The 63,915-nt window shown below is 40.2% G+C and overlaps 1 protein-coding gene across 1 annotated transcript; it reads right to left on the bottom strand.

The window, feature by feature from the left end:
• Positions 1-6,149: 6,149 nt before the first annotated feature.
• Positions 6,150-18,551, bottom strand: LOC118379794 (potassium voltage-gated channel subfamily A member 2-like). Its single transcript, XM_052482598.1, has 4 exons — positions 18,382-18,551; positions 7,523-7,766; positions 6,371-7,373; positions 6,150-6,214 (listed from the first exon to the last, which is right to left on the bottom strand). Exons 1-4 carry the CDS (start codon positions 18,549-18,551, stop codon positions 6,150-6,152), a joined length of 1,482 nt encoding a protein of 493 aa, XP_052338558.1.
• Positions 18,552-63,915: the final 45,364 nt, after the last annotated feature.

The raw sequence follows: 63,915 nt of genomic DNA, 5'->3' as shown, positions 1-63,915 counted from the left end.
TCATATTGTCCAGTATTACAGCGTTGTATCATATTGTCCAGTATTACAGTTTATATCATATTGTCCAGTATTACAGTTTATATCATATTGTCCAGTACTACAGTTTATATCATATTGCCCAGTACTACAGTTTATATCAGTTAAACAGACAAAATACACCAAGGACAAAACATTTAGTGTGGATACAAAACAACTTGACTTATAAATGAATCTCGGTTACAATCCAGCTGTGATTCTGTCTTGACCTTGAACCTCGGAAGTCAGCTGGGTAAGTAATCCTTCTCACCCCCCCCTTCCCCCTAAAAGATTTAGATCCAAGTGGCTGTTCCACTGGATGTGATAAGGTGTATGCACCAATTTGTAAGTCGCTCTGGATAAGAGCGTCTGCTAAATGACTTAAATGTAAATGAAAATGTAAATGCTTCACACAGCGTGATGACATCAGACATATGGATGCTAACCAAATGGCATCCCATTCCCTATATAGTGCACTACGGCGGCAGAGTAGCCTAGTGGTTAGAATGTGTGACTCGTAACCGCAAGGTTGGGAGTTCAAACCCCCGAGCTGACAAGGTACAAATCTGTCATTCTGCCCCTGAACAGGCAGTTAACCCACTGTTCCCAGGCCGTCATTGAAAATAATAATTTGTTCTTAACTGACTTGCCTGGTAAAATTAAAAAAATAAAAGCTCACCACTGGGTAAGCAGACACACTTCAGAGATCTTGATGCTTTTTGTCATTACCTTTGGGCATAGCAAATATGGCAGCTATCTCGCTTTCTTACCAAATAATAAATAATTGTTGCGATCACAGATTGTTTGATGATAAGTTAAACTTCATGGATGGTAAGAGTGCATAGCAACACTAAAATCAAACAGCTAATGTAGCTAATGTCACCAAACAAGCTTGTTGAATTCTTTGCCCTATTTGTTGAACTTAAACAAGTGCATTCAGTGATAAACTGTGCTGGTTAGAATGCTAATGTTGATGTCACATAGAGCTGATGGTGTTAGCAAGCAATTAGCCAATAGGCTTACAGTATACAGAGCTGAAGTAGTGTAGCGTTAGCATCTGACAAACTAATTGCTAGAGGTTAGCTGCATAAGAATAAAAACACAAGCCCAACACTAGTTGATAGCCCAACACTAGTTGATAGCCCAACAGTAGTTGATAGCCCAACAGTAGTTGATAGCCCAACAGTAGCTGATAGCCCAACAGTAGCTGATAGCCCAACACTAGTTGATAGCCCAACACTAGTTGATAGCCCAACAGTAGTTGATAGCCCAACAGTAGCTGATAGCCCAACACTAGTTGATAGCCCAACACTAGTTGATAGCCCAACAGTAGTTGATAGCCCAACAGTAGTTGATAGCCCAACAGTAGCTGATAGCCCAACAGTAGCTGATAGCCCAACACTAGTTGATAGCCCAACACTAGTTGATAGCCCAACAGTAGTTGATAGCCCAACAGTAGCTGATAGCCCAACACTAGTTGATAGCCCAACAGTAGCTGATAGCCCAACACTAGTTGATAGCCCAACAGTAGTTGATAGCCCAACAGTAGTTGATAGCCCAACACTAGTTGATAGCCCAACAGTAGCTGATAGCCCAACAGTAGCTGATAGCCCAACACTAGTTGATAGCCCAACAGTAGCTGATAGCCCAACACTAGTTGATAGCCCAACACTAGTTGATAGCCCAACAGTAGCTGATAGCCCAACAGTAGCTGATAGCCCAACACTAGTTGATAGCCCAACAGTAGCTGATAGCCCAACACTAGTTGATAGCCCAACACTAGTTGATAGCCCAACAGTAGCTGATAGCCCAACAGTAGCTGATAGCCCAACACTAGTTGATAGCCCAACAGTAGCTGATAGCCCAACACTAGTTGATAGCCCAACACTAGTTGATAGCCCAACAGTAGTTGATAGCCCAACACTAGTTGATAGCCCAACACTAGTTGATAGCCCAACAGTAGTTGATAGCCCAACACTAGTTGATAGCCCAACACTAGTTGATAGCCCAACAGTAGCTGATAGCCCAACACTAGTTGATAGCCCAACACTAGTTGATAGCCCAACAGTAGCTGATAGCCCAACACTAGTTGATAGCCCAACACTAGTTGATAGCCCAACAGTAGCTGATAGCCCAACACTAGTTGATAGCCCAACACTAGTTGATAGCCCAACAGTAGCTGATAGCCCAACACTAGTTGATAGCCCAACACTAGTTGATAGCCCAACAGTAGCTGATAGCCCAACACTAGTTGATAGCCCAACAGTAGCTGATAGCCCAACACTAGTTGATAGCCCAACACTAGTTGATAGCCCAACAGTAGCTGATAGCCCAACACTAGTTCATAGCCCAACAGTAGTTGATAGCCCAACAGTAGTTGATAGCCCAACAGTAGTTGATAGCCCAACACTAGTTCATAGCCCAACAGTAGTTGATAGCCCAACAGTAGTTGATAGCCCAACACTAGTTGATAGCCCAACAGTAGTTGATAGCCCAACACTAGTTGATAGCCCAACAGTAGTTGATAGCCCAACAGTAGTTGATAGCCCAACACTAGTTGATAGCCCAACAGTAGTTGATAGCCCAACAGTAGTTGATAGCCCAACAGTAGTTGATAGCCCAACAGTAGTTGATAGCCCAACACTAGTTGATAGCCCAACAGTAGTTGATAGCCCAACAGTAGTTGATAGCCCAACACTAGTTGATAGCCCAACAGTAGTTGATAGCCCAACAGTAGTTGATAGCCCAACAGTAGTTGATAGCCCAACACTAGTTGATAGCCCAACAGTAGTTGATAGCCCAACAGTAGTTGATAGCCCAACACTAGTTGATAGCCCAACAGTAGTTGATAGCCCAACAGTAGTTGATAGCCCAACAGTAGTTGATAGCCCAACAGTAGTTGATAGCCCAACAGTAGTTGATAGCCCAACAGTAGTTGATAGCCCAACAGTAGTTGATAGCCCAACAGTAGTTGATAGCCCAACACTAGTTGATAGCCCAACACTAGTTGATAGCCCAACAGTAGTTGATAGCCCAACAGTAGTTGATAGCCCAACAGTAGTTGATAGCCCAACACTAGTTGATAGCCCAACAGTAGTTGATAGCCCAACAGTAGTTGATAGCCCAACACTAGTTGATAGCCCAACAGTAGTTGATAGCCCAACACTAGTTCATAGCCCAACAGTAGTTGATAGCCCAACAGTAGTTGATAGCCCAACAGTAGTTGATAGCCCAACACTAGTTGATAGCCCAACACTAGTTGATAGCCCAACACTAGTTGATAGCCCAACACTAGTTGATAGCCCAACAGTAGTTGATAGCCCAACAGTAGTTGATAGCCCAACAGTAGTTGATAGCCCAACAGTAGTTGATAGCCCAACAGATAACAATTGACCAGCAAAGAAACCAACACATGTGTGCTGTTATATAATTTTCCAGTAGCCTATCAGGTATCAGTGTCTGTTTGCCTATCAGCAGTTTTTATTCCTCACCATAGACCAGAGTTGACAACAAAAAACACAAAGCAGAGATGATTGAGACACACCCTCTCTGGGGCAGCCATCACTATCACTGGGAAGTGGGGCAGCCATCACTATCATTAGGCAGTGGGGCAGCCAATACTATCACTGGGAAGTGGGACAGCCATCACTATCATTAGGCAGTGGGGCAGCCAATACTATCACTGGGAAGTGGGACAGCCATCACTATAATTAGGCCTTGGGGCAGCCATCACTATCACTGGGAAGTGGGACAGCCATCACTATCATTAGGCAGTGGGGCAGCCATCACTATCACCTGGTAGTGGGGCAGCTATCACCTTCACGTGGCAGTGGGGCAGCTATCACCTTCACCTGGCAGTGGGACAGATATCACTATCTCCTGGCAGTGGGACAGATGACTGGGCAGTGGGGCAGCTATCACTATCTCCTGGCAGTGGGACAGATATCACTACTGCTTGAATGTGGGACAGCTATCACTATCACTGGGAAATGGGACAGATATCACGAACACTTGGCAGTGGGGAAGATATAACCAGCACCTGGCAGTGTAGTAGTAGTAACCCCAGTAGTAGTAGTAACCCCAGTAGTAGTAGTAACCCCAGTAGTAGTAACCCCAGTTGTAGTAATCCCAGTACTAGTAACCCCAGTAGTAGTAATCCCAGTAGTAGTAACCCCAGTAGTAGTAGTAATCCCAGTAGTAGTAGTAACCCCAGTAGTAGTAACCCCAGTAGTAGTAACCCCAGTAGTAGTAACCCCAGTAGTAGTAACCCCAGTAGTAGTAATCCCAGTAGTAGTAGTAACCCCAGTAGTAGTAACCCCAGTAGTAGTAATCCCAGTAGTAGTAGTAATCCCAGTAGTAGTAGTAGTAACCCCAGTAGTAGTAACCCCAGTAGTAGTAACCCCAGTAGTAGTAATCCCAGTAGTAGTAGTAGTAACCCCAGTAGTAGTAATCCCAGTAGTAGTAACCCCAGTAGTAGTAACCCTAGTAGTAGTAATCCCAGTAGTAGTACTAACCCAGTATGAAATCCCTCTTACATTCTTTTGAGGTGAAATAACTTTCACATAGTTGAGGTGTAGCTGAGTTGCAGGAGTTTTAGGGGGTATGGGGTGGGAGAGAGTTTCAGGGGGTATGGGGTGGGAGAGAGTTTTAGGGGGTATGGGGTGGGAGAGAGGTTCAGGGGGTATGGGGTGGGAGAGAGTTTCAGGGGTATGGGGTGGGAGAGAGGTTCAGGGGGTATGGAATGGGAGAGAGTTTCAGGAGGTATGGGGTGGGAGAGAGTTTTAGGGGGTATGGGGTGGGAGAGAGTTTTAGGGGGTATGGAATGGGAGAGAGTTGCAGGGGGTATGGAATGGGAGAGAGTTTCAGGGGGTATGGGGTGGGAGAGAGTTTCAGGAGGTATGGGGTGGGAGAGAGTTTCAGGAGGTATGGGGTGGGAGAGAGTTTTAGGGGTATGGGGTGGGAGAGAGTTTTAGGGGGTATGGAATGGGAGAGAGTTGCAGGGGGTATGGGGTGGGAGAGAGTTTCAGGGGGTATGGGGTGGGAGAGAGGTTCAGGGGGTATGGAATGGGAGAGAGTTGTATGGGGTGGGAGAGAGTTTCAGGGGGTATGGGGTGGGAGAGAGGTTCAGGGGGTATGGGGTGGGAGAGAGGTTCAGGGGGTATGGGATGGGAGAGAGTTTCAGGGGGTATGGGGTGGGAGAGAGTTTCAGGGGGTATGGGGTGGGAGAGAGGTTTCAGGGGGTATGGGATGGGAGAGAGTTTCAGGGGGTATGGGGTGGGAGAGAGATTCAGGGGGTATGGGGTGGGAGAGAGGTTCAGGGGGTATGGGGTGGGAGAGAGTTTCAGGGGGTATGGGGTGGGAGAGAGATTCAGGGGGTATGGGGTGGGAGAGAGGTTCAGGGGGTATGGGATGGGAGAGAGTTTCAGGGGGTATGGGATGGGAGAGAGTTTCAGGGGGTATGGGGTGGGAGAGAGATTCAGGGGGTATGGGGTGGGAGAGAGGTTTAGGGGGTATGGGGTGGGAGAGGTGGGGTCAATAAGCTCCTATCGGCTGGCAGTTAGAGCTAAGTAATTAGAAAATGATGAGACGCTGATCTAAGGTCAGTTTTGCAGTATATCTCCTATTGGTTACGACTAGGACTTGTCAGGGAAAACTGATCCTAGATCTCTCCTGACGGGATTTTGGCAGTATGAGCAGAGTGGTCCCTCTATGCTGTCTGAGAGTTTTTAGGTGTAGTATCAGTCGGCAGTCCGCCTACTATTGGGCCACTGTAGGGAGCAGTGTGTATAGATGACTACTGAACAGTCAGTAACAGTCAGACCAGACTAATGCCATGCAGACACTGAACACAGGGAAGATTCACTTCTCAACAGAGGTGGATGGGTGAGGGGGGCTTGAGTTAGGAACTGGTCATTTTGGGGGGGGTAGGATAGGGGCTAAGGTCCACCTTGCAGGGCCTCTATCAGAGTTTCAGTGATCTAGTCTAGAGAGCTCCAGTAGGGGCTCCAAGCCTTTCACAACATCAGAGAGAGGAAGGGTCTTTACTCGGTCCTCCACCCTCCTCTACTATTTCCATCCAGTTCACTGTCAACCCCGACAGGCCAGGAAGTTGGTGTTACACCGTCTGAATCCAGCTATACGTCCGTTCTTATCTTGGTGATGTTGACATAGTTTGTGTTAGCCAAGGTGTTAGCATTACCTGGCGTGTTAGCATTAGCCAAGGTGTTAGCATTACCTGGCGTGTTAGCATTAGCCAAGGTGTTAGCATTACCTGGCGTGTTAGCATTAGCCAAGGTGTTAGCATTACCTGGGGTGTTAGCATTAGCCAAGGTGTTAGCATTAGCCAACAGGGTGCAGTTTCCTGTCTTGAGTCTCTCTGCTCTGAAGTCTTCTGTGCTGTGGTTCAGTGCAGCTTCCTGTATCTCCATGTAGTCTGACTTACTGAGGGTGGAACCACTCCCGCTGCGGCCGCTCTTCTTCAGGTCCTCGGCTGAGTCGGCCTTGGGCACACTGGGTGTGTTCAGGTACTGCGCCTGCTCCTCACCCTCAGTCTCCCGGTGGTAGAAGTAGTTGAAGTTGGACACGATGACAGGAACTGGTAACGCAATGGTCAGCACGCCGGCGATGGCGCAAAGCGATCCAACGATTTTCCCGCCGATGGTGGTGGGCACCATGTCGCCGTAGCCCACGGTGGTCATGGAAACCACGGCCCACCAGAAGGCTTCTGGAATGCTACTGAACTGGGAGTCGGCCTCGTCGGCCTCAGCGAAGTAAACAGCACTAGAGAAGAGGATGACTCCAATGAAGAGGAAGAAGATGAGAAGGCCAAGCTCCCGCATGCTGGCCTTCAGGGTCTGGCCCAGGATCTGGAGCCCCTTGGAGTGTCTGGACAGCTTGAAGATCCTGAACACCCTGACTAGACGGATGACCCTGAGGATGGCCAGGGACATGGCCTGCTGCCCAGCCTGCCCGTCCTCCGGTTTCTCTGCCAGCTCTGTGCCCAACGTGATGAAATATGGAATAATCGCCACAATATCGATGATATTCATAATGTTACCGAAGAACCCGGCTTTACTAGGACACGCGAAGAAGCGGACGAGGAACTCAAAGGAGAACCAGATGATGCAGAGCGTCTCCAGGATGAAGAAGGGATCAGTGAAGTAGGAAGAGGTGTAGGAAGAGGTGGAGTTGTTGAAGGGCTGGAACACATTGTTGCCATCGTCCTCTTCGTCGTTCCGGAACACGGGGAGTGTCTCCAGGCAGAAGGACACGATAGAGATCAGGATCACCATGACGCTGATGATGGCGATGATACGGGCCGCGCCGGAACTCTCAGGATACTCGAACAGCAGCCACACCTGTTCAAGGTCACACACACACACACGCACACACTTATCAAATTGACAGCAGATAGCAAACATTCGCTGAGACATTTGCTAGTAATATATTTATATTAAGTTTATATTAACTAGACAATGTGCCACCAATAAATAACAATTGAATGTACCTGTCTCTGAAACTCATTCTCCGGGAGAGAACGCTCTTCTTCCTTAATGAAGCCCTCGTCCTCCCTGAAGATCTCCATGGCCTCCTCTCCCAGCTCATAGAAGCGGATCTCCTCAGAGAAGATGTCTAGAGTGACATTAACCGGCCGACGCAGTCTCCCGCCTGACTGGTAGTAGTAGAGGATGGCGTCGAAACTGGGCCGGTTCCTGTCGAAGAAATACTCGTTCCTCAAAGGATCGAAGTACCTGGAGAGAGAGAGATTCGTTGTAAGTAGTAGATACAACCACAAATGCAGAACAATAACATATAATATTATAAAAACTAAAGTACCAATAAAGTATTGAAGTGCCTATCTCATCTCATTATCTTCTTGGGGTTAGTGTTAACAGGACAAAAAACAATAAAGTATTGAAGTCCCTATCTTATCTCATTCTCTTCTTGGGGTTAGTGTTAACAGGACAAAAAACAATAAAGTATTGAAGACCCTATCTCATCTCATTCTCTTCTTGGGGTTAGTGTTAACAGGACAAAAAACAATAAAGTATTGAAGTCCCTATCTTATCTCATTCTCTTCTTGGGGTTAGTGTTAACAGGACAAAAACAATAAAGTATTGAAGACCATATCTTATCTCATTCTCTTCTTGGGGTTAGTGTTAACAGGACAAAAACAATAAAGTATTGAAGTCCCTATCTTATCTCATTCTCTTCTTGGGGTTAGTGTTAACAGGACAAAAAACAATAAAGTATTGAAGACCATATCTTATCTCATTCTCTTCTTGGGGTTAGTGTTAACAGGACAAAAAACAATAAAGTATTGAAGTCCCTATCTTATCTCATTCTCTTCTTGGGGTTAGTGTTAACAGGACAAAAACAATAAAGTATTGAAGACCATATCTTATCTCATTCTCTTCTTGGGGTTAGTGTTAACAGGACAAAAAACAATAAAGTATTGAAGTCCCTATCTTATCTCATTCTCTTCTTGGGGTTAGTGTTAACAGGACAAAAACAATAAAGTATTGAAGTCCCTATCTTATCTCATTCTCTTCTTGGGGTTAGTGTTAACAGGACAAAAACAATAAAGTATTGAAGTCCCTATCTTATCTCATTCTCCTCTTGGGGTTAGTGTTAACAGGACAAAAACAATAAAGTATTGAAGACCCTATCTTATCTCATTCTCTTCTTGGGGTTAGTGTTAACAGGACAAAAAACAATAAAGTATTGAAGACCCTATCTCATCTCATTCTCTTCTTGGGGTTAGTGTTAACAGGACAAAAACAATAAAGTATTGAAGTGCCTATCTCATCTCATTATCTTCTTGGGGTTAGTGTTAACAGGACAAAAAACAATAAAGTATTGAAGTCCCTATCTTATCTCATTCTCTTCTTGGGGTTAGTGTTAACAGGACAAAAAACAATAAAGTATTGAAGTCCCTATCTTCTCTCATTCTCTTCTTGGGGTTAGTGTTAACAGGACAAAAAACAATAAAGTATTGAAGACCATATCTTATCTCATTCTCTTCTTGGGGTTAGTGTTAACAGGACAAAAAACAATAAAGTATTGAAGTCCCTTTCTTATCTCATTCTCTTCTTGGGGTTAGTGTTAACAGGACAAAAAACAATAAAGTATTGAAGACCATATCTTATCTCATTCTCTTCTTGGGGTTAGTGTTAACAGGACAAAAAACAATAAAGTATTGAAGTCCCTATTTTATCTCATTCTCTTCTTGGGGTTAGTGTTAACAGGACAAAAAACAATAAAGTATTGAAGTCCCTATCTTATCTCATTCTCTTCTTGGGGTTAGTGTTAACAGGACAAAAAACAATAAAGTATTGAAGTCCCTATTTTATCTCATTCTCCTCTTGGGGTTAGTGTTAACAGGACAAAAACAATAAAGTATTGAAGACCCTATCTTATCTCATTCTCTTCTTGGGGTTAGTGTTAACAGGACAAAAAACAATAAAGTATTGAAGTCCCTATCTTATCTCATTCTCCTCTTGGGGTTAGTGTTAACAGGACAAAAAACAATAAAGTATTAAAGACCCTATCTTATCTCATTCTCTTCTTGGGGTTAGTGTTAACAGGACAAAAAACAATAAAGTATTGAAGTCCCTATCTTATCTCATTCTCTTCTTGGGGTTAGTGTTAACAGGACAAAAAACAATAAAGTATTGAAGACCATATCTTATCTCATTCTCTTCTTGGGGTTAGTGTTAACAGGACAAAAAACAATAAAGTATTGAAGTCCCTATCTTATCTCATTCTCTTCTTGGGGTTAGTGTTAACAGGACAAAAAACAATAAAGTATTGAAGACCATATCTTATCTCATTCTCTTCTTGGGGTTAGTGTTAACAGGACAAAAAACAATAAAGTATTGAAGTCCCTTTCTTATCTCATTCTCTTCTTGGGGTTAGTGTTAACAAGACAAAAACAATAAAGTATTGAAATCCCTATCTTCTCTCATTCTCTTCTTGGAGATAATCATCTTTCATAGTCCAAAAAGCGTATGAATACACACAGAAGTGTTCTAAAATATTAGAGCGTTGGCCTTCATACTTTTTGAATTCAGACTCAAACAATTTCTCCAACTGTCAACACATACTAATACTGAATGTATTATACTAATACTGAACGTATTATACTAATACTGAACGTATTATACTAATACTGAAAGTATTATACTAATACTGAACGTATTATACTAATACTGAACGTATTATACTAATACTGAACGTATTATACTAATACTGAATGTATTATACTAATACTGAACGTATTATACTAATACTGAACGTATTATACTAATACTGAACGTATTATACTAATACTGAACGTATTATACTAATACTGAACGTATTATACTAATACTGAACGTATTATACTAATACTGAACGTATTATACTAATACTGAATGTATTATACTAATACTGAATGTATTATACTAATACTGAACGTATTATACTAATACTGAACGTATTATACTAATACTGAACGTATTATACTAATACTGAACGTATTATACTAATACTGAATGTATTATACTAATACTGAACGTATTATACTAATACTGAACGTATTATACTAATACTGAACGTATTATACTAATACTGAACGTATTATACTAATACTGAACGTATTATACTAATACTGAACGTATTATACTAATACTGAATGTATTATACTAATACTGAACGTATTATACTAATACTGAACGTATTATACTAATACTGAACGTATTATACTAATACTGAACGTATTATACTAATACTGAATGTATTATACTAATACTGAATGTATTATACTAATACTGAACGTATTATACTAATACTGAACGTATTATACTAATACTGAACGTATTATACTAATACTGAACGTATTATACTAATACTGAACGTATTATACTAATACTGAACGTATTATACTAATACTGAACGTATTATACTAATACTGAACGTATTATACTAATACTGAATGTATTATACTAATACTGAATGTATTATACTAATACTGAATGTATTATACTAATACTGAACGTATTATACTAATACTGAACGTATTATACTAATACTGAACGTATTATACTAATACTGAACGTATTATACTAATACTGAACGTATTATACTAATACTGAACGTATTATACTAATACTGAACGTATTATACTAATACTGAATGTATTATACTAATACTGAACGTATTATACTAATACTGAACGTATTATACTAATACTGAATGTATTATACTAATACTGAACGTATTATACTAATACTGAACGTATTATACTAATACTGAATGTATTATACTAATACTGAATGTATTATACTAATACTGAATGTATTATACTAATACTGAATGTATTATACTAATACTGAACGTATTATACTAATACTGAATGTATTATACTAATACTGAATGTATTATACTAATACTGAATGTATTATACTAATACTGAACGTATTATACTAATACTGAACGTATTATACTAATACTGAATGTATTATACTAATACAGAACGTATTATACTAATACTGAACGTATTATACTAATACTGAATGTATTATACTAATACTGAACGTATTATACTAATACTGAATGTATTATACTAATACTGAACGTATTATACTAATACTGAACGTATTATACTAATACTGAATGTATTATACTAATACTGAACGTATTATACTAATACTGAACGTATTATACTAATACTGAATGTATTATACTAATACTGAACGTATTATACTAATACTGAATGTATTATACTAATACTGAATGTATTATACTAATACTGAATGTATTATACTAATACTGAATGTATTATACTAATACTGAAAGTATTCATAAAGTATACAACCTGGTTCTAAAATGTATTAAATATTTTAAAATCCTCATCAATTTACACACAATATTAATAACGTGAAATTTGATCAAAGTTCTTACAAATAAAAAACAGAAACACTTTATTGACCTAAGTATTCAGACCCATTGCTATGAGACTCGAAATTCAGCTCATTGAGCATCCTGTTTCCATTGATCATCCTTGAGATGTTTCTACAACTTGATTGGATTTCAACTGTGGTAAAATTCAATTGATTGGACATGATTTGGAAAGGCACACACCTGTCTATATAAAGGTCCCACAGTTGACAGTGCATGTCAGAGCAAAAACCAATACATGAAGTTGAAGGAATTGTCTGTAGAGCTCTGAGACAGGATTGTGTAAAAGCACAGCTTTGGGGAAAGGTACCAAAATAATTCTGCAGCATTGAAGGTCCCCAAGAACACAGTGGCCTCCATCATTCACAAATGGAAGAAGTTTGGAACCACCAAGACTCTTCCTAGGGCTGGCCGTCTGGCCAAACTGAGCAATCGGGGGAGAGGGGCCTTGGTCAGGGAGGTGACCAAGAACCCGATTGTCACGTTCTGTCCATCATTCGTATGTGTTTTCCTTGTTTTAGTGTTGGTCAGGACGTGAGCTGGGTGGGCATTCTATGTTGTGTGTCTGGTTTGTCTATTTCTATTTTTGGCCTGATATGGTTCTCAATCAGAGGCAGGTGTTAGTCATTGTCTCTGATTGGGAACCATATCCTGTCTCTGTGTTTTGCACCAGATAGGGCTGTTTTTGGTTTTCCACGTTCATTGTTTTGTAGTGTTCATGTTTATCCGTTTTTGATTAAACATGAGTCAATATAACCACGCTGCGTTTTGGTCCTCCTCTACTTCACCACAGGAAAACCCTGACAGAATCACCCACCAACCAAGGACCAAGCGGCGTGGTAACGGGCAACGGCAAACGCAGGAGAAGGAACAGAGGCAGCAGCAACAGGAGCAGCAGCAGCAGCAGTGGGAGATGCTGCACTATTTGGATAAATGGACTTGGGAGGAGATCCTTGATGGAGAAGGACCCTGGGCAGAGCCATGGATGGAATTGGAGCTGTCGGCGAAGCAGAGTGCTGAGTCTGAGAGTGTGGAGGATGTATTGGACAGAGTAGAAAGAAAGCTGTTGGTTTGGCATAGTATGCACGGCATACCAGTGCCAGCACCACGCATCAGGCCTACAGTGCGTCCCGCCTGTCCAGCGCTGCCAGAGCCTTCCTCCTCTCCAGCGCAGCCAGAGTCTCCCGCCTGTCCGGGCGCTGTCAGAGCTACTGCCCCTCATGCCAGAGGCGCCAGAGCCCCTCATTCCAGAGGCACCAGTGCTCCTCAGTCCAGCGCTACCAGAGCCTTTTTCTCCTGTCTGCCCAGTGCCGCCAGTGCCGCCAGTCTGCCCAGCTCCGTCTGAGCTACCCGTCTGCCCAGCGCCGTCTGACCTACCAGTCTGCCCAGCGCCGCAAGTGCCGGCAGTCTGCCCAGCGCCGCAAGTGCCGCAAGTCTGCCCAGCGCCGCAAGTGCCGCCAGTCTGCCCAGCGCCGCCAGTGCCGCCAGTCTGCCAGGATCCGCCAGTCTGCCAGGATCCGCCAGTCTGCCAGGATCCGCCAGTCAGCCAGGATCCGCCAGAACTGCCAGTCAGCCAGAGTCTGCCAGGATCCGCCAGTCTGCCAGGATCCGCCAGAACTGCCAGTCGGCCATGATCTGCCAGTCGGCCATGATCTGCCAGTCAGCCAGGATCTGCTAGTCAGCCAGGATCTGCCAGTCAGCCAGGATCCGCCATTCAGCCAGGATCCGCCAGAAGTGCCAGTCTGCCAGGATCCGCCAGTCAGCCAGGATCCGCCAGAACTGCCAGTCAGCCAGGATCCGCCAGTCTGCCAGGATCCGCCAGAACTGCCAGTCGGCCAGGATCTGCCAGTCAGCCAGGATCTGCTAGTCAGCCAGGATCCGCCAGTCGGCCAGGATCTGCCAGTCAGCCAGGATCAGTTAGATCCGCCATTCAGCCAGGATCCGCCAGAAGTGCCAGTCAGCCAGGATCTGCCCGAACTGCCAGTCGGCCAGGATCTGCCAGTCGGCCAGGATCTGCCAGTCAGCCAGGATCCGCCAGTCTGCCAGGATCAGTTAGATCCGCCATTCAGCCAGGATCCGCCAGTGTGCCAGGATCCGCCAGTCTGCCAGGATCCGCCAGTCTGCCAGGATCCGCCAGATCCGCCAGTCTGCCAGGATCCGCCAGTCAGCCAGGATCCGCCAGAACTGCCAGTCAGCCAGGATCTGCCAGTCGGCCAGGATCCGCCAGTCGGCCAGGATCCGCCAGTCGGCCAGGATCCGCCAGTCGGCCAGGATCCGCCAGTCGGCCAGGATCAGTTAGATCCGCCATTCAGCCAGGATCCGCCAGTCTGCCAGGATCCACCAGTCAGCCAGGATCCGCCAGAAGTGCCAGTCAGCCAGGATCTGCCGGAACCACCAGCCAGCCAGGATCTGGTAGATCCATCAACCTGCCTGAGCTTCCTCTTACTCCTGAGCTTCCTCTCACTCCTGAGCTTCCTCTCACTCGTGAGCTTCCCCTCAGTCCCGAGCTTCCCCTCGGTACCGAGCTTCCCCTCGGTCCCGAGCTTCCCCTCGGTCCCGAGCTACCTCAGTCCAGTGGGGCCCATTGTTAGGTTTCCTAGGCCAAGGTTAGCGGCGAGGGTCGCCACTCAAGGGACACTAAGGAGGTGGACTAAGACAATTATGGAGTGGGGTCCACGTCCAGCGCCAGAGCCGCCACAGCGGAGAGATGCCCACCCAGACCCTCCCCTATAGGTTTAGGTTGTGCGTTCGGTCAGCACCTTGGGGGTTCTGTCACGTTCTGTCTGGCTGTTTTTGGTTTTCCACGTTCATTGTTTTGTAGTGTTCATGTTTATCCGTTTTTGATTAAACATGAGTCAATATAACCACGCTGCGTTTTGGTCCTCCTCTATTTCACCACAGGAAAACCCTGACACCGATGGTCACTCTGGCAAAGCCCCAGAGATCATCTGTGGCGATAAGATAACCTGCCAGAAGAACAACCATCTCTGCAGCACTCCACCAATCAGGCCTTTATTGTAGACTGGCCAGATGGAAGCCACTCCTCAGTAAAAAGCACATGACAAGGCTACCTAAATTCTATCAGCATATTGATTGTGCTACGTGCATGGGCAATACCCTCGACCACTGCTTCTCTAACTTCCACGATGCTTACAAATCCCTCCACCGCTCTCCCTTCGGGCAAATCCGACCACGACATCATCTTGATCCCACTGTCTTATAGGCAGAAACTCAAACAGATGTACCAGTGACGAGAACCAGTCAATGCTGGTCTGACCAATCGGAAGCCACACGTCAAGATTGTTTTGACCACGCAGACTGGGATATGTTCCGGTCAGCCTCTGATAACAACATCGACCTATAATAATAATAATAATAAATGCCATTTAGCTGACGCTTTTATCCAAAGCGACTTACAGTCATGTGTGCATACATTCTAAGTATGGGTGGTCCCGGGAATCGAACCCACTACCCTGGCGTTACAAGCGCCGTGCTCTACCAACTGAGCCACAGAAGGCTCAGTTGGTAGAGTCAGTGGTCCACAGAAGGACCACTGACTCGGTGAGTGCGTTTATAAAGAAGTGCATTGGAGATGTTACCTGTATTAATGGCACCTGTTTGAACTTGTTATCAGTATAAAAGACACCTGTCCACAACCTCAAACAGTCACACTCCAAACTCCACTATGGCCAAGACCAAAGAGCTGTCAAAGGACACCAGAAACAAAATTGTAGACCTGCACCAGGCTGGGAAGACTGAATCTGCAATAGGTAAGCAGCTTGGTTTGAAGAACTTGCGGCTGCTATTATCTGAGGAATTGAGAATATGGTCTGAAAGAGGGGGGGACCCAGCTAACCAGATGTTTGTCACGGCCTGTTCTGCTCCTGTTCTGGAATGATCATCCTGGCTCCCGTCGGACCTTGGATTTTGTCCGACATTGTTTTTGGTGGCTCACCATGGTTCCTGATGTCTCTGCATTTGTTGCTGCCTGTACAGTGTGTGTGTCGAACAAGACTCTGCGGCAAGCTCTGGCTGGTCTCCTTCAACCCCTCCCTGTACCTCACCGTCCCTTATCGCTGGACTTCTTCACTGGTCTCCCTCCATCAGATGGCAGCACCACCATCCTCACAGTGGTGGATAGGTTTTCCAAAGCAGTCCATTTTATTCCCTTTCCTATGTTTCCCTCAGCTAAGGAGACGGTCCAGCTCATTGTGCAGCTCATCTTCCAGATCCAAGGACTGCCGGTAGGCATGGTCTCCGATCGTCCTCAGTTCTTGTTCCGGTTCTGGAAGGAGCTCTGCACCCTCATTGGGTCGTCGACCAGCCTCTGGTTTTCATCCCCAGTCTATCGGCCAGTTGGAGCGAGCCAATCAATCACTGGAGACAACTCTTCGCTGCTTCGTCCACCAATCCCATCACCTGGAGCCAGCAACTCATGTGAATGGAATATGCCTGCAACACCCTTCCCTGTTCTACTACGGGTCTCACCTTTTGAGTGTTCCCTGGGATATCAGATCCCGCTCTTCTCAGAGGAAGAGATCAGCATTCCCTCTGCCCAGATGTGCGTCCGTCGCTATCGCCATACCTGGAAGAGAGCCCGGGCCGCTCTTCTCAATACCACCTCCAGGTATCGACAACAGGTACCGGGGGGGTATGGCTGTCCACTCAGGGCCTGGCCCTGGGGGTGGAGTCCTGCCAACTTTCCCTCCGTTTTATCGGACCTTTCCCCATCTCTAAGGTCCTTAGCCACTCCGCTGTGCGTCTTCTGTTTTCCCGCACTCTCATCCCACTTTCCATGTATCTAGAATTACGCTTCTGTCTCGCAGCAATTTTTCTCCTGTTTCCATGTTCCCATGTTTTTCTGAACTCAAGTTTTTGGTTTTCTTAGTCTTCCCAGTTCTGACCTTTCTGCCTGTCCTGACCCTGATCCTGCCCGCCGTCTTGTACCTGCCTGACTCTGATCCTGCCTCCCGTCTTGTACCTGCCTGACCCTGATCCTGCCTCCCGTCTTGTACCTGCCTGACTCTGATCCTGCCTCCCGTCTTGTACCTGCCTGACCCTGATCCTGCCTCCCGTCTTGTACCTGCCTGACCCTGATCCTGCCTCCCGTCTTGTACCTGCCTGACTCTGATCCTGCCTCCCGTCTTGTACCTGCCTGACCCTGATCCTGCCTCCCGTCTTGTACCTGCCTGACCCTGATCCTGCCTCCCGTCTTGTACCTGCCTGACCCTGATCCTGCCTCCCGTCTTGTACCTGCCTGACCCTGATCCTGCCTCCCGTCTTGTACCTGCCTGACCCTGATCCTGCCTCCCGTCTTGTACCTGCCTGACCCTGATCCTGCCTCCCGTCTTGTACCTGCCTGACTCTGATCCTGCCTCCCGTCTTGTACCTGCCTGACTCTGATCCTGCCTCCCGTCTTGTACCTGCCTGACTCTGATCCTGCCTCCCGTCTTGTACCTGCCTGACTCTGATCCTGCCTCCCGTCTTGTACCTGCCTGACTCTGATCCTGCCTCCCGTCTTGTACCTGCCTGACTCTGATCCTGCCTCCCGTCTTGTACCTGCCTGACCCTGATCCTGCCTCCCGTCTTGTACCTGCCTGACCCTGATCCTGCCTCCCGTCTTGTACCTGCCTGACTCTGATCCTGCCTCCCGTCTTGTACCTGCCTGACCCTGATCCTGCCTCCCGTCTTGTACCTGCCTGACTCTGATCCTGCCTCCCGTCTTGTACCTGCCTGACTCTGATCCTGCCTCCCGTCTTGTACCTGCCTGACTCTGATCCTGCCTCCCGTCTTGTACCTGCCTGACTCTGATCCTGCCTCCCGTCTTGTACCTGCCTTACTCTGATCCTGCCTCCCGTCTTGTACCTGCCTGACTCTGATCCTGCCTCCTGTCTTGTACCTGCCTGACTCTGATTTGGATTACGACCCTTTGCCTGCCTTGACTTACCTTTTGCCTGCCCCTTGAACTATAATACACTTTGAGACTTGTACTGTCTGCCTCCTGTGTCTGCATCTAGGTCTTAGTTTGAGACCTGATAGACAGAGGTTAAAGAAAGTGTGACTGATCAATTTACCTGTTTTTGATTACCATGTCTTACTTTGGACAAAATCAAGACGTCAATATTTGTGCAATGCTTTTTCTATAAAACATCTTAAATTACAGCTCAACTTTTGCAAATTCTGAATTTAATCACTGCAAATCCTGCAATCAACTGGATACCATTTTGGTTATCGTTTGACAGCCCTAATAACAACAAAAATAAGTGGTATAGTTACCTCATCCTCTTCTTGGGGTTAGAGTTAGGTTTATCATCAATACAGGATAACAACCTATATAAGTGGTATAGTTACCTCATCCTCTTCTTGGGGTTAGAGTTAGGGTTATCATCAATACAGGATAACAACCTATATAAGTGGTATAGTTACCTCATCCTCTTCTTGGGGTCCCCCAGCAGAGTCTCAGGGAACTGGGAGAGGGTCTTCCGCTGCGTCTCGAAGCGAAGCCCGGAGATGTTGACGACTACACGCTCACAGCACTCGTGTTCCGGTTCCAGTTCGTATGCGTCGTCCCCCGGGTCACCTGTTGCAACCGTCATGGTAGAGGAGTAAGACGGGGCCTGCAGCGCTCAGATGGGCAGCGGGGGGAGGACGCAGCAGCAGAAGGACAGGGGTGGGGGCAGAGGAACACACAGGCTGTGCAGTCGTGACCTGGAGAAGACAGAACAGGCTGACCAGTAGGGATCTGGAGAAGACAGAACAGGCTGACCAGTAGGGATCTGGAGAGGACAGAACAGGCTGACCAGTAGGGATCTGGAGAAGACAGAACAGGCTGATCAGTAGGGATCTGGAGAAGACAGAACAGGCTGACCAGTAGGGATCTGGAGAAGACAGAACAGGCTGACCAGTAGGGATCTGGAGAAGACAGAACAGGCTGACCAGTAGGGATCTGGAGAGGACAGAACAGGCTGACCAGTAGAGATCTGGAGAAGACAGAACAGGCTGATCAGTAGGGATCTGGAGAGGACAGAACAGGCTGACCAGTAGGGATCTGGAGAGGACAGAACAGGCTGACCAGTAGAGATCTGGAGAAGACAGAACAGGCTGATCAGTAGGGATCTGGAGAGGACAGAACAGGCTGACCAATAGGGATCTGGAGAAGACAGAACAGGCTGGCCAGTAGGGATCTGGAGAGGACAGAACAGGCTGGCCAGTCGTGATCTGGAGAAGACAGAACAGGCTGATCAGTAGGGATCTGGAGAAGACAGAACAGGCTGACCAGTAGGGATCTGGAGAGGACAGAACAGGCTGACCAGTAGGGATCTGGAGAAGACAGAACAGGCTGACCAGTAGGGATCTGGAGAAGACAGAACAGGCTGACCAGTAGGGATCTGGAGAAGACAGAACAGGCTGACCAGTAGGGATCTGGAGAATACAAAACAGGCTGATCAGTAGGGATCTGGAGAAGACAGAACAGGCTGGCCAGTAGGGATCTGGAGAAGACAGAACAGGCTGACCAGTAGGGATCTGGAGTGGACAGAACAGGCTGACCAGTAGGGATCTGGAGAAGACAGAACAGGCTGACCAGTAGGGATCTGGAGAAGACAGAACAGGCTGAGCAGTAGGGATCTGGAGAAGACAAAACAGGCTGATCAGTAGGGATCTGGAGAAGACAGAACAGGCTGATCAGTAGGGATCTGGAGAGGACAGAACAGGCTGACCAGTAGGGGATCTGGAGAGGACAGAACAGGCTCACCAGTAGGGATTTTGAGAAGACAGAACAGGCTGACCAGTAGGGATCTGTAGAAGACAGAACAGGCTGACCAGTAGGGATCTGGAGAAGACAGAACAGGCTGACCAGTAGGGATCTGGAGTGGACAGAACAGGCTGACCAGTAGGGATCTGGAGAAGACAGAACAGGCTCACCAGTAGGGATTTTGAGAAGACAGAACAGGCTGACCAGTAGGGATCTGTAGAAGACAGAACAGGCTGACCAGTAGGGATCTGGAGAAGACAGAACAGGCTGACCAGTAGGGATCTGGAGAAGACAGAACAGGCTGACCAGTAGGGATCTGGAGAAGACAGAACAGGCTGAGCAGTAGGGATCTGGAGAAGACAAAACAGGCTGATCAGTAGGGATCTGGAGAAGACAGAACAGGCTGGCCAGTAGGGATCTGGAGAAGACAGAACAGGCTGGCCAGTCGTGATCTGGAGAAGACAGAACAGGCTGACCAGTAGGGGATCTGGAGAGGACAGAACAGGCTCACCAGTAGGGATTTTGAGAAGACAGAACAGGCTGACCAGTAGGGATCTGTAGAAGACAGAACAGGCTGACCAGTAGGGATCTGGAGAAGACAGAACAGGCTGACCAGTAGGGATCTGGAGTGGACAGAACAGGCTGACCAGTAGGGATCTGGAGAAGACAGAACAGGCTCACCAGTAGGGATTTTGAGAAGACAGAACAGGCTGACCAGTAGGGATCTGTAGAAGACAGAACAGGCTGACCAGTAGGGATCTGGAGAAGACAGAACAGGCTGACCAGTAGGGATCTGGAGAAGACAGAACAGGCTGACCAGTAGGGATCTGGAGAAGACAGAACAGGCTGAGCAGTAGGGATCTGGAGAAGACAAAACAGGCTGATCAGTAGGGATCTGGAGAAGACAGAACAGGCTGACCAGTAGGGATCTGGAGAAGACAGAACAGGCTGACCAGTAGGGATCTGGAGAAGACAGAACAGGCTGACCAGTAGGGATCTGGAGAAGACAGAACAGGCTGATCAGTAGGGATCTGGAGAGGACAGAACAGGCTGACCAGTAGGGATCTGGAGAAGACAGAACAGGCTGACCAGTAGGGATCTGGAGAAGACAGAACAGGCTGACCAGTAGGGATCTGGAGAAGACAGAACAGGCTGACCAGTAGGGATCTGGAGAAGACAGAACAGGCTGGCCAGTAGGGATCTGGAGAAGACAGAACAGGCTGACCAGTAGGGATCTGGAGAAGACAGAACAGAGAAACAGAAACATATTAACCAGCTTGTTTCACATTCATTTCAAATTCATAATTATCTATATAATGAATAATGTTATAGCTGCGGCGCAATCTTGTCTGCTTGTATTAGCCGATTACTGACTCAGTCTCGACCTTTAAGTCTGTATTGAAGACTCATCTCTTCAGTAGGTCCTAAGATTGAGTGTAGTCTGGCCAAGGCGTGCGAAGGTGGACCGCCCTTGATGTCTCTGCCTGGCCGGTTCCACTCTCTCCACTGGTGTTCTCTGCCTCTGACCCTGTTATGGGGGCTGAGTCACTGGCTTACTAGTAAATCCCCCTGCAGCCGGAACAATTTCTCATGGCTTCTGGAAGGAAATGCTGAAGGAATGCTCAACCGGTGTCGCTCATTCAGCCGACAAACTTTCAACCAATTCTCCCCATTAAGCAATGGGTCGACGTCAGGGGCCGAGCCTTCTCTGGTCTCTCCTCCACCTGAGACGTCGAAGCCTCCCACCATTTACTCGGACAAATTGAAAACCCTAGTCATTGGCGACTCCATTACCCGCAGTATTGGACTTAAAAAGAATCATCCAGTGATCGTACACTGTTTACCAGATGGCAGGACTACCGGCATTAAGGCTAATCTGAAGATGGTGCTGGCAAAGGATGAAACAGCGTCTGTGCCACCAGTAAGTACAGATAGTAGTATAAATCCCCTGGCACAGTCCCCGCAGCCGGACAACTTTCTCACGGTCTCTGGAAGGAAATGCTCTAGGAACGCTCAACCGGTGTCGCTCATTCAGCCGACAACTTTCAACCGGTTTTCCCCATTAAGCAGCTTGTCGGAGTCAGAGGCCGAGTCTTCTCTGGTCTCTACACCTCCCGTTACGGGGTCTGAGACGCCAAAGCTTCCCACCATTAGCTCTGACAAATTGAAAACTCTAGTCATTGGCGACTCCATTACCCGCAGTATTAGACATAAAACGAATCATCCAGAGATCATACACTGTTTACCAGGGGGCAGGGCTACCGACGTTAAGGCTAATCTGTTTACCAGGGGGCAGGGCTACCGACGTTAAGGCTAATCTGAAGATGGTGCTGGCTAAAGCTAAAACTGGCGAGTGTAGAGAGTATAGAGATATTGTTATCCACGTCGGCACCAACGATGTTAGGATGAAACAGTCAGAGATCACCAAGCGCAACATAGCTTCTGCGTGCATATCAGCTAGAAAGATGTGTCGGCATCGAGTAATTGTCTCTGGCCCCCTCCCAGTTAGGGGGAGTGATGACCTCTACAGCAGAGTCTCACAACTCAAAAACTGTTTTCTGCCCCTCCCAAAAGATAGAATTTGTAGATAATTGGCCCTCTAATTTGGCCCTCTAATTGGCCCTCTGACGGACTCCATCCAAGCTGGAGGGGTGCTCTCATCTTATCTATGAACATAGACAGGACTCTAACTCCTCTAGCTCCACAATGAGATAGGGTGCAGGCTAGGCAGCAGGCTGTTTACCAGCTTAGTGGAGTCTGCCACTAGCACAGTCAGTGTAGTCAGCTCAGCTATCCCCATTGAGACTGTGTCTGTGCCTCAATCTAGGTTGGGCAAAACTAAACATGGAGGTGTTCGCCTTAGCAATCTCACTGGAATAAAGACCTCCTCCATTCCTGTCATTATTGAAAGAGATTGTGATATCTCACATCTCAAAATAGAGCTACTTCCAAGGCAGTCATAGTCAATGAACTAATCACTAATCATAACCTTGATGTGATTGGCCTGACTGAAACATGGCTTAAGCCTGATGCATTTACTGTTTTAATTGAGGCCTCTCCTGCTGGTTACACTAGTGACCATATCCTGTGCCTCAGCAAAGGTGGAGGTGTTGCTAACATTTACGACAGCACATTTTTATTTACCCCCCAAAAATGACGACTGCGTTTTTCTATTTTGAGCTTCAAGTCATGAAAACTATGCAGCCTACTCAATCCTTTTTTTATAGCTACTGTTTACAGGCCTCCTGGGCTGTATACAGCATTCCTCACTCAGTTCCCTGAATTCCTATCGGACCTTGAAGTCATGGCAGATAATATTATAATTTTTGGTGACTTCAATATTCACATAAAAAAAAATCCACAGATCCAAAAGGCGACTCAGTGTTTTTTTTCTTCCAAACATGTCTTTTGACCTACTCACTGTCACAGTCACACCCTGGACATAGTTTTGTCCCGTGGAATAAATATTGTGGATCTAAATATTTTTCCTCGTAATCCTGGACTATCGGACCACCATCTTATTATGTTTGCAATCACAAAAATGTATCTACTCAGACCTCAACCAAGGACTATCAAAAGCCGTGCTATATATTCTTGGACAACCTAAAGGTTCCTAGATTCCCTTCCAGACTCCCCCGCCTACCCAAGGACGTCAGAGTACAAACATCAGTTAACCACCTAACCGAGGAAGTCAATTTAATCTTCTGTAATACCCTAGATGCAGTCGCACCCCCAAAAACAAAAATATTTGTCACAAGAAATAAGCTCCCTGGTATACAGAAAATACCCAAGCCCTGAAGTATACTTACGCATAATTTGTAACCGAAATGGCGCTACACCAAACTGGAAGACTTCCGACTAGCTTGGACTGACAGTACTGTGCAGTATCGAAGAGCCCTCACTGCTGCTCGATCATCCTATTTTTCCAACCTAATTGAGGAGAATGAGAACAATTCTACATTTTATTTTTGATACTTTCACAAAGCTAACAAAAAAGCAGCATTCCCCAAGAGAGGATGCTTTTACTTCAGCAGTGATGAATTCATAAACTTCGCCAAAAAGATCATGATCATTAAAAATGAAATTACGGACTTCTCTTTGAACCTGAATGTTTCTCCAAAGCTCAGTTGTCCTGAGTCTGCACAGAACTGCCATGACCTAGGATCAATGGAGACACTCTAGATTTGTAATCCTCTATCTACTGACACATTTCTGAAAATAGTCATGGCCTCTAAACCTTCCAACTGGAACCTATTCCAATTAAACTACAGAAAGAGCTACTTCCCTCCTATGATGAACATAATAAACGTTTTTCTATCCTCCGGATGTGTACCAAACCTTCCTGAAGAAAAATAATGCATACAAAACACTTCAGTCTGGTTTTAGACCCAATCATAGCACTGAGACTGCACTTGTGAAGGTGGTAAATTACCTTTAAATGGTGTCAGGCCAAGGCTCTGTATCTGTCCTCGTGCTCCTAGTGCTGCTTTTGACACCATCTATCACCACATTCTTTTGGACTGATTGGAAACTCTAATTGGTCTACAGGGACAAGTTCTGGCCTGGTTTAGATCTTCTCTGTCGGATAAATATCAGTTTGTCTCTGTGGATGGTTTGTCCTCTGACACATCAATTGTAAGTGTCGGTGTTCCTCAAGGTTCCGTTTTAGGACCACTATATATTGTACCTCTTGGTGATGTCAATTAGTGACACACAATGTTAACTTTCACTGCTATGCGGACAGCTGTGCATTTCGATGAAACATGGTGAAGCCCCAAAATTACCCTTTCTGGAAGCCTGTGTTTCAGACATAAGGAAGACCATTTTTTTACTTTTAAACTCGGACAAAACAGAGTTTGCTAGTTCTTGGTCCCAAGAAACAAAGAGATCTTCTGTTGGATCTGACAATTAATATTGATGGTTGTACAGTCGTCTCAAATAAAACTGTGAAGGACCTCGGCGTTACTCTGGACCCTGATCTCTCTTTTGACGAACATATTAAGACTATTTCAAGGACACCTTTTTTACATCTACATAACATTGCAAAAATCAGAGACTTTCTGTCCAAAAATGATGCATACAAATGAATCCATGCTTTTGTCACTTCTAGATTAGACTACTGCAATCCTCTACTTTCTGGCTACCCGGATAAAGCACTAAATAAACTTCAGTTAGTGATGAACACGGCTCCTAGAATTTTGACTAGAACCAAACAATGTGATCATATTACTCCAGTGCTAGCCTCTCTATACTCACTTCCTGTTAAGGCTAGGGCTGATTTCAAGGTTTTACTGCTAACCAACAAAGCATTACATGGGCTTGCTCCTACCTATCTTTCCAATTTGGTCCTGTCGTACATACCTACACATACGCTACGGTCACAAGATTTAGACCTCCTTATTGTCCCTAGAATTTCTAAGCAAACAGCTGGAGGCAGGGCTTTCTCCTATAGTTCCATTTTTATGGAATGGTCTGCCTACCCATGTGAGATACGCAGATTCGGTCTCGACCTTTAAGTCTTTATTGAAGACTCATCTCTTCAGTGGGTCATAGAACCACCCTTGCCGTCTCTGCCTGGCCTGTTTCCCTCTCTCCACTGGGATTCTCGGCCTTTAACCCTATTAACCTCTATTACAGGTGCTGAGTCACTGGCTTACTGGTGCGTCACTTGAGTTGGTTGAGTCACTAACGTGATCTTCCTATCCAGGTTGGCGACTCCCTCGGGTTTGTGCTGGGTTTGTGCCGTGGGAGAGATCTTCGTGGGCTATGCTCGGGCTTGTCTCAAGGTAGTAAGTTGGTGGTTTGAAGATATTTAGGGCTAGGGTCCTTTTTTCTCAATTTCTGCCTGACTGATGTGTAACGGCGTTCTTCGTTTGTCGAAAGAGAGTCGGACCGAAATGCAGCGTGGTGGTTACTCATGACTTTAATAGAAAAAGTGACACATGAAATAACGATACAAAAATACAAAACAACAAACGGAACGTGAAACCTAATTACAGCCTATCTGGTGAAACTACACAGAGACAGGAACAATCACCCACGAAATACAAAGCGAAACTCAGGCTACTTAAATACGGTTCCTGATCAGAGACAACGAGAATCACCTGACTCTGATTGAGAACCGCCTCAGGCAGCCAAGCCCATACAACACCCCTACTCAGCCGCAATCCCAATAATACAAAAACCCCAATACGAAATACAACAACATAAACCCATGTCACACCCTGGCCTGACCAAATAATTAAAGAAAACACTAAATACTAAGACCAAGGCGTGACATGATGTGCCCAAAGTAAACTGCCTGTTGCTCAGGCCCTGAAGCGAGGATATGCATATAATGGGTACCATTGTAGAAAAACACTTTTAAAATGTGTAGAAATGTTAAAATAATGTAGGAGACTATAACTAAATATATATGGTAGGAGAAAATCAAAATAAAACCAGCCGGAATAACTTTTTTTTGAGAGCCCATGCTCTTACAATGGAAAGAATAGGGACATTTGGAATACCAGGATGGATTCCTATGGCTTCCACAGGGTGTCAGCACTCCATGTTCAAGGTTTCAGGCTTGTAACTTCCAAAATCAATGAGAGAGAACAGTTTTAGAAATTTGTGTTTGGGCGCACGATGAAGACAAGACGCACCTGCTAATATCGGTTTCCTATTGAACATACTTCTCTCCGTATGAAATATTATAGTTTGATTACATTTTAGGGGATCTGAGGAGTCAATAGAAACATATTTTGACTTGTTTTAACAAAGTTTAGCGGTAGATTTACAGATTCCTTTCTCTGGAGGTTGAGCGAGTGGATTACTCAAATCGATGGCGCCAACTAAACATACTTTTTGGAACATAACAACACTGATATGTTATAGCTGGGACCCTTTGGATGACAAATCAGAGGAAGATTTTCAAAAGGTTTGTCAATATTTAATCGCTATTTGTGAATTTATGAAACCTGTGCCTGGCGTGCTTTCACTGTAAATTGGACAGTGCAGTTAGATTAAGCTTTCAACCGATATAAGACACTTATATCTACCTAAATGTTTAATATCCATAATTTTTATGATTTTATTTGAATTGCTTGCTCTCCAGTTTCACAGTAAATTGTACCGCTGGCAGGACGCCAAGTCCTAAATATCCCTCTAGTGGTGTGGGCGCTGTGCTTTGGCAAAGTGGATGGGGTTATATCCTGCCTGGTTGGCCTTGTCTGGAGGTATCATCGGATGGGGCCACATTGTCTGCTGACCCCTCCTGTCTCAGGACCATGCCTCAGGAATGCCTGGCATTACATTTACATTTACATTTAAGTCATTTAGCAGACGCTCTTATCCAGAGCGACTTACATGATGACTCCTTGCTGTCCCCAGGCCACCTGGTCATGCTGCTGCTCCAGTTTCAACTGTTCTGCCTGCGTCTATGGAACTCTGACCTGTTCCCCGGACGTGCTACCTTGTCTTGTTGCTGCTGTTTTTGACAATCTCTCTCTACCACACATGCTGTCTCACACTCTGAATGATCGGCTATTGAAAGCCAACTGACCTTGACTCCTGAGGTGCTTGTTGCACCCTGTGATTATTATTATCTGATCATGCTGGTCATCTATGAACGTTTGAACATCTTGGCCATGTTCTGTTATAATCTCTTGTTGGTCATCTATGAACGTTTGAACATCTTGGCCATGTTCTGTTATAATCTCTTGTTGGTCATCTATGAACGTTTGAACATCTTGGCCATGTTCTGTTATAATCTCTTGTTGGTCATCTATGAACATTTGAACATCTTGGCCATGTTCTGTTATAATCTCTTGTTGGTCATCTATGAACGTTTGAACATCTTGGCCATGTTCTGTTATAATCTCTTGTTGGTCATCTATGAACGTTTGAACATCTTGGCCATGTTCTGTTATAATCTCTTGTTGGTCATCTATGAACGTTTGAACATCTTGGCCATGTTCTGTTATAATCTCTTGTTGGTCATCTATGAACGTTTGAACATCTTGGCCATGTTCTGTTATAATCTCTTGTTGGTCATCTATGAACGTTTGAACATCTTGGCCATGTTCTGTTATAATCTCTTGTTGGTCATCTATGAACGTTTGAACATCTTGGCCATGTTCTGTTATAATCTCTTGTTGGTCATCTATGAACGTTTGAACATCTTGGCCATGTTCTGTTATAATCTCTTGTTGGTCATCTATGAACATTTGAACATCTTGGCCATGTTCTGTTATAATCTCTTGTTGGTCATCTATGAACGTTTGAACATCTTGGCCATGTTCTGTTATAATCTCTTGTTGGTCATCTATGAACGTTTGAACATCTTGGCCATGTTCTGTTATAATCTCTTGTTGGTCATCTATGAACATTTGAACATCTTGGCCATGTTCTGTTATAATCTCCACCCGGCACAGCCAGAGGAGAACTGACCACCCCTCAGAGCCTGGTTCCTTCCAAGGTTTATTCCTAGGTTACAGTTTTTCTAGGGAGTTTTTCATAGCCACAATACATTTGATTGATTAATGGTTATGAGTTCTCTTTCATATGAACCGCAGACCAATAGTATCCCCAGTCATACTGAATCAACTCTTCTATAGGCCAGTTAGAGGACTAGGATAATCTGATTAGCTGCCGACAGCTCCATCCATTCCATAAACCGCTCACGAGACTACTGTTATTACCACTCACTATACTGGTATTACCACTCACTAGACTACTGTTATTACCACTGACTATACTGTTATTACCACTCACTATACTGGTATTACCACTCACTAGACTACTGTTATTACCACTCACTAGACTACTGTTATTACCACTCACTATACTGTTAATACCACTCACTATACTGTTATTACCACTCACTATACTGTTATTACCACTCACTAGACTACTGTTATTACCACTCACTATACTGTTATTACCACTCACTGGACTACTGTTGTTACCACTCACTATGCTGATATTACCACTCACTATACTGATATTACCACTCACTATACTGTTATTACTCACTACTACTGATATTACCACTCACTATACTGATATTACCACTCACTATACTGATGATTACCACTCACTAGTTACTACTGATATTGTTATTACCACTCACTATACTGTTATTACCACTCACTATACTGACTACTGTTATTACCACTCACTATACTGTTATTACCACTCACTATACTGTTATTACCACTCACTATACTGTTATTACCACTCACTATACTGTTATTACCACTCACTATACTGTTATTACCACTCACTATACTGATGTTATTACCACTCACTATACTGATATTACCACTCACTATACTGTTATTACCACTCACTATACTGTTATTACCACTCACTATACTGTTAATACCACTCACTAGACTACTGTTATTACCACTCACTACTGTTATTACCACTCACTAGACTACTGATATTACCACTCACTATACTGTTATTACCACTCACTATACTACTGTTATTACCACTCACTAGACTACTGATATTACCACTCACTATACTGTTATTACCACTCACTAGACTACTGTTATTACCACTCACTATACTGTTATTAACACTCACTATACTGTTATTACCACTCACTATACTGTTATTACCACTCACTATACTGTTATTACCACTCACTAGACTACTGTTATTACCACTCACTATACTGTTATTACCACTCACTATACTGATATTACCACTCACTATACTGTTATTACCACTCACTATACTGTTATTACCACTGACTATACTGTTATTACCACTCACTATACTGGTATTACCACTCACTAGACTACTGTTATTACCACTCACTATACTGTTATTACCACTCACTATACTGTTAATACCACTCACTAGACTACTGTTATTACCACTCACTAGACTACTGTTATTACCACTCACTAGACTACTGATATTACCACTCACTATACTGTTATTACCACTCACTATACTACTGTTATTACCACTCACTGGACTACTGATATTACCACTCACTATACTGTTATTACCACTCACTAGACTACTGTTATTACCACTCACTATACTGTTATTAACACTCACTATACTGTTATTACCACTCACTATACTGTTATTACCACTCACTATACTGTTATTACCACTCACTAGACTACTGTTATTACCACTCACTATACTGTTATTACCACTCACTATACTGATATTACCACTCACTATACTGTTATTACCACTCACTATACTGTTATTACCACTGACTATACTGTTATTACCACTCACTATACTGGTATTACCACTCACTAGACTACTGTTATTACCACTCACTAGACTACTGTTATTACCACTCACTATACTGTTATTACCACTCACTAGACTACTGTTATTACCACTCACTAGACTACTGTTATTACCACTCACTATACTGTTATTACCACTCACTAGACTACTGTTATTACCACTCACTATACTGTTATTACCACTCACTAGACTACTGTTATTACCACTCACTAGACTACTGTTATTACCACTCACTATACTGTTATTACCACTCACTATACTGGTATTACCACTCACTAGACTACTGTTATTACCACTCACTAGACTACTGTTATTACCACTCACTATACTGTTATTACCACTCACTATACTACTGTTATTACCACTCACTATACTGATATTACCACTCACTATACTGGTATTACCACTCACTATACTGATATTACCACTCACTATACTGGTATTACCACTCACTATACTGGTATTACCACTCACTAGACTACTGTTATTACCACTCACTAGACTACTGTTATTACCACTCACTATACTGTTATTACCACTCACTATACTACTGTTATTACCACTCACTATACTGATATTACCACTCACTATACTGGTATTACCACTCACTATACTGATATTACCACTCACTATACTGTTATTACCACTGACTATACTGTTATTACCACTCACTATACTGTTATTACCACTCACTATACTGTTATTACCACTCACTAGACTACTGTTATTACCACTCACTATACTGATATTACCACTCACTATACTGATATTACCACTCACTATACTGATATTACCACTCACTATACTGATATTACCACTCACTATACTGATATTACCACTCACTAGACTACTGATATTACCACTCACTATACTGTTATTACCACTCACTAGACTACTGTTATTACCACTCACTAGACTACTGTTATTACCACTCACTATACTGTTATTACCACTCACTATACTGATATTACCACTCACTAGACTACTGTTATTACCACTCACTATACTGTTATTACCACTCACTAGACTACTGTTATTACCACTCACTATACTGATATTACCACTCACTATACTGTTATTACCACTCACTATACTGATATTACCACTCACTATACTGTTATTACCACTCACTATACTGTTATTACCACTCACTAGACTACTGTTATTACCACTCACTATACTACTGTTATTACCACTCACTATACTGTTATTACCACTCACTATACTGTTATTACCACTCACTATACTGTTATTACCACTCACTATACTGTTATTACCACTCACTAGACTACTGTTATTACCACTGACTATACTGTTATTACCACTCACTATACTGATATTACCACTCACTAGACTACTGTTATTACCACTCACTATACTGTTATTACCACTCACTATACTGATATTACCACTCACTAGACTACTGTTATTACCACTCACTATACTGTTATTACCACTCACTAGACTACTGTTATTACCACTCACTAGACTACTGTTATTACCACTCACTAGACTACTGTTATTACCACTGACTATACTGATATTACCACTCACTAGACTACTGTTATTACCACTGACTATACTGTTATTACCACTCACTATACTGATATTACCACTCACTAGACTACTGATATTACCACTGACTATACTGTTATTACCACTCACTATACTGATATTACCACTCACTAGACTACTGTTATTACCACTCACTATACTGTTATTACCACTCACTAGACTACTGTTATTACCACTGACTATACTGATATTACCACTCACTAGACTACTGTTATTACCACTGACTATACTGTTATTACCACTGACTATACTGTTATTACCACTGACTATACTGTTATTACCACTCACTAGACTACTGTTATTACCACTGACTATACTGTTATTACCACTGACTATACTGTTATTACCACTCACTGGACTACTGTTATTACCACTCACTATACTGTTATTACCACTGACTATACTGTTATTACCACTGACTATACTGTTATTACCACTCACTAGACTACTGTTATTACCACTGACTACACTGTTATTACCACTGACTATACTGTTATTACCACTGACTATACTGTTATTACCACTCACTAGACTACTGTTATTACCACTGACTATACTGTTATTACCACTCACTATACTGTTATTACCACTCACTAGACTGTTATTACCACTCACTAGACTACTGTTATTACCACTGACTATACTGTTATTACCACTGACTATACTGTTATTACCACTGACTATACTGTTATTACCACTCACTATACTGGTATTACCACTCACTATACTGTTATTACCACTCACTATACTGTTATTACCACTCACTAGACTACTGTTATTACCACTCACTATACTGATATTACCACTCACTATACTACTGTTATTACCACTCACTATACTGTTATTACCACTGACTATACTATTATTACTACTCACTAGACTACTGTTATTACCACTCACTATACTGTTATTACCACTCACTGGACTACTGTTATTACCACTGACTATACTGTTATTACCACTGACTATACTGTTATTACCACTGACTATACTGTTATTACCACTCACTATACTGGTATTACCACTCACTATACTGTTATTACCACTCACTATACTGTTATTACCACTCACTATACTACTGTTATTACCACTCACTATACTGTTATTACCACTCACTATACTGTTATTACCACTCACTATACTGTTATTACCACTCACTAGACTACTGTTATTACCACTCACTATACTGATATTACCACTCACTAGACTACTGTTATTACCACTCACTATACTGTTATTACCACTCACTAGACTACTGTTATTACCACTGACTATACTGATATTACCACTCACTATACTACTGTTATTACCACTCACTAGACTACTGTTATTACCACTCACTATACTGTTATTACCACTCACTATACTGTTATTACCACTGACTATACTATTATTACTACTCACTAGACTACTGTTATTACCACTGACTATACTGTTATTACCACTGACTATACTGTTATTACCACTGCCTATACTGTTATTACCACTCACTAGACTACTGTTATTACCACTGACTATACTGTTATTACCACTCACTATACTGTTATTACCACTCACTAGACTACTGTTATTACCACTCACTATACTGTTATTACCACTCACTAGACTACTGTTATTACCACTGACTATACTGTTATTACCACTGACTATACTGTTATTACCACTGACTATACTGTTATTACCACTCACTATACTGGTATTACCACTCACTATACTGTTATTACCACTCACTATACTGTTATTACCACTCACTAGACTACTGATATTACCACTCACTATACTGTTATTACCACTCACTAGACTACTGTTATTACCACTCACTAGACTACTGATATTACCACTGACTATACTGTTATTACCACTGACTATACTGTTATTACCACTGACTATACTGATATTACCACTCACTATACTGTTATTACCACTCACTAGACTACTGTTATTACCACTCACTATACTGTTATTACCACTCACTAGACTACTGTTATTACCACTCACTATACTGTTATTACCACTCACTATACTGTTATTACCACTCACTAGACTACTGTTATTACCACTGACTATACTGATATTACCACTCACTATACTGTTATTACCACTCACTATACTGTTATTACCACTCACTATACTGTTATTACCACTCACCATACTGTTATTACCACTCACTATACTGTTATTACCACTCACTATACTGTTATTACCACTCACTATACTGTTATTACCACTCACTATACTGTTATTACCACTCACTATACTGTTATTACCACTCACTATACTGTTATTACCACTCACTATACTGTTATTACCACTCACTATACTGTTATTACCACTCACTATACTGTTATTACCACTCACCATACTGTTATTACCACTCACTAGACTACTGTTATTACCACTCACTATACTGTTATTACCACTCACTATACTGTTATTACCACTCACTATACTGTTATTACCACTCACTATACTGTTATTACCACTCACTATACTGTTATTACCACTCACTATACTGTTATTACCACTCACTAGACTACTGTTATTACCACTCACTATACTGTTATTACCACTCACTATACTGTTATTACCACTCACTATACTGTTATTACCACTCACTAGACTACTGTTATTACCACTCACTATACTGTTATTACCACTCACTATACTGTTATTACCACTCACTAGACTACTGTTATTACCACTCACTATACTGTTATTACCACTCACTAGACTACTGATATTACCACTCACTATACTGTTATTACCACTCACTATACTGTTATTACCACTCAGTATACTGTTATTACCACTCACTAGACTACTGTTATTACCACTGACTATACTACTGTTATTACCACTCACTATACTGTTATTACCACTCACTATACTGTTATTACCACTGGCTATACTGTTATTACCACTCACTATACTGTTATTACCACTCACTATACTGTTATTACCACTCACTATACTGTTATTACCACTCACTATACTGTTATTACCACTCACTATACTGATATTACCACTCACTATACTGTTATTACCACTCACTAGACTACTGTTATTACCACTCACTATACTGTTATTACCACTCACTATACTGTTATTACCACTCACTAGACTACTGTTATTACCACTCACTATACTGTTATTACCACTCACTATACTGTTATTACCACTCACTATACTGTTATTACCACTCACTAGACTACTGTTATTACCACTCACTATACTGATATTACCACTCACTATACTACTGTTATTACCACTCACTGTACTGTTATTACCACTCACTATACTGTTATTACCACTCACTATACTGTTATTACCACTCACTAGACTACTGTTATTACCACTCACCAGACTACTGTTATTACCACTCACTATACTGATATTACCACTCACTATACTGTTATTACCACTCACTATACTGTTATTACCACTCACTATACTGTTATTACCACTCACTATACTGATATTACCACTCACTATACTGTTATTACCACTCACTAGACTACTGTTATTACCACTCACTATACTGTTATTACCACTCACTATACTGTTATTACCACTCACTATACTGTTATTACCACTCACTATACTGTTATTACCACTCACTAGACTACTGTTATTACCACTCACTAGACTACTGTTATTACCACTCACTATACTGTTATTACCACTCACTAGACTACTGTTATTACCACTCACTAGACTGATATTACCACTCACTAGACTACTGTTATTACCACTCACTATACTGATATTACCACTCACTATACTACTGTTATTACCACTCACTATACTGTTATTACCACTCACTAGACTACTGTTATTACCACTCACTAGACTACTGTTATTACCACTCACTATACTGTTATTACCACTCACTATACTGTTATTACCACTCACTATACTGTTATTACCACTCACTATACTGTTATTACCACTCACTATACTGTTATTACCACTCACTATACTGTTATTACCACTCACTATACTGTTATTACCACTCACTATACTGTTATTACCACTCACTATACTGTTATTACCACTCACTATACTGTTATTACCACTCACTATACTGTTATTACCACTCACTAGACTACTGTTATTACCACTCACTAGACTACTGTTATTACCACTCACTATACTGTTATTACCACTCACTAGACTACTGTTATTACCACTCACTATACTGTTATTACCACTCACTAGACTACTGTTATTACCACTCACTATACTGTTATTACCACTCACTATACTACTGTTATTACCACTCACTATACTGTTATTACCACTCACTAGACTACTGTTATTACCACTCACTATACTGTTATTACCACTCACTAGACTACTGTTATTACCACTCACTATACTGTTATTACCACTCACTATACTGTTATTACCACTCACTAGACTACTGTTATTACCACTCACTATACTGATATTACCACTCACTATACTACTGTTATTACCACTCACTGTACTGTTATTACCACTCACTATACTGTTATTACCACTCACTAGACTACTGTTATTACCACTCACTATACTGTTATTACCACTCACTATACTGATATTACCACTCACTATACTGTTATTACCACTCACTATACTGTTATTACCACTCACTATACTGTTATTACCACTCACTAGACTACTGATATTACCACTCACTATACTGTTATTACCACTCACTAGACTACTGATATTACCACTCACTATACTACTGTTATTACCACTCACTATACTGTTATTACCACTCACTATACTGTTATTACCACTCACTATACTGTTATTACCACTCACGAGACTACTGTTATTACCACTCACTAGACTACTGTTATTACCACTCACTATACTGTTATTACCACTCACTAGACTACTGTTATTACCACTGACTATACTGATATTACCACTCACTATACTGTTATTACCACTCACTATACTGTTATTACCACTCACTATACTGTTATTACCACTCACTATACTGATATTACCACTCACTATACTGTTATTACCACTCACTAGACTACTGTTATTACCACTCACTAGACTACTGTTATTACCACTCACTATACTGTTATTACCACTCACTATACTGTTATTACCACTCACTAGACTACTGTTATTACCACTCACTATACTGTTATTACCACTCACTATACTGTTATTACCACTCACTATACTGTTATTACCACTCACCATACTGTTATTACCACTCACTAGACTACTGTTATTACCACTCACTATACTGTTATTACCACTCACTATACTGTTATTACCACTCACTATACTGTTATTACCACTCACTATACTGTTATTACCACTCACCATACTGTTATTACCACTCACTATACTGTTATTACCACTCACTATACTGTTATTACCACTCACTATACTGTTATTACCACTCACTATACTGTTATTACCACTCACTATACTGTTATTACCACTCACTAGACTACTGTTATTACCACTCACTATACTGTTATTACCACTCACTAGACTACTGATATTACCACTCACTATACTGTTATTACCACTCACTATACTGTTATTACCACTCAGTATACTGTTATTACCACTCACTAGACTACTGTTATTACCACTGACTATACTACTGTTATTACCACTCACTATACTGTTATTACCACTCACTATACTGTTATTACCACTGGCTATACTGTTATTACCACTCACTATACTGTTATTACCACTCACTATACTGTTATTACCACTCACTATACTGTTATTACCACTCACTATACTGTTATTACCACTGACTATACTGATATTACCACTCACTATACTGTTATTACCACTCACTGACTACTGTTATTACCACTCACTATACTGTTATTACCACTCACTATACTGTTATTACCACTCACTAGACTACTGTTATTACCACTCACTATACTGTTATTACCACTCACTATACTGTTATTACCACTCACTATACTGTTATTACCACTCACTAGACTACTGTTATTACCACTCACTATACTGATATTACCACTCACTATACTACTGTTATTACCACTCACTGTACTGTTATTACCACTCACTATACTGTTATTACCACTCACTATACTGTTATTACCACTCACTAGACTACTGTTATTACCACTCACTGAGACTACTGTTATTACCACTCACTATACTGTTATTACCACTCACTATACTGTTATTACCACTCACTATACTGTTATTACCACTCACTATACTGTTATTACCACTCACTATACTGTTATTACCACTCACTATACTGTTATTACCACTCACTATACTGTTATTACCACTCACTATACTGTTATTACCACTCACTATACTGTTATTACCACTCACTATACTGTTATTACCACTCACTATACTGTTATTACCACTCACTAGACTACTGTTATTACCACTCACTAGACTACTGTTATTACCACTCACTATACTGTTATTACCACTCACTAGACTACTGTTATTACCACTCACTAGACTGATATTACCACTCACTGGACTACTGTTATTACCACTCACTATACTGATATTACCACTCACTATACTACTGTTATTACCACTCACTATACTGTTATTACCACTCACTAGACTACTGTTATTACCACTCACTATACTGTTATTACCACTCACTAGACTACTGTTATTACCACTCACTATACTGTTATTACCACTCACTATACTGTTATTACCACTCACTAGACTACTGTTATTACCACTCACTATACTGATATTACCACTCACTATACTACTGTTATTACCACTCACTGTACTGTTATTACCACTCACTATACTGTTATTACCACTCACTAGACTACTGTTATTACCACTCACTATACTGTTATTACCACTCACTATACTGATATTACCACTCACTATACTGTTATTACCACTCACTATACTGTTATTACCACTCACTATACTGTTATTACCACTCACTGACTACTGATATTACCACTCACTATACTGTTATTACCACTCACTAGACTACTGTTATTACCACTCACTATACTGTTATTACCACTCACTAGACTACTGTTACTACTACCCACACTACTACTATTACCACTCACTATACTGTTATTACCACTCACTATACTGTTATTACCACTCACTATACTGTTATTACCACTCACTATACTGTTATTACCACTCACTATACTACTGTTATTACCACTCACTATACTGTTATTACCACTCACTAGACTACTGTTATTACCACTCACTATACTGTTATTACCACTCACTATACTGTTATTACCACTGACTATACTGTTATTACCACTCACTAGACTACTGTTATTACAACTCACTATACTGTTATTACCACTGACTATACTGTTATTACCACTCACTAGACTACTGTTATTACCACTCACTATACTGTTATTACCACTCACTATACTGTTATTACCACTCACTAGACTACTGTTATTACCACTCACTATACTGTTATTACCACTCACTAGACTACTGATATTACCACTCACTAGACTACTGTTATTACCACTCACTATACTGTTATTACCACTCACTATACTGTTATTACCACTCACTAGACTACTGTTATTACCACTCACTATACTGTTATTACCACTCACTAGACTACTGTTATTACCACTCACTATACTGTTATTACCACTCACTATACTGTTATTACCACTCACTAGACTACTGTTATTACCACTCACTATACTGTTATTACCACTGACTATACTGTTATTACCACTCACTAGACTACTGTTATTACCACTCACTATACTGATATTACCACTCACTATACTGTTATTACCACTCACTAGACTACTGTTATTACCACTCACTATACTGTTATTACCACTCACTAGACTACTGATATTACCACTCACTAGACTACTGTTATTACCACTCACTATACTGATATTACCACTCACTATACTGATATTACCACTCACTATACTGTTATTACCACTCACTAGACTACTGTTATTACCACTCACTAGACTACTGTTATTACCACTCACTATACTGTTATTACCACTCACTATACTGTTATTACCACTCACTAGACTACTGTTATTACCACTCACTATACTGTTATTACCACTCACTATACTGTTATTACCACTCACTAGACTACTGTTATTACCACTCACTATACTGTTATTATCACTGACTATACTGTTATTACCACTCACTATACTGTTATTACCACTCACTAGACTACTGATATTACCACTCACTAGACTACTGTTATTACCACTCACTAGACTACTGTTATTACCACTCACTAGACTACTGTTATTACCACTCACTATACTGTTATTACCACTCACTATACTGATATTACCACTCACTATACTGATATTACCACTCACTATACTGTTATTACCACTCACTAGACTACTGATATTACCACTCACTACACTGTTATTACCACTCACTATACTGTTATTACCACTCACTAGACTACTGTTATTACCACTCACTATACTGTTATTACCACTCACTAGACTACTGTTATTACCACTCACGAGACTACTGTTATTACCACTCACTATACTGTTATTACCACTCACTATACTGTTATTACCACTCACTAGACTACTGTTATTACCACTCACTAGACTACTGTTATTACCACTCACTGAGACTACTGTTATTACCACTCACTATACTGTTATTACCACTCACTATACTGTTATTACCACTCACTAGACTACTGTTATTACCACTCACTATACTGTTATTACCACTCACTATACTGTTATTACCACTCACTAGACTACTGTTATTACCACTCACTATACTGTTATTATCACTCACTAGACTACTGATATTACCACTCACTAGACTACTGTTATTACCACTCACTATACTGTTATTACCACTCACTAGACTACTGTTATTACCACTCACTATACTGTTATTACCACTCACTAGACTACTGATATTACCACTCACTAGACTACTGTTATTACCACTCACTATACTGTTATTACCACTGACTATACTGTTATTACCACTCACTAGACTACTGTTATTACCACTCACTATACTGTTATTACCACTCACTAGACTACTGATATTACCACTCACTAGACTACTGTTATTACCACTCACTATACTGATATTACCACTCACTATACTGTTATTACCACTCACTATACTGATATTACCACTCACTATACTGTTATTACCACTCACTAGACTACTGTTATTACCACTCACTATACTGATATTACCACTCACTATACTGTTATTACCACTCACTATACTGATATTACCACTCACTATACTGTTATTACCACTCACTAGACTGGACTATTACCACTCACTATACTGTTATTACCACTCACTATACTGTTATTACCACTCACTATACTGTTATTACCACTCACTATACTGATATTACCACTCACTATACTGTTATTACCACTCACTAGACTGATATTACCACTCACTATACTGTTATTACCACTCACTAGACTGATATTACCACTCACTATACTGTTATTACCACTCACTATACTGTTATTACCACTCACTATACTGTTATTACCACTCACTATACTGTTATTACCACTCACTATACTGATATTACCACTCACTATACTGTTATTACCACTCACTATACTGATATTACCACTCACTATACTGTTATTACCACTCACTAGACTACTGTTATTACCACTCACTATACTGTTATTACCACTCACTAGACTACTGTTATTACCACTGACTATACTGTTATTACCACTCACTATACTGATATTACCACTCACTATACTGATATTACCACTCACTATACTGTTATTACCACTCACTAGACTACTGATATTACCACTCACTAGACTACTGTTATTACCACTCACTATACTGTTATTACCACTCACTATACTGTTATTACCACTCACTAGACTACTGTTATTACCACTCACGAGACTACTGTTATTACCACTCACTATACTGTTATTACCACTCACTAGACTACTGTTATTACAACTCACTATACTGTTATTACCACTGACTATACTGTTATTACCACTCACTAGACTACTGTTATTACCACTCACTAGACTACTGATATTACCACTCACTATACTGATATTACCACTCACTATACTGTTATTACCACTCACTATACTGTTATTACCACTCACTAGACTACTGATATTACCACTCACTAGACTACTGTTATTACCACTCACTATACTGTTATTACCACTCACTATACTGTTATTACCACTCACTATACTGTTATTACCACTCACTAGACTACTGTTATTACCACTCACTAGACTACTGTTATTACCACTCACTATACTGTTATTACCACTCACTATACTGTTAATACCACTGACTATACTGTTATTACCACTCACTAGACTACTGTTATTACCACTCACTATACTGTTATTACCACTCACTATACTGTTATTACCACTCACTATACTGATATTACCACTCACTATACTGATATTACCACTCACTATACTGTTATTACCACTCACTATACTGTTAATACCACTGACTATACTGTTATTACCACTCACTAGACTACTGATATTACCACTCACTAGACTACTGTTATTACCACTCACTATACTGTTATTACCACTCACTATACTGATATTACCACTCACTATACTGATATTACCACTCACTAGACTACTGATATTACCACTCACTAGACTACTGTTATTACCACTGACTATACTGTTATTACCACTCACTATACTGTTAATACCACTCACTAGACTACTGTTATTACCACTCACTAGACTACTGTTATTACCACTCACTAGACTACTGTTATTACCACTCACTATACTGATATTACCACTCACTAGACTACTGTTATTACCACTCACTAGACTACTGGTATTACCACTCACTAGACTACTGTTATTACCACTCACTATACTGATATTACCACTCACTAGACTACTGTTATTACCACTCACTATACTGTTATTACCACTCACTAGACTACTGTTATTACCACTCACTATACTGAATATTACCACTCACTAGACTACTGTTATTACCACTCACTATACTGTTATTACCACTCACTAGACTACTGTTATTACCACTCACTATACTGATATTACCACTCACTAGACTACTGATATTACCACTCACTAGACTACTGTTATTACCACTCACTATACTGATATTACCACTCACTAGACTACTGTTATTACCACTCACTATACTGTTATTACCACTCACTGACTACTGTTATTACCACTCACTATACTGTTAATACCACTCACTATACTGATATTACCACTCACTAGACTACTGTTATTACCACTCACTATACTGTTATTACCACTCACTAGACTACTGTTATTACCACTCACTATACTGATATTACCACTCACTAGACTACTGTTATTACCACTCACTATACTGTTATTACAACTCACTATACTGTTATTACCACTCACTATACTGTTATTACCACTCACTAGACTACTGTTATTACCACTCACTAGACTGATATTACCACTCACTAGACTACTGTTATTACCACTCACTATACTGTTATTACCACTCACTATACTGTTATTACCACTCACTATACTGTTATTACCACTCACTATACTGTTATTACCACTCACTATACTGTTATTACCACTCACTATACTGTTATTACCACTCACTATACTGTTATTACCACTCACTATACTGTTATTACCACTCACTATACTGTTATTACCACTCACTAGACTACTGTTATTACCACTCACTATACTGTTATTACCACTCACTATACTGTTATTACCACTCACTATACTGTTATTACCACTCACTATACTGTTATTACCACTCACTATACTACTGTTATTACCACTCACTATACTGTTATTACCACTCACTATACTGTTATTACCACTCACTATACTGTTATTACCACTCACTAGACTACTGTTATTACCACTCACTAGACTACTGTTATTACCACTCACTATACTGTTATTACCACTCACTATACTGTTATTACCACTCACTAGACTACTGTTATTACAACTCACTATACTGTTATTACCACTCACTATACTGTTATTACCACTCACTAGACTACTGTTATTACCACTCACTATACTGTTATTACCACTCACTATACTGTTATTACCACTCACTATACTGTTATTACCACTCACTATACTGTTATTACCACTCACTAGACTACTGTTATTACCACTCACTAGACTACTGTTATTACCACTCACTATACTGTTATTACCACTCACTACACTACTGTTATTACCACTCACTAGACTACTGTTATTACCACTCACTATACTGTTATTACCACTCACTAGACTACTGTTATTACCACTCACTAGACTACTGTTATTACCACTCACTATACTGTTATTACCACTCACTATACTGTTAATACCACTGACTATACTGTTATTACCACTCACTAGACTACTGTTATTACCACTCACTATACTGTTATTACCACTCACTATACTACTGTTATTACCACTCACTATACTGATATTACCACTCACTATACTGTTATTACCACTCACTATACTGTTATTACCACTCACTATACTGTTAATACCACTCACTATACTGTTATTACCACTCACTAGACTACTGATATTACCACTCACTAGACTACTGTTATTACCACTCACTATACTGTTATTACCACTCACTATACTGATATTACCACTCACTATACTGATATTACCACTCACTAGACTACTGTTATTACCACTCACTATACTGTTATTACCACTGACTATACTGTTATTACCACTCACTATACTGTTAATACCACTCACTAGACTACTGTTATTACCACTCACTATACTGTTATTACCACTCACTAGACTACTGTTATTACCACTCACTATACTGATATTACCACTCACTAGACTACTGTTATTACCACTCACTAGACTACTGTTATTACCACTCACTAGACTACTGTTATTACCACTCACTATACTGTTATTACCACTCACTAGACTACTGTTATTACCACTCACTATACTGTTATTACCACTCACTAGACTACTGTTATTACCACTCACTATACTGTTATTACCACTCACTAGACTACTGTTATTACCACTCACTATACTGTTATTACCACTCACTAGACTACTGTTATTACCACTCACTATACTGTTATTACCACTCACTAGACTACTGTTATTACCACTCACTATACTGTTATTACCACTCACTATACTGATATTACCACTCACTAGACTACTGTTATTACCACTCACTATACTGTTATTACCACTCACTAGACTACTGTTATTACCACTCACTATACTGTTAATACCACTCACTATACTGATATTACCACTCACTAGACTACTGTTATTACCACTCACTATACTGTTATTACCACTCACTAGACTACTGTTATTACCACTCACTATACTGATATTACCACTCACTAGACTACTGTTATTACCACTCACTATACTGTTATTACAACTCACTATACTGTTATTACCACTCACTATACTGTTATTACCACTCACTAGACTACTGTTATTACCACTCACTATACTGTTATTACCACTGACTATACTGTTATTACCACTCACTAGACTACTGTTATTACCACTCACTATACTGATATTATCACTCACTAGACTACTGATATTACCACTCACTAGACTACTGTTATTACCACTCACTATACTGATATTACCACTCACTAGACTACTGTTATTACCACTCACTATACTGTTATTACCACTCACTAGACTACTGTTATTACCACTCACTATACTGTTAATACCACTCACTATACTGTTATTACCACTCACTAGACTACTGTTATTACCACTCACTATACTGTTATTACCACTCACTAGACTACTGTTATTACCACTCACTATACTGTTATTACCACTCACTAGACTACTGTTATTACCACTCACTATACTGTTATTACCACTCACTAGACTACTGTTATTACCACTCACTATACTGTTATTACCACTCACTAGACTACTGTTATTACCACTGACTATACTGTTATTACCACTCACTATACTGATATTACCACTGACTATACTGATATTACCACTCACTATACTGTTATTACCACTCACTATACTGTTATTACCACTCACTATACTGTTATTACCACTCACTATACTGTTATTACCACTCACTATACTGTTATTACCACTCACTATACTGATATTACCACTCACTATACTGATATTACCACTCACTATACTGTTATTACCACTCACTATACTGTTATTACCACTCACTATACTGTTATTACCACTCACTATACTGTTATTACCACTCACTATACTGTTATTACCACTCACTATACTGTTATTACCACTCACTATACTGTTATTACCACTCACTATACTACTGTTATTACAACTCACTATACTGTTATTACCACTGACTATACTGTTATTACCACTCACTAGACTACTGTTATTACCACTCACTATACTGTTATTACCACTCACTAGACTACTGATATTACCACTCACTAGACTACTGTTATTACCACTCACTATACTGTTATTACCACTCACTATACTGTTATTACCACTCACTATACTGTTATTACCACTCACTATACTGTTATTACCACTCACTAGACTACTGTTATTACCACTCACTAGACTACTGTTATTACCACTCACTAGACTACTGTTATTACCACTCACTATACTGTTATTACCACTCACTATACTACTGTTATTACCACTCACTATACTGTTATTACCACTCACTATACTGTTATTACCACTCACTATACTGTTATTACCACTCACTATACTGTTATTACCACTCACTATACTGTTATTACCACTCACTAGACTACTGTTATTACCACTCACTAGACTACTGTTATTACCACTGACTATACTGTTATTACCACTCACTATACTGTTATTACCACTCACTATACTGTTATTACCACTCACTATACTGTTATTACCACTCACTAGACTACTGTTATTACCACTCACTAGACTACTGTTATTACCACTCACTATACTGTTATTACCACTCACTATACTGTTATTACCACTCACTATACTGTTATTACCACTCACTATACTACTGTTATTACCACTCACTAGACTACTGTTATTACCACTCACTATACTGTTATTACCACTCACTATACTGTTATTACCACTCACTATACTACTGTTATTACCACTCACTATACTGTTATTACCACTCACTATACTGTTATTACCACTCACTATACTACTGTTATTACCACTCACTAGACTACTGTTATTACCACTCACTAGACTACTGTTATTACCACTCACTAGACTACTGTTATTACCACTCACTAGACTACTGTTATTACCACTCACTATACTGTTATTACCACTCACTATACTGTTATTACCACTCACTAGACTACTGTTATTACCACTCACTATACTGTTATTACCACTCACTATACTGTTATTACCACTCACTATACTGTTATTACCACTCACTAGACTACTGTTATTACCACTCACTATACTGTTATTACCACTCACTAGACTACTGTTATTACCACTCACTAGACTACTGTTATTACCACTCACTAGACTACTGTTATTACCACTCACTATACTGTTATTACCACTCACTAGACTACTGTTATTACCACTCACTATACTGTTATTACCACTCACTAGACTACTGTTATTACCACTCACTAGACTACTGTTATTACCACTCACTATACTGTTATTACCACTCACTAGACTACTGTTATTACCACTCACTATACTGTTATTACCACTCACTAGACTACTGTTATTACCACTCACTATACTACTGTTATTACCACTCACTAGACTACTGTTATTACCACTCACTATACTACTGTTATTACCACTCACTATACTGTTATTACCACTCACTATACTGTTATTACCACTCACTATACTGTTATTACCACTCACTATACTGTTATTACCACTCACTAGACTACTGTTATTACCACTCACTAGACTACTGTTATTACCACTCACTAGACTACTGTTATTACCACTCACTATACTGTTATTACCACTCACTATACTGTTATTACCACTCACTATACTGTTATTACCACTCACTATACTGTTATTACCACTCACTAGACTACTGTTATTACCACTCACTAGACTACTGTTATTACCACTCACTATACTACTGTTATTACCACTCACTAGACTACTGTTATTACCACTCACTAGACTACTGTTATTACCACTCACTAGACTACTGTTATTACCACTCACTAGACTACTGTTATTACCACTCACTATACTGTTATTACCACTCACTATACTGTTATTACCACTCACTAGACTACTGTTATTACCACTCACTAGACTACTGTTATTACCACTCACTAGACTACTGTTATTACCACTCACTATACTACTGTTATTACCACTCACTAGACTACTGTTATTACCACTCACTAGACTACTGTTATTACCACTCACTATACTGTTATTACCACTCACTATACTACTGTTATTACCACTCACTATACTGTTATTACCACTCACTATACTGTTATTACCACTCACTATACTGTTATTACCACTCACTATACTGTTATTACCACTCACTATACTGATATTACCACTCACTAGACTACTGTTATTACCACTACTATACTGTTATTACCACTCACTAGACTACTGTTATTACCACTCACTATACTGTTATTACCACTCACTAGACTACTGTTATTACCACTCACTAGACTACTGTTATTACCACTCACTAGACTACTGTTATTACCACTCACTGGACTACTGTTATTACCACTCACTACTACTGTTATTACCACTCACTAGACTACTGTTATTACCACTCACTAGACTACTGTTATTACCACTCACTAGACTACTGTTATTACCACTACTATTACTGTTATTACCACTCACTAGACTACTGTTATTACCACTCACTAGACTACTGTTATTACCACTCACTATACTGTTATTACCACTCACTAGACTCTGTTATTACCACTCACTAGACTACTGTTATTACCACTCACTATACTGATATTACCACTCACTATACTGTTATTACCACTCACTATACTGTTATTACCACTCACTAGACTACTGTTATTACCACTCACTATACTGTTATTACCACTCACTATACTGTTATTACCACTCACTATACTGTTATTACCACTCACTACTACTATACTGTTATTACCACTGACTATACTGTTATTACCACTCACTATACTGTTATTACCACTCACTATACTGTTATTACCACTCACTATACTACTGTTATTACCACTCACTAGACTACTGTTATTACCACTCACTAGACTACTGTTATTACCACTCACTATACTGTTATTACCACTCACTATACTGTTATTACCACTCACTATACTGTTATTACCACTCACTATACTGTTATTACCACTCACTATACTGATATTACCACTCACTAGACTACTGTTATTACCACTCACTATACTGTTATTACCACTCACTAGACTACTGTTATTACCACTCACTATACTGATATTACCACTCACTAGACTACTGTTATTACCACTCACTATACTGTTATTACCACTCACTAGACTACTGTTATTACCACTCACTATACTGTTATTACCACTCACTATACTACTGTTATTACCACTCACTATACTGTTATTACCACTCACTATACTGTTATTACCACTCACTAGACTACTGTTATTACCACTCACTATACTGTTATTACCACTCACTATACTGTTATTACCACTCACTATACTGTTATTACCACTCACTAGACTACTGTTATTACCACTCACTATACTGTTATTACCACTCACTATACTGTTATTACCACTCACTATACTGTTATTACCACTCACTAGACTACTGTTATTACCACTCACTATACTGTTATTACCACTCACTAGATACTGTTATTACCACTCACTATACTGTTATTACCACTCACTATACTGTTATTACCACTCACTATACTGTTATTACCACTCACTATACTGATATTACCACTCACTATACTGTTATTACCACTCACTATACTGTTTACCACTCACTATACTGTTATTACCACTCACTATACTGTTATTACCACTCACTACTGTTATTACCACTCACTAGACTACTGTTATTACCACTCACTATACTGTTATTACCACTCACTATACTGTTATTACCACTCACTATACTGTTATTACCACTCACTATACTGTTATTACCACTCACTAGACTACTGTTATTACCACTCACTACTACTGTTATTACCACTCACTATACTGTTATTACCACTCACTATACTGTTATTACCACTCACTGACTACTGTTATTACCACTCACTAGACTACTGTTATTACCACTCACTATACTGTTATTACCACTCACTATACTGTTATTACCACTCACTAGACTACTGTTATTACCACTCACTATACTGTTATTACCACTGACTATACTGTTATTACCACTACTGACTACTGTTACCACTCACTAGACTACTGTTATTACCACTCACTATACTGTTATTACCACTCACTATACTGTTATTACCACTCACTATACTGTTATTACCACTCACTAGACTACTGATATTACCACTCACTAGACTACTGTTATTACCACTCACTATACTGATTACCACTCACTACTGTTATTACCACTCACTATACTGTTATTACCACTCACTATACTGTTATTACCACTCACTAGACTACTGTTATTACCACTCACTAGACTACTGTTATTACCACTACTGTTATTACCACTCACTATACTGTTAATACCACTGACTATACTGTTATTACCACTCACTAGACTACTGTTATTACCACTCACTATACTGTTATATACCACTCACTATACTGTTATTACCACTCACTATACTGTTATTACCACTCACTATACTGTTATTACCACTCACTTACTGTTATTACCACTCACTATACTGACTACTGTTATTACCACTCACTATACTGATATTACCACTCACTAGACTACTGTTATTACCACTCACTATACTGTTATTACCACTCACTATACTGATATTACCACTCACTATACTGATATTACCACTCACTAACTACTGTTATTACCACTCACTAGACTACTGTTATTACCACTCACTATACTGTTATTACCACTCACTATACTGTTATTACCACTCACTAGACTACTGTTATTACCACTCACTATACTGTTATTACCACTCACTATACTGTTATTACCACTCACTATACTGTTATTACCACTCACTATACTGTTATTACCACTCACTATACTGTTATTACCACTCACTATACTGTTATTACCACTCACTATACTGTTATTACCACTCACTAGACTACTGTTATTACCACTCACTAGACTACTGTTATTACCACTCACTAGACTACTGTTATTACCACTCACTATACTGTTATTACCACTCACTATACTGTTATTACCACTCACTATACTGTTATTACCACTCACTAGACTACTGTTATTACCACTCACTATACTGATATTACCACTCACTATACTGTTATTACCACTCACTATACTGTTATTACCACTCACTATACTGTTATTACCACTCACTATACTGTTATTACCACTCACTATACTGTTATTACCACTCACTATACTGTTATTACCACTCACTATACTGTTATTACCACTCACTATACTGTTATTACCACTCACTATACTGTTATTACCACTCACTATACTGTTATTACCACTCACTAGACTACTGTTATTACCACTCACTATACTGTTATTACCACTCACTATACTGTTATTACCACTCACTATACTGTTATTACCACTCACTATACTGTTATTACCACTCACTATACTGTTATTACCACTCACTAGACTACTGTTATTACCACTCACTATACTGTTATTACCACTCACTATACTGTTATTACCACTCACTAGACTACTGTTATTACCACTCACTATACTGTTATTACCACTCACTATACTGTTATTACCACTCACTATACTGTTATTACCACTCACTATACTGTTATTACCACTCACTAGACTACTGTTATTACCACTCACTATACTGTTATTACCACTCACTATACTGTTATTACCACTCACTATACTGTTACTACTGTTATTACCACTCACTAGACTACTGTTATTACCACTCACTATACTGTTATTACCACTCACTGGACTACTGTTATTACCACTCACTATACTGTTATTACCACTCACTATACTGTTATTACCACTCACTATACTGTTATTATTACTACACCACTCACTATACTGTTATTACTACTGACTACTGTTATTACCACTGACTATACTGTTATTACCACTCACTGTTATTGACTACTGATATTACCACTCACTATACTGTTATTACCACTCACTATACTGTTATTACCACTACTGTTATTACCACTCACTATACTGTTATTACCACTCACTATACTGTTATTACCACTCACTATACTGTTATTACCACTCACTATACTGATTACCACTACTATACTGTTATTACCACTCACTAGTTATTACCACTCACTATACTGTTATTACCACTCACTATACTGTTATTACCACTCACTATACTGTTATTACCACTCACTATACTGATTACTCACTATACTGTTATTACCACTCACTATACTGTTATTACCACTCACTATACTGTTATTACCACTCACTATACTGTTATTACCACTCACTAGACTACTGTTATTACCACTCACTATACTGTTATTACCACTCACTAGACTACTGGTATTACCACTCACTAGACTACTGTTATTACCACTCACTATACTGTTATTACCACTCACTATACTACTGTTATTACCACTCACTATACTGATATTACCACTCACTATACTGATATTACCACTCACTAGACTACTGATATTACCACTCACTAGACTACTGTTATTACCACTCACTAGACTACTGTTATTACCACTCACTATACTGTTATTACCACTCACTAGACTACTGTTATTACCACTGACTATACTGTTATTACCACTCACTATACTGTTATTACCACTCACTAGACTACTGTTATTACCACTCACTATACTGTTATTACCACTCACTATACTGTTATTACCACTCACTATACTGTTATTACCACTCACTAGACTACTGTTATTACCACTGACTATACTGTTATTACCACTCACTATACTGTTATTACCACTCACTAGACTACTGTTATTACCACTCACTATACTGTTATTACCACTCACTAGACTACTGTTATTACCACTCACTAGACTACTGTTATTACCACTGACTATACTGATATTACCACTCACTATACTGTTATTACCACTCACTATACTGTTAATACCACTCACTAGACTACTGTTATTACCACTCACTATACTGTTATTACCACTCACTATACTGTTATTACCACTCACTATACTGTTATTACCACTCACTATACTGTTATTACCACTCACTATACTGTTATTACCACTCACTATACTGTTATTACCACTCACTATACTACTGTTATTACCACTCACTATACTGTTATTACCACTCACTAGACTACTGTTATTACCACTCACTAGACTACTGATATTACCACTCACTAGACTACTGTTATTACCACTCACTATACTGTTATTACCACTCACTATACTGTTATTACCACTCACTATACTGTTATTACCACTCACTATACTGTTATTACCACTACTGTTATTACCACTCACTATACTGTTATTACCACTCACTGACTACTGTTATTACCACTCACTATACTACTGTTATTACCACTCACTGACTACTGTTATTACCACTCACTATACTGTTATTACCACTCACTAGACTACTGTTATTACCACTCACTATACTGTTATTACCACTCACTAGACTACTGTTATTACCACTCACTATACTGTTATTACCACTCACTAGACTACTGTTATTACCACTCACTAGACTACTGTTATTACCACTCACTATACTGTTATTACCACTCACTAGACTACTGTTATTACCACTCACTATACTGTTATTACCACTCACTATACTGTTATTACCACTCACTATACTGACTACTGGACTACTGTTATTACCACTCACTAGACTACTGTTATTACCACTCACTATACTGTTATTACCACTCACTATACTGTTATTACCACTCACTATACTGTTATTACCACTCACTGACTGTTATTACCACTCACTGACTACTGATATTACCACTCACTAGACTACTGTTATTACCACTCACTATACTGTTATTACCACTCACTATACTGTTATTACCACTCACTATACTGTTATTACTACTATACTGTTATTACCACTCACTATACTGTTATTACCACTCACTATACTGTTATTACCACTCACTAGACTACTGTTATTACCACTCACTATACTACTGTTATTACCACTCACTGACTACTGTTATTACCACTCACTAGACTACTGTTATTACCACTCACTATACTGTTATTACCACTCACTATACTGTTATTACCACTCACTATACTGTTATTACCACTCACTGACTACTGTTATTACCACTCACTATACTGTTATTACCACTCACTATACTGTTATTACCACTCACTATACTGTTATTACCACTCACTATACTGTTATTACCACTCACTATACTGTTATTACCACTCACTAGACTGTTATTACCACTCACTATACTGATATTACCACTCACTAGACTACTGATATTACCACTCACTATACTGTTATTACCACTCACTATACTGATATTACCACTCACTAGACTACTGTTATTACCACTCACTATACTGTTATTACCACTCACTATACTGATATTACCACTCACTATACTGATATTACCACTCACTATACTGTTATTACCACTCACTATACTGTTATTACCACTCACTATACTACTGTTATTACCACTCACTAGACTACTGTTATTACCACTCACTAGACTACTGTTATTACCACTCACTACTACTGTTATTACCACTCACTAGACTACTGTTATTACCACTCACTATACTGTTATTACCACTCACTATACTGTTATTACCACTCACTAGACTACTGTTATTACCACTCACTATACTGTTATTACCACTCACTATACTACTGTTATTACCACTCACTGGACTACTGTTATTACCACTCACTGGACTACTGTTATTACCACTCACTATACTACTGTTATTACCACTCACTAGACTACTGTTATTACCACTCACTAGACTACTGTTATTACCACTCACTATACTGATATTACCACTCACTATACTGTTATTACCACTCACTATACTGTTATTACCACTCACTATACTGTTATTACCACTCACTAGACTACTGTTATTACCACTCACTATACTGTTATTACCACTCACTAGTTACCACTCACTATACTGTTATTACCACTCACTATACTGTTATTACCACTGACTATACTGTTATTACCACTCACTATACTGTTATTACCACTCACTATACTGTTATTACCACTCACTATACTGTTATTACCACTCACTATACTGATATTACCACTCACTAGACTACTGTTATTACCACTCACTAGACTACTGTTATTACCACTCACTATACTGTTATTACCACTCACTATACTGCTGATGTTACCACTCACTATACTGTTATTACCACTCACTGACTACTGTTATTACCACTCACTAGACTACTGTTATTACCACTCACTATACTGTTATTACCACTCACTATACTGTTATTACCACTCACTGGACTACTGATATTACCACTCACTATACTGTTATTACCACTGACTATACTGTTATTACCACTCACGACTACTGTTATTACCACTCACTAGACTACTGTTATTACCACTCACTATACTGTTATTACCACTCACTATACTGTTATTACCACTCACTAGACTACTGTTATTACCACTCACTATACTGTTACTACTATACTGTTATTACCACTCACTAGGACTACTGATATTACCACTCACTATACTGTTATTACCACTCACTATACTGTTATTACCACTCACTATACTGTTATTACCACTCACTATACTGTTATTACCACTCACTAGACTACTGTTATTACCACTCACTAGACTACTGTTATTACCACTCACTGGACTACTGATATTACCACTGACTATACTGTTATTACCACTGACTATACTGATATTACCACTCACTATACTGTTATTACCACTCACTAGACTGTTATTACCACTCACTATACTGATATTACCACTCACTGGACTACTGATATTACCACTCACTATACTGTTATTACCACTCACTATACTGTTATTACCACTCACTATACTGATATTACCACTCACTGGACTACTGATATTACCACTCACTATACTGTTATTACCACTCACTATACTGGTATTACCACTCACTATACTGTTATTACCACTCACTATACTGATGTATTACCACTCACTATACTGTTATTACCACTCACTGGACTACTGTTATTACCACTCACTAGACTACTGTTATTACCACTCACTAGACTACTGTTATTACCACTCACTAGACTACTGTTATTACCACTCACTATACTGTTATTACCACTCACTAGACTACTGTTATTACCACTGACTATACTGTTATTACCACTCACTAGACTACTGATATTACCACTCACTATACTACTGTTATTACCACTCACTAGACTACTGATATTACCACTCCTATACTGTTATTACCACTCACTATACTACTGTTATTACCACTCACTATACTGTTATTACCACTCACTATACTGTTATTACCACTCACTATACTGTTATTACCACTCACTATACTGTTATTACCACTCACTATACTGTTATTACCACTCACTAGACTACTGTTATTACCACTCACTGTACTGATATTACCACTCACTATACTGTTATTACCACTCACTATACTGTTATTACCACTCACTATACTGTTATTACCACTACTATACTGTTATTACCACTCACTATACTGTTATTACCACTCACTATACTGTTATTACCACTCACTAGACTACTGTTATTACCACTCACTAGACTACTGTTATTACCACTCACTATACTGTTATTACCACTCACTATACTGATATTACCACTCACTATACTGATATTACCACTCACTAGACTACTGTTATTACCACTCACTATACTGTTATTACCACTCACTATACTGTTATTACCACTGACTATACTGTTATTACCACTCACTGGACTAGACTACTGTTATTACCACTCACTAGACTACTGTTATTACCACTCACTGGACTACTGTTATTACCACTCACTATACTGTTATTACCACTCACTGGACTACTGTTATTACCACTCACTATACTGATATTACCACTCACTAGACTACTGTTATTACCACTCACTATACTGTTATTACCACTCACTACTGTTATTACCACTGACTATACTGTTATTACCACTCACTATACTGTTATTACCACTCACTATACTGGTATTACCACTCACTATACTGTTATTACCACTCACTATACTGTTATTACCACTCACTATACTGTTATTACCACTCACTATACTGTTATTACCACTCACTATACTGTTATTACCACTCACTATACTGTTATTACCACTCACTACTACTGTTATTACCACTCACTAGACTACTGTTATTACCACTCACTAGACTACTGTTATTACCACTCACTAGACTACTGTTATTACCACTCACTGACTACTGTTATTACCACTCACTGGACTACTGTTATTACCACTCACTAGACTACTGTTATTACCACTCACTAGACTACTGTTATTACCACTCACTGGACTACTGTTATTACCACTCACTATACTGTTATTACCACTCACTGGACTACTGTTATTACCACTCACTATACTGTTATTACCACTCACTAGACTACTGTTATTACCACTGACTAGACTACTGTTATTACCACTCACTGGACTACTGTTATTACCACTCACTAGACTACTGTTATTACCACTCACTGGACTACTGTTATTACCACTCACTACTACTGTTACCACTCACTGGACTACTGATATTACCACTCACTATTACCACTCACTATACTGTTATTACCACTCACTGGACTACTGATATTACCACTCACTATACTGTTATTACCACTCACTGGACTACTGTTATTACCACTCACTATACTGTTATTACCACTCACTGACTACTGTTATTACCACTCACTATACTGATATTACCACTCACTATACTGATATTACCACTCACTGGACTACTGTTATTACCACTCACTATACTGTTATTACCACTCACTGGACTACTGTTATTACCACTCACTATACTGTTATTACCACTCACTAGACTACTGTTATTACCACTCACTATACTGATATTACCACTCACTATACTGTTATTACCACTACTGACTACTGTTATTACCACTCACTAGACTACTGTTATTACCACTCACTAGACTACTGTTATTACCACTCACTATACTGTTATTACCACTCACTACTACTGTTATTACCACTCACTATACTGTTATTACCACTCACTATACTGTTATTACCACTCACTATACTGATATTACCACTCACTATACTGACTACCACTCACTGTACTATTACCACTCACTATACTGTTATTACCACTCACTAGACTACTGTTATTACCACTCACTATACTGTTATTACCACTCACTAGACTACTGTTATTACCACTCACTATACTGTTATTACCACTCACTACTACTGATATTACCACTCACTATACTGACCACTCATACTGTTATTACCACTCACTATACTGTTATTACCACTCACTATACTGTTATTACCACTCACTATACTGATATTACCACTCACTATACTGATATTACCACTCACTATACTGATATTACCACTCACTATACTGATATTACCACTCACTAGACTACTGTTATTACCACTCACTATACTGTTATTACCACTCACTATACTGTTATTACCACTGACTATACTGTTATTACCACTCACTATACTGTTATTACCACTGACTATACTGTTATTACCACTGACTATACTGTTATTACCACTGACTATACTGTTATTACCACTCACTATACTGTTATTACCACTCACTATACTGATATTACCACTCACTAGGACTACTGTTATTACCACTCACTATACTGATATTACCACTCACTGGACTACTGATATTACCACTCACTATACTGTTATTACCACTCACTATACTGATATTACCACTCACTAGACTACTGTTATTACCACTGACTATACTGTTATTACCACTCACTATACTGTTATTACCACTGACTATACTGTTAATACCACTCACTATACTGTTATTACCACTCACTATACTGTTATTACCACTGACTATACTGTTAATGCCACTCACTATACTGATATTACCACTCACTATACTGATATTACCACTCACTGGACTACTGTTATTACCACTGACTATACTGTTATTACCACTCACTATACTGTTATTACCACTGACTATACTGTTAATACCACTCACTATACTGTTATTACCACTCACTATACTGTTATTACCACTCACTATACTGTTATTACCACTGACTATACTGTTATTACCACTCACTAGACTACTGTTATTACCACTGACTATACTGTTATTACCACTGACTATACTGTTAATACCACTGACTAGACTACTGTTATTACCACTGACTATACTGTTATTACCACTGACTATACTGTTAATACCACTGACTATACTGTTATTACCACTGACTATACTGTTAATACCACTGACTATACTGTTATTACCACTGACTATACTGTTATTACCACTGACTATACTGTTATTACCACTCACTAGACTACTGTTATTACCACTGACTATACTGTTATTACCACTCACTAGACTACTGTTATTACCACTCACTATACTGATATTACCACTCACTATACTGTTATTACCACTCACTATACTGATATTACCACTCACTATACTGTTATTACCACTCACTACTACTGTTATTACCACTCACTGGACTACTGTTATTACCACTCACTGGACTACTGTTATTACCACTCACTATACTGTTATTACCACTCACTGTTATTACCACTCACTATACTGTTATTACCACTGACTATACTGTGTTACCACTCACTATACTGTTATTACCACTCACTATACTGTTATTACCACTGACTATACTGTTATTACCACTCACTATACTGTTATTACCACTCACTGGACTACTGTTATTACCACTCACTGGACTACTGTTATTACCACTGACTATACTGTTATTACCACTCACTATACTGATATTACCACTCACTATACTGTTATTACCACTCACTGGACTACTGTTATTACCACTCACTGGACTACTGTTATTACCACTCACTATACTGTTATTACCACTCACTATACTGATATTACCACTCACTATACTGTTATTACCACTCACTGGACTACTGATATTACCACTCACTATACTGTTATTACCACTGACTATACTGATATTACCACTCACGGACTACTGTTATTACCACTCACTGGACTACTGATATTACCACTCACTATACTGTTATTACCACTCACTATATTGTTATTACCACTCACTGGACTACTGTTATTACCACTCACTATACTGTTAATACCACTGACTATACTGTTATTACCACTCACTAGACTACTGTTATTACCACTCACTATACTGTTATTACCACTCACTATACTGTTATTACCACTCACTATACTGTTATTACCACTCACTACTACTGTTATTACCACTCACTGGACTACTGTTATTACCACTCACTATACTACTGTTATTACCACTCACTACTACTGTTATTACCACTCACTATACTGTTATTACCACTCACTGGACTACTGTTATTACCACTCACTGTTATTACCACTCTACTGTTATTACCACTCACTATACTGTTATTACCACTCACTATACTGTTATTACCACTCACTATACTGTTGTTACCACTCACTATACTGTTATTACCACTCACTATACTGTTATTACCACTCACTATACTGTTATTACCACTCACTATACTGTTATTACCACTCACTATGCTGTTGTGCCACTCACTATACTGTTATTACCACTCACTGGACTACTGTTATTACCACTCACTGGACTACTGTTGTTACCACTCACTGGACTACTGTTGTTACCACTCACTATGCTGTTATTGCCACTGACTATGCTGATGTTACCACTCACTATACTGTTATTGCCACTCACTGGACTGTTATTACCACTCACTATGCTGATGTTACCACTCACTGGACTACTGATTACCACTCACTATGCTGTTGTGCCACTCACTATGCTGTTATTACCACTCACTATGCTGATGTTACCACTCACTGGACTGCTGTTGTTACCACTCACTATGCTGTTGTGCCACTCACTATGCTGTTGTTACCACTCACTATGCTGTTATTGCCACTCACTATGTGATGTGCCACTCACTATGCTGTTTGCCACTCACTGGACTGCTGTTGTGCCACTCACTACTGCTGTTATTACCACTCACTGGACTACTGTTGTGCCACTCACTGGACTACTGTGTGCCACTCACTATGCTGTTATTGCCACTCACTATGCTGTTGTTACCACTCACTGGACTGCTGTTATTGCCACTGACTATGCTGTTATTACCACTCCTTTGGACTGCTGTTATTACCACTCACTGGACTGCTGTTATTGCCACTCACTGGACTGCTGATGTTACCACTCAACTATGCTGTTGTTACCACTCACTATACTGCTGTTATTACCACTCACTATGCTGATGTGCCACTCACTATGCTGTTGTTACCACTCACTGGACTACTGTTATTACCACTCACTGGACTGCTGTTATTACCACTCACTGGACTGCTGTTATTACCACTCACTGGACTGCTGTTGTTACCACTCACTGGACTGCTGATGTTACCACTCACTATGCTGTTGTGCCACTCACTATGCTGTTGTGCCACTCACTGGACTGCTGTTATTGCCACTCACTGGACTACTGTTATTACCACTCACTATGCTGTTGTTGCCACTCACTATGCTGTTGTTACCACTCACTATGCTGATGTTACCACTCACTGGACTACTGTTATTACCACTCACTATGCTGTTGTTACCACTCACTATACTGTTATTACCACTCACTATGCTGTTGTTACCACTCACTGGACTACTGTTGTTACCACTCACTGGACTGCTGATGTGCCACTCCACTGGACTACTGATGTTACCACTCACTATGCTGATGTTACCACTCACTGGACTACTGTTATTACCACTCACTATGCTGATGTGCCACTCACTGGACTACTGTTGTTACCACTCACTATGCTGTTGTTACCACTCACTATACTGTTATTACCACTCCACTATGCTGTTATGCCACTCACTATACTGTTATTACCACTCACTATGCTGGTGTGCCACTCACTGGATGCTGTTGTTACCACTCACTATGCTGTTATGCCACTCACTATGCTGGTGTTGCCACTCACTATACTGTTGTTACCACTCACTATACTGATGTGCCACTCACTATGCTGTTATTGCCACTCACTGGACTGCTGTTATTACCACTCACTGGACTGCTGTTATTGCCACTCACTGGACTGCTGTTGTGCCACTCACTGGACTACTGTTATTGCCACTCACTGGACTGCTGTTGTGCCACTCACTGGACTGCTGTTATTATCACTCACTGGACTGCTGTTGTGCCACTCACTGGACTGCTGATGTGCCACTCACTGGACTGCTGTTACCACTCACTGGACTGCTGTTATTACCACTCACTATGCTGTTGTGCCACTCACTGGACTGCTGATGTTACCACTCACTATGCTGATGTTGCCACTCACTGGACTGCTGTTGTTGCCACTCACTATGCTGTTGTGCCACTCACTGGACTACTGTTATTGCCACTCACTATGCTGATGTGCCACTCACTGGACTGCTGTTATTACCACTCACTATGCTGTTGTGCCACTCACTGGACTACTGATGTGCCACTCACTATGCTGATGTTACCACTCACTGGACTGCTGTTATTACCACTCACTATGCTGTTGTTGCCACTCACTGGACTACTGTTATGCCACTCACTATGCTGATGTTACCACTCACTGGACTACTGATGTGCCACTCACTATGCTGTTATTACCACTCACTATGCTGTTATTACCACTCACTATGCTGTTATTACCACTCACTATACTGTTGTTACCACTGACTATGCTGTTATTACCACTCCTATGCTGTTATTACCACTGACTGTGCTGTTATTACCACTCCTTTGGATGCTGTTGTGCCACTCACTATGCTGATGTTGCCACTCACTGGACTACTGTTGTTACCACTCACTATATGCTGTTATTGCCACTCACTATGCTGATGTTGCCACTCACTATGCTGTTATTGCCACTCATATGCTGTTGTTACTCCTGACTGATGCTGTTGTTACCACTGACTGCTGTTGTGCCACTCACTATGCTGTTATGTGCCACTCACTATGCTGTTGTTACCACTCACTGGACTGCTGTTGTTACCACTCACTATGCTGTTATTACCACTCACTATGCTGTTATTACCACTCACTATGCTGTTATTACCACTCACTGGATGCTGTTATTGCCACTGACTATGCTGTTATTACCACTGACTATGCTGTTATTACCACTCCTATACTGTTATTACCACTGACTATGCTGTTGTTACCACTCACTATGCTGTTATTACCACTCACTATGCTGTTATGCCACTCACTGGACTGTGTTACCACTCACTGGACTGATGTTACCACTCACTGGACTACTGTTGTTGCCACTGACTATACTGTTATTGCCACTCCTATACTGTTATGCCACTGACTATGCTGTTAATGCCACTCACTATACTGCTTATTACCACTCACTATACTGTTATTACCACTGACTATACTGTTAATACCACTCACTATGCTGATGTTACCACTCACTATGCTGATATGTGCCACTCACTGGACTGCTGTTGTTACCACTCACTATACTGTTATTACCACTCACTATACTGTTATTACCACTCACTATGCTGTTAATGCCACTCACTATGCTGATGTTACCACTCACTATGCTGTTGTTACCACTCTGCTATGCTGTTGTTAATACTGACTATGCTGTTGTTACCACTCACTGGACTACTGTTGTTACCACTCACTATGCTGTTATTACCACTCACTATGCTGTTAATGCCACTCACTACTGTTATTACCACTCACTATGCTGTTATTACCACTGACTATACTGTTAATACCACTGACTATGCTGTTATTGCCACTGACTATACTGTTAATGCCACTGACTATGCTGTTATTACCACTGACTA

The sequence above is a fragment of the Oncorhynchus keta genome, chromosome 27 (genome assembly GCF_023373465.1).
Source record: "Oncorhynchus keta strain PuntledgeMale-10-30-2019 chromosome 27, Oket_V2, whole genome shotgun sequence".
Classification (NCBI taxonomy): Eukaryota; Metazoa; Chordata; class Actinopteri; order Salmoniformes; family Salmonidae; genus Oncorhynchus; species Oncorhynchus keta.
Note: the sequence above shows the minus strand (reverse complement) of the source record. Positions and strands in the feature narration are given on the sequence as shown.

What these genes read in the sequence shown, in the direction of transcription:
- LOC118379794 (XM_052482598.1), bottom strand. Translation starts at nt 18,551, where the DNA reads ATGACGGTTGCAACAGGTGACCCGGGGGACGACGCATACGAACTGGAA. An exon ending in GACCCCAAGAAGAGGATGAG is followed by an intron (nt 7,767 to 18,381) that starts GTAACTATACCA and finishes CTCTCTCTCCAG; the next exon opens with GTACTTCGATCCTTTGAGGA. An exon ending in GAGACTCAAGACAGGAAACT is followed by an intron (nt 6,215 to 6,370) that starts GCACCCTGTTGG and finishes CTAACACGCCAG; the next exon opens with GTAATGCTAACACCTTGGCT.